At 45.4% G+C, this 72,089-nt stretch overlaps 1 protein-coding gene and 1 pseudogene across 2 annotated transcripts; one reads left to right on the top strand and one right to left on the bottom strand.

Annotated features, from left to right (window-relative positions):
* Nucleotides 1–4,253: 4,253 nt before the first annotated feature.
* Nucleotides 4,254–17,922, top strand: LOC131913717 (uncharacterized; annotated as a pseudogene).
* Nucleotides 17,923–22,314: 4,392 nt separating this feature from the next.
* Mfsd1 (major facilitator superfamily domain containing 1) lies at nt 22,315–42,272 on the bottom strand. 2 transcript variants are annotated; one of them, XM_059265460.1, is made up of 15 exons: nt 41,113–42,271; nt 39,308–39,360; nt 38,311–38,423; nt 36,444–36,486; nt 35,779–35,846; nt 33,773–33,881; nt 30,248–30,350; nt 29,490–29,588; nt 28,986–29,097; nt 28,223–28,279; nt 27,756–27,912; nt 26,338–26,435; nt 25,194–25,306; nt 24,222–24,269; nt 22,316–23,398 (listed from the first exon to the last, which is right to left on the bottom strand). In XM_059265460.1, exons 1-15 carry the CDS (start codon nt 41,270–41,272, stop codon nt 23,337–23,339), a joined length of 1,395 nt encoding a protein of 464 aa, XP_059121443.1. In that variant the 5' UTR covers nt 41,273–42,271; the 3' UTR covers nt 22,316–23,336. The 2 variants fall into 2 exon arrangements, with proteins under 2 accessions (XP_059121444.1, XP_059121443.1); XM_059265461.1 differs by lacking the exon at nt 38,311–38,423 and having other exon boundaries at nt 22,315–23,398; nt 39,308–39,356; nt 41,113–42,272.
* Nucleotides 42,273–72,089: the final 29,817 nt, after the last annotated feature.

Here is a 72,089-nt window from a genome sequence, read left to right as displayed (position 1 = left end):
GGTTGATTGGTAGGAGCATTGTGGGGGCAGTCCTCAATGAATTGTGTCTTCTCTGCATGCTTCTCTACACGTCCATGTCCATGCTGTGGACAGAAGCCCAACCCCAATCCGGGTCTTCATTTGCGTGAGGGCCAGGAGGGAAGGTTGAAAACTGCCTTGGTCTCTATTGCCATCCAGTGGTCAGTTGTCGAAATAGCAGCAAACTATCAAGTAGATTTGAAACAAAATTAATTCCAAGTAAAACATTTGCTAATTAATCCACCATAGAATTAACTGTACCTACACTGCCCCATTTAAAATAAACAATAAAAACAAATAATTATGTTGTTAAGTGAGTGACTATTTTTTGTAAATAAGTACTAAATTGATATATACCATATAAGTGTGTCAACAGGTAAGTACATACATTGATACATAAACAGATAAGTTTGCCAATGATTTTTGGGAAACATAACTCGGTAAAAATAAACAATTAATGTCTTGGAATATTTATGAGCCTCCATTAAATGGCTTTGTTTGTTACAGAGGGGTCTCCAGGGACTAGCTGTAGCTCAGTAGTGTTTAACAAGCATGAGTCCTGACTTCAATCCCTATCACCTCAAAAATATGTTTTCTCAGATGCAGGAAAAATACTAAACCCTAAAATCAACTCTTAGATTTAAATTTGTATCTCTACCTAAAAGAGTGGATGAGACTTTGGTGTATTTATCATCATCATCATCATCTGAAACAGAATCTTGCCATGTAATTTAGAATGACCTATTACTTGCTCTGTGTGTAGCCTATGCTAGCCTCAAATTCACAATCCTCCTGCCTCAGCCTTCTGAGTACTATAAACAGCACCCCAGAGGTCTTGTTTGGGGCCAAAGTCAGTGACCCAACCAGAGGATTGCCCATCAGATTGAGGCCCACAAGGTACCCTAAAGTGTTCTCTGACTTTTGTCAGTAAAACAGTGGTAATGCTTGATTCGCAAGGTTAGTCACATGTGTGAAAGGCCCGGCCTGCCAGAGCTCGCAATGAGTCTCAGCGTCCTGTTGAGATCCCACACTGAGCTGGGAAGGCAGCTTCACTAAAAATAACTAAGCATTTGTCAGCACCCCAGCAGGAAAGATTATAGGGAACGAAATGAATAAAAACTACATTTATTTCCCTCTCCCAAACAAAAGGCTTTCTTCTTCTTGTCCGGTAGATTTTAAAGCCAGTCAGAGAAGCGGTGAACTTTATCACCCTGAGGCACGAGGAACCTCCATCTCCCACAACCTCGGGAGCCAATCTCCACTGTGCCCCCAAGGCCTGGGCCTCACCATGCAAGTCCCCAACACTCAAGAACCCGAAAGCCTCAAATCCTCCTCTGGCTCGTGCGTCGTGCCCAAGGCCTGGCACTCCTGCCTCGGTAGTGTGTCTCCGGTCAGCTCCCTGCTCTCTGTCCATCCTGGTTGGCCTTCCCCGGGGCACATGACTCACCGGTACACCCTATAACAGCTGTCCTGACCTGACTGGTTCTTCCTGCTCCGGGTTCAGCCCTATGGCGTTATCAATATCTTCTTCAAATACATCCATGAGAAGGGGTTTCCAGATGGTCAGGACCGAAAGAATGTAGAGAGAGATCACCTGGGAATTATTAGAGGAGTTGACTCATGCTGTCTGAAATGTCCGACATTGTGATGACCGGATGTTGGGGACTGGGGGTTGGTAGCAGAGCTCAGTCTGAGTACAAACGTCTGAGAAATGGGGGTCTGTAGCATGAATCCTAAAGGGTCTTATTAATGAAAACAAACACTGAGCCAGGTATTGGGGTGAATGCTGGAAGATCAGAGAAGCAGAACAAGCCACAGCCACCTCACCTTGCCAATTCCTCGGCTGATCCTGTTTCATCAAACTGGAAGCCTCTGAGTCCTCATCCAAATGGGTCTCAGCTGAATTGCTGCTCAAAAGCCTAAAAGTTTAACCAGCTCTAGTTCCTGGTTTTCATGCTTTATATACCTTTCTGCTTCCTGCCATCACTTCCTGGGATTAAAGGCGTGAGTCACCATGCCTGGCTGTTTCCAGTGTGGCTTTAAACTCACAGAGATCTAGAGGATCTCTGTCTCTGGAATGCTAGGATTAAAGGCGTATGTGCCACCATTTTCTGGCCTATATGTGTAGTGGCTGTTCTGTTCTCTGATCCCAGTTAAGTTTATTAGGGTGCACAATATTTTTGGGGAACACAATATCACCACAGGGGTCCCTGAAAAAAGTCCTGGAGTTTAGAGGCCAGGAAGCCTAGAGCTCTGATGCCCAGGAATAGAAGACCAGACTTCCAGCTCCAGTGAAGAGGGTAGATTTCCCTTTCATCTACATTTTTGTCTTTTCTGGGCCCTCAACCAATTAGATGGTGCCATACTGGGTGACAGAGGCTCTTCCTTAATTAGCCCACTGATTCAAATGGCAGTCCCCTCTGGAAGCACTCTCACAGACAAAGTTAAAGCAGTGTTCTATCAGCTCTCTGGGTATCCTTTAACTCAGTCAAGTGCATACCCAAGATGAACCAGGCTTATTCCATCACTGTGCTGCTTAGAAATCTCCCTCCTCACAGAAGCATCATCCCCAGGTGCTGTCTGTTTTAAGAAGCCTCACTCAGTCCCCTCAGTGGCTATATCCTGCCACTTTTCCATGGCTTTTGTGACCATTTCTCAGATCTTATAACTAGCTGTATCTATTTCTAACTTCTCCACTAAGGTGTGAGATCCTGGAGAGCAAAGATGGTGTCTTCATCATCGTGTGTGTGTGTGTGTGTGTGTGTGTGTGTGTGTGTGTGTGTGTGACATGCACACCTGTACAAACACTTGTGGAGGCCAGCAGTTAAGTGTCACAGGAGACTTGACATTCTACCTTATTTTGATGGAGATGAGAGCTTCAGCTGGGCAGGAACTTACCAAGGAGGCTGGCCTGGCTTGCCAGCCCCTGGGGCTCGTGTCTCCACCTTCCCAACACTGGGATTGTAAGTGTGTGCCACCTTGCCTGGCTTTTGTTCAGACCAGGGATCTGGGGATCAAACCCGGGTCCTTATGCTTTCACAGCACACTCGTTACCCACTTGGCCCTCTGCTCGGCCTCCATCCTGCTGCTTCCATCGTGAACACAGCTCTGTACAGTACAGTTGTCCGCAGTCGGGTGAGCCACCAGACTACCTCCCTTAAGCTTTTCTCTCGCCACGCTTTACCCTTCCTTGTTGGTTGGCTGCTTGTCTTGCTGTATTGCTCAGCTGGGCCTCAGACTCGGGTTCAACTGATCTTGCCCAGGCCTCCCTTCTAGTGTGAATAGAAGTGTACACCGCCACCTTGACTTTATTCCACTCCTCATTTGAGTTGTCTAAATAGGAAGTGCCGAATGTTAAATCTTGGACTTAGACAGCTTTCTAGCCCCTGGTCTCCATGCTAATTGGCTGACCACACACTGACTTACCTAAAGGGACAGAAACCTTCAGGCTCACAGGCTCTCGCTCGCTCTCTCTCTCTCTCTCTTGCTCTCTCTCTCTCTCTCTCTCTCTCTCTCTCTCTCTCTCTCTCTCTCTCACACACACACACACACACACAGAGAGACAGAGACAGAGACAGAGACAGAGATTCACTTTGTTGTTGTCGGGGCCCATCCTTTGGACCTGTTTTGTCAGCCTGGATAGCAATAAGGAAGAAACTGCACCTGGCTTCGCAGTTCAAAATTGTTTCCTTAGATGTTCAGGAGGTTGAGATGGCTAATAAGCAAATTGTCCTCAGTATTCAAATAGGCAGTTAATAAATCCTGAAAGAGATACAAATCACAATCCTCCCGCCGCGCCTATAGGCAAAACCTCTGTTTTCCCTAATCCTCCTGAAAGCCCTGGGCCACTTTCCGATCCACAATGGTATATGTGGCTAGCACCAGACTGTGGGCAGTATCCAATCACCCCGGGGGTGCAGCACCCTCTCAGATGGAGTGTCTCCTTTGAGAAAGTTCCTGAGTCTATGCAAAGGGTTCTAACAAGGGGGAGGGGGCATGCAACTGGCACTTCTCTGGGCCCCATTTAAATGACAGTGCTGTCACAATTCTTCCCTTAGCAGAGACCAGACAAGGCAATGTGAGACCCCTGAGCCCCAGACATCCGGAGCTCAGTTTGAGATCGGGTTTAACTCTTCCTCCTGGAGCTGCTCTTGCTAGTAAGGACTCTGAGATTGGGAGCAAAGCTGAATGCCAGGTCAATGGAGGCTAGCACCCAACTGAGGTCCTGATGCTGAACTGTGTCTGTTTTGTTTCCTCCCAGGGGAAGCAGAAGTAGAGGCCATCTTCTCCTGGAGATGGAGAAGCTAGACATGAATGCCTCAAAGGAGCAAGGTGCCTGCTACTTCTCAGAGAGGTACAAGCAAGTCTACCTACCGCTAACCTACAGCCTTGTCTTCATCCTAGGGCTGCCCCTCAATGGAGCTGTCTTATGGCTCTCCTGCAGCCAAACCAAGCCCTGGAGCTGTGCCACCATCTATCTGATGAACCTGATGGTGGCCGACCTGCTTTACATACTGAGCCTGCCTTTCCTCATCATTACCTACTCGGTGGGCGACACCTGGTTCTTTGGGGGGATGCTGTGCAAGCTGGTGCGTTTCCTGTTCTACACCAACCTCTACAGCAGCATCCTGCTGCTGACCTGCATCTCTGTGCACCGCTTCCTAGGTGTGTGCCACCCCCTGAGCTCACTGTCCTACCGGACTCGCCGGCATGCATGGCGAGCGGCTGCTGCCACCTGGACCCTGGTAGTCCTCCAACTGCTGCCCACGCTGGTCTTCTCCAACACAAGCTATGTAAATGGCCAGGTGATCTGCTATGACACAGCCAGGCCGGAGAATTTTAATCGTTTCTTTGCCTACAGCATGGTTCTGACGTTGTCTGGTTTCGTCTTTCCCTCCTTGATCATTCTGATGTGCTACTCTCGGATGCTCAGGAGCCTGGCACACCCAGTGGAGGCTCTCCCAAGGACAGGCTCTATGGTCCGTGCGAAGTCCATTCGGACCATCCTGCTGGTGTGTAGCCTCTTTGCCCTCTGTTTTGTGCCCTTCCACATTGCCCGATCCTTCTTCTTGGTCAACCGCTTCTGGAACTCACAGGACTGCCAACTCTTGTTGGCAGCCAGCATGGCCTACAAGATCTGTAGACCTCTGGTCAGCCTGAGCAGCTGCCTCAATCCCATCCTGTACTTCCTGTCACGGGGCAACAACAGAGCCCAGCTCCTCCAGAAGCTGAGACAGAACAAGGTGGGTGAGCATCCCACTGGTGTGGCAGAAGGGGCACGTAGGGCTAGGCAGATCCGGGCACTGCCAGGATGAGCTCTGGAAAGAAAGAAGTAGACACAGAACAGGGGCTAGTTGGTGGGAGAGAAGCTGAAGCCTTCCTAAAGAGGTGCTGGCAAGAAGGATTTTGTAGAAATGGCGGGAGATTTGAAAATAAGGCTACAGAGGGAGCCACCAAACCAAAGGTGAGCAGACATTGATATCTTGTCATTCTGGTCTCAGTTCAAAGGTCAGGATCTCAGAAGCCTCTGCCGAACCCCTCTGCACAGCTAATGTTGACCTCACCCCCTAAACCAGTCACTCTTTTTCCTTCCCTGACCGATTGTCTGTGGAAGATTTATTAGTACCTGGACTTGTTCATTCATTTATTTATCTCTGATGCATCTCATCCCATTGGTACACGGGTTCTAACAGGAGGAGGAACCTCATCTTACTTCTGACCCCCAACCCCAGTCTCAGGGCCCTGCAGAGTGCTGCTCGGTAGACAGAGGCTGAGTGAATGAGTGAGTGAAGGGTGGAGTGAGGGGGGGCCTTTCCTGTGTAATGGGGCAGTGCATCAAAGCCTCACCCTTTCCTGTGTAACGGGGCAGCCCCGAGGGTTGGTGCTGTTCGCCTGGTCACACACACACAGTCAGGAGGCTGAAGCCCAGCACATTAGGTTATTAGCAAGCTCACCCTGCTGGAGAACACCCACCCAGATCAGAATCGAAGGGGGGCTTCAGGCAAGGCAGGGGCCCTTGAAACATGTGGCCCTACATGTCAGGCCTAGGACTGCCCAAGTGTTCAACAGCACAGCCTGTCTCATAGGTGGTGATCTGGCTCATTTCCATGGATGGTTATTAACAGATCACAGAGTCTACCTTCCATGTTCCTTCACTACATCGCTTAACAGTGGCCCATTCAGGAGAAGCTCTTCCAGATGAAACAGCAGATGTGGAGTCAGGTGTCTGCCTGACCAATGTTTCTCTTATTTTTATTCAAGCATATGCTTCCACTCATGACAACACACACACACACACACACACACACACACACACACACACACACTTTCCATTTTCTAAGTTAGTTTTTAGTTTTTATATATTTTATATACCATATTAGTTTTCTTCTTTGATAATTTCACACACAAATATAATATATTACTCTTACTTTCAACCTCTCTTGTAAATATTTTTTTAATTATTTAAGGACCAAAACAGTCAAAACAAAAACCTTCACACACACACACACACACACACACACACACACACACACACACAAAAAAACCCTCTTCTTTTAAACAATACAATCCCCCCAAAGACTATGCTGATCTAAACAGTGATCCAATAATTCATTATAATCTCCCCAGGAAAAGATGAAAAATCCTTTTCATAAAAACCAACCCCCCTTTATGATGCCACTCTAATTATGGGAAACGTCTGTATAAACTGTGCATATGTTTGAATTACAAAGTTTCATTCTGAAAGTACAGTTTATTGCTTTCAAGGCTACACAATAATTAGCTCAAGACTAAGTGTTGCTTGGAAGAATTCCTCGGGATAATTGGTCTAATGAACAGGCAAGGATGCCTTCTAATTAACAGGTCATCTCTTTCCGTGAGCAAATGCTTCTAGGAGAGCAGGGAGGGCTTAAAACTGTTTATTCTCTTGCACGCATTCTCTCTCTCTCTCTCTCTCTCTCTCTCTCTCTCTCTCTCTCTCTCTCTCTCTCCTCACCCCCCTCACTCGTATTAGTAATTTTTTTGTACAGCACACAAGGAAGATTCAGCTACCTTAACGGTTCCAATTCTTACCACTTACATTAATACATGTCCACATCACTGCAGAATTAGAGCACCAGGTCCCCAGTGAAAGTCTGGAGTCATCCCACGTCACAGCAGCTTACTATCTCATGCCCACAATCCTTTCAACCCTGAAGGTAGGAGGACACCTCTCCTAGAATCCTGAGCACACACACAGCCTTCATCTCAAGGGCACATCACACCCCTAGGCAATGTTCTCCTGCCATCGAGCCCCGGCTAACCCTCATGCCTGCCACCGTCTCTCTGACACACATGAAGCTGGTTTTGATTCTGCCACGTTTGTTTATTTACCTACTTGACAGAAGAGTGTAAGCATCCATATTTATCTTTCTTATGCGGTGAAAAACGTCTGACTTAGTCAATACCACATCCTTGGTTTTCCTGGAATCATGTCTCCAGACCCTAGAATCAAATGAGTCTGTTCCCATTGTGAGGGAACTGTGAATCCTCTAACACAGGAGGGTTTCCACACATCCTTATGCTAGTGAAAACTCCTTACACAAGGAAACCAAAACACCAAATGTCCCTCCCGAGTGTGTCCACCTCTGCGGGGAAATCCAGGACCCTCGAGTCCATTAGCTCTTGGCGCCTCAGCGTCTTCTGTAGTCTTTCTGGTTGCTTGAACAGGTTAAAAATAAAATTGAAGGTCAGCAAGTATCATGTTCAAAAGACCATAATTAGAGCTATAATGGATGAAAATGACTGTGGCCACCAAGACTGCTAACCCCAACCCCAGCCCTTCAGGAGGTGATAAACCATGGGAGAAATAAAATGTAAAAACATACAAGTCATGTGTGAATACTAATTAACAGTGGCGGCAGCTACAAAGAAGCCATGTCAGCTGTTCATTATCAAACAGGACCCATGTCACCCAGGTTTTCAGGGGGGCAGGGAGGAGGGAGGGGGGAGGAGGAGCACTCCAGCTGAGAGGAGGGTCTATGCATATGCTGAAAGCTGAATGTGATTTCAATCCAAATACTTTTCCAAGCAGCAAAGAAAATAGGAAATGGAATCATTATGAGTCAATTCAATTTGTAGGAGATCACCAGTGGGCTCCTCACGGGGAGTCAGAGACGTGGCTGGAAGGGCAGGCTGAAGAGCAGCAGAGGAGCCTTCCAAAGCCAGCAGAAGCATTACTTCTCGAGGTGTGGGGACCTGCCAACTGCACCCGAGCAGAGCAATGCTGTGGGATGTCTTTCTGTACACTGTAAATACATGTTGTTCCCATTGGCTAATAAATAAAGCTGCATTGGCCTATAGCAGGGCAGGATGGAGCCAGGTGAGAAAATCCCAGAGAGATAATGAGAGAAGAAAGGAGAGGTGGGGGAGAGGCCAGTCCACCACCCAGAGAGCAACATGTAATGGCACACAGGTAAAGCCACAGAACATGTGGTGATACATAGATGACTAGAAATGGGTTCAGTTAAGTTATAAGAGCTAGTTAGCAAGAAGCTTGAGCCATAGGCCATACAGTTTGTAATAAATATTAAGTCTCTGAGTGGTTATTTTATAAGTGGCTGCAGGACCTCAGGGCCAGGTGGGATCGGAGAAACTTCTGGCTGCAGAGCAATCTGATGGAAATTAACCTAGCAGTCCCCAGAACTTAAATGAATCAGAGAAAACAAATAAAAATGTCACAGCCAGAGTCCTGCCAGGCCTCCTAAACTGGTTTTCCTTCCCTTCAAAGCCATCCTACACGGCACTTCCAGCTTTACTTAAAAATCGTATTTTCAAGGGGCTTCAGATATGCCTCAGAGGGTCAAGCATTTGCTGCCCAAGTTGTGAGGACCTGAGTTCAGATTTCCAAAAGCTATGTAAAGGCAGAGGCATTAGCACACATCTGTAATCCCAGCACTCCTGTGGCAAGATGATAGGTAAAGAGAATCCCCAGAGACCAAAGGCCAGAGAGCCTGCAATACATACTGTGGTAGTTTGAAAGAACATGGCCCCCAAAGGGAGTGTCGCTATTAGGTATGGCTTTGTAGGAGTAGGTGTGGCCTTGTTGGAAGAAGTGCGTCTCTATGTAGGCAGGCTTTGAGGTCTCATATATGCTCAAGCCACACCCAGTGAGAAAGAACACTTCCTGTAGCCTGCAAGTCAAGATGTAGGACACTGGGCTACTTCTCTAGCGCCATGTCTGCCTGCATGCCACCATGCCACACCATGATGATAATGGACTAAACCTCTGAAAATATAACCCACCCCAATTAAATGGTTTTCCTTTATAAGAGCTGTCGTGGTCATGGTGTCTCTTCATAGCAATGGAAATCCTAACTAAGACACAGCAACAAACAGCCTGTGGAAAACAAGGTGGAAAGTGGGAACCAACAGCTATGGTTGTCCTCTGGTCTGCACACACTTACACATACGTGTCATAACACAGGCACACACACACACACACACACACACACACACACATTTAAAGTGCCCGGGGGCTAGAGATACAACTCAGTTGGGTACACCGCTTGACTAATAAGCACAAAGCCCTGAGTTTTATCCTTAGCCCTGCACGGAGCACCATGGAGTAAGCCTGTAATTCCAGCCATTGGGCCCAAGAGGATTAGGAGTTCAAGGTCCCCTTTAGGTGTACATGAACTCAAAGGCTAGCCAGGAATACATGAGACCCTGCCTCAAAGAAAAGAAAGCATTGTCTACAAATCCCCTTCCCCCATTCCAGTCACCTCCATAGATGCTCTCCAGAGAGATGCCCAGCGTCTCCAGGCTGGCCTGCAGGCCCCATACTCTCCAGAGAGATGCCCAGAGTCTCCAGGCTGGCCTGCAGGCCCCATGCTCTCCAGAGAGATGCCCAGCGTCTCCAGGTTGGCCTGCAGATCCCATGCTCTCCAGAGAGATGCCCAGCGTCTCCAGGCTGGCCTGCAGATCCCATGCTCTCCAGAGAGATGCCCAGCGTCTCCAGGCTGGCCTGCAGGCCCATCACAAACCTGCCCTGCATACTCTTCCACTCTCACTTCTTCAACCACACCTCTAAAAGTTGGAATTCCAACCCCGCCCCCATGTTCCTGAACCTACTCTCTCCTACTGTATATCCAGAGAGAGCCTTTCTCCAGATGTCTAAGAGTTCCCTTCCCACAGACCGGGAACTCCAGTTCCTCCAGCTGTTCTGGCAGTGCTCTTGACTGCTAACCCCACCTCGGAGCTGCTGCTTTCTCCTCTGGGGTCTCTTCACTTCCCTCGAGACTCGGTTTTCAATCCGTAGAACGCAGCTACCCAGCACCATTATAACTAGAGTAGGGAGGAAGCAAGGGGATGCAGAAAAGGAAGAGGAGGAAGACGAAGATGATGAATGCCGGAAGACCATAGCAGGGGTCTAAGTACCCAGACAATGGGCAGAACTAAGGAGGCATGGCTAGAATTCAAGTTTTTAAATACACTGGGAAGAATAACAAGAAATAAAACAGTGGCTTTGACATCGTGGGAAGAGAAACATCATGGTGAAATGGCTCAGAGCTTTAAGTATCAAAAGAACTACCAGAGCTGTGGCCTAGTTGGGAGGCTATTTGCCTACTATGCGTGACAACCCGGGTCACTCCCCAACACCACATCGACGGGGTACATGCCTGTGATGCTAGTGCTTGCACTTAGGAGGGAGAGGCAGGGGGGTCAGCAGCTCAGGGTCATCCTCAGTTATATAATGAGTTCAAATCCAGCCTAGGATATATGAGACTCTGTCTGGGGAAACAAAAAGATAAGCAACAACCAGCACAAAACAAGACACTCAGTCTTGTATAATATTAGAGGGACCGGCCTTAATATTATACATCCCAGGGGCTCAGGAGGGAGAACTACGAATGTGAGGACTAATTTCAGGAAACAGAATCTCAGCACACAGAGCTCTTTAGTCCCTTCACTTTAATCATCATCTGTCTCTAGCTTTACAGTTATATACCCAAACAATCACAATCACTCAGGTCACCTGGCCTGAATTTCCTCAGGCAGTGATTGTCTGTCTTCCAGGGTCAAACGGAGGGGTGATACCAATCACACAGAGGGGCAGTAATTGTTAATTACCATTTGCAACCCAAAGGGGAAGTGACTAATGAATTAACTAAAGGCTAAATTCACATAATATTTAAGAAGAGGGCTCTTATGTGCTCAACTATAATCTTCAATGTGATTGGTAGAAAATGTTAAGAATCTATAAGTTGCTAGGTCAATGGGAGAAAATAAAACTACCTTCTTTTTTTCCTGTGGCTCCTATCCATCCAAGCTATCTGCCGTTTTTTCAGCAGGGTGGGGGAAAGTGTGCTCAGTCGCTAGGCAACCTGTGTACAGCTAGATGCCTCTGGTAATAGTTAAAGGGAGACCTGGAACTAGAGGTAAGGTTTGGGAAAGGAGGAAGTAAAGCTTAATTGGCACATTCACCAGGCTTTCTCAAATGGGGAGTCTGGGTGCTTAAGTCTGTTCTTAGAGAGTACAGAGGTATCTTTGATAAGGTACTTTCCTCCATCTGGGGATGGACCTGGCCGGATGCTGCCAATGATGATAATTACAGGGAGGCTTGAACTGGGGTTCTGACTGAGCATAGCTGTCAGCACACAAGGTTATCTAAATATTCCTAGAAGTGGTTAGATAAGGAGTTAAAGGTCTATAAAGTTAGTAAGGCTGTAAGAAAGGAGAGTCTGAGCTAAATTGTGTAAAGCTATTACTTAAGGTCCACCTGACCTAAGCGGTGTCTCCTTGTGGAATTTACCTTGAATCAGGAGACTTTCATGTGGACTGTTATTACTGCTAGTCCTTGAAAGTGGCTAAAGGAGATATCTGATTCCAGAGAAAGCCTTTCCTGAGGCTGTTCTCCAAATACCTGGAATGCATATGTCCAGAGAGTGATCAGTCCACACTGTTAGCCCTTCTTAGGAAAAAGTCAATTGGGAAAACTATGAAGGCACACATGATTTTCATAACAGAAGACAGCTGATATATAATAAGCCAAATAACACCAAAAGCTCCTTGGAATTTGGCTTCTTCTGAAGGAATTCCTTGATCCCTCCAGGTAGTGACTTTGCCATAACCAGCTGAGTTCTTATGATATATTCCTGCTCCCCGCAGCAGCTCAGTAGTGCCAAGGGAGGGCAGATGGAAGGAAGGAATAGAACTGGGCTTGTATGGGAGAGTTCAGACTTAAACCAGCTCTGTGTCAACAGCCAGTGAGACCTTAAGATGAGAATGCTCAATGGAGGACCAGTGCTACTCAGACTCAAGTCCCACCACTGCCATCACCCATGTCTGCGAATGTTCAAATCCACACCAGTCAGTGATGTCTCCAAGGAAGAAGTGAAGAGAAGGAACAGAAGACCTAGGATACAGCGCAATTCCGGACAGGAAGACAGGGGCTGGAGTCGCCACTGGATGACACAGCCCGGAAATATCAGACACGTGAAGAGTTTGAAGGAAGAAGTCAAGGTGGTCAGGTGACTCTAGTAAAAGAGAGCCGGTGTCAGCAAAGAGCTCAGGAGCCGTTTCTCCCCAAAGTGTCCCCTGGTTACATCAGCAGGACCTCTCCCTTCTCCTCTCATCCCTGCATGAGGTGCTCCTCAGCTCTACCAACTACCAGAGGTGTTACTTAATCTTAGTTCCTGCCTACGGAATCTAGCAAAACCTTGACCTTGTGGAGATTTGATAACTTTTGCAGAATGGATGAATATACAGCAAATCATCCCCATATGTGCCTTTATGAAGTAACTTCCCACTCCACTTTATTAATGTGGGCCTACAAATCTACACATTGTGAGTCTCTCTCTCTCTTTTTTTTTTCTTCATTTTATATATATATGTTTTGACTACATATATGTCTGTGCACCATAGGGGTACAGGGCCTGTGGAGACCAGAAGAGGATGTTGGATCCCCTAGGACTGGAGTTATGGATGGTTGTGTGGGTGCTGGGAATTGAGCCTGGGTCCCCCAGAAGAGCAGCCAGTGCTCTTAACCACTGAGCCATCTCTCCAGTCCCAAGGTGGGACACCAACTGTGTTAGTTACTTCTGCATTGCTGTGGGGTGAATGCCTGACAGAAGACCTTAAAAGGAATAAAGGATTTCTTCTGGCTCAGGTTTCTGAAGGTTCAGTCCCTCGTGATAGGGAAGGCATACTGGAGCACTGAAGTTCACGCCTTTGCAGCGGGCCAGGAAGCAGAGAATGCAACCAAAAGCGAGCAGGAGTAATAAAGCCTCCAACAACCATGCCCGTCCTCCTGTCCCAACCAATGACCTGCCTCCTCCAGTCAGACTTCTCCTCTCAAAGTTTCCAGAACCTCTCAAAATAGTGCATCAGCTGGGGACAGAGCACTCACAGCATTAGCCTGTGGGGGACATTTCAGATTCAAACCATAACACCCGCCAATTTCAATCTGAAAAAATAATCCAGAATACAAACTACCTGCACATATTCTCACTTTTTTTTTGTAGTCTGTACTCCAAAGATAATAAAAAGTGGAAATTCTTGGGGGGGGGGGGAATCACTTGCAGTTAAGCATAACCTAGGCTTATAAACTTGTGTATTCTCATCTTTTACTTTCTTATAAACAAGCTAAATCTCTTAAGGATTTCAATTTCCCAGCTTTTGGGTTTGTTATGGGCTTGTTGTTGTTAAAGTATCAAACTACTTCAAAGGTAATGGCTTCATGAAGAATTCCATGCCAAGAAGCAGAACTTACGTTCTGGAAGCAAGCTGTAGCTGGGCATTTTTATAGTGCTTAAATCACAAACACAAAGCAAAAAGTGCCACTTCAAGAAAATTAAAGAATCGCGGAGTCTGCGAAGGCTCCACTCTGCAAGCAGAACACATTAGGAAACAGACCTTTAGAAAGCATTAGCCCGTCAAGCGAGGCAGCCACACCGAGGACTCCTTATGTCTTCCTTTTTATAGCCTCACTTCTTATGAGGGTAGGCTACACTTCCTGTTGCAATTCTGCCCTGATTTCATAATTGAAATCATTCTCCCTGCTGCAGCTGCCTGTCCCTGCTCCCTATTCCCCAACTGCTGCAACGACACACTAATGACCTGCCAGTTACAATGAACGGACCCCATCAGCCCCTGGGTTTGACATTTCCCTGCTGTTTTCCCCAGCCCACCCCCTTCGGCCGGCTCTCGTTGGCATCTATAGATTGCTCTGCTTCCTGTTTCTTAAACCCCCTGCAAGAGGGAGAGGGTGTGCCCTTAGGACTGTGACCTTCCCACCCCTTCTGCTGATCTTGACCTCTTATTGGATCAGCTCACTGCCTCGCTGGTGCCCCTAAACCCAAACCTTGGCCCACTCGGAACCCTGGCCATTCACGTCCACTGAAAGTGATAACTACTCCAAGTGTCTTGGGTACTTACTGCAAGTTCCACAAAACCAGTGCTGAACTCATTTGCCTCCCAAACTGCAGCTCCATCCTGTGGTCTCGTTGGTCAAAGGGCAGCACCTTCCATCCAAACCAGAAATCTGGAAGGTGACCTTCATTTGAGCCTTCCTTCCCCACCTCATCTCCTCAAATGGCTACACTTTCACGTGGACCTCCCAGCCATAGTCAGAATCTCTCCATTCCATCCTGCCACTGCTGACGTGCATGAGCTGTCTACCATCTCTCCAGCATCCTAGCTCAGGCCTCCTAACCATGCTCCTGCCTCAACAACCTCCTCACCATGCTCCTGCCTCCACAACCTCCTAACCATGCTCCTGCCTCCACAACCTCCTAACCATGCTCCTGCCTCCAAATTTCTTCCCTCCAACAATTCATTCCCTTCCTACCACTTCCAGTTGTCCTAAAATTCAAATTCCGTCTCGACAATCCCCAGCATAAGAATCTTCCCAGAGCTCTGAAGACCACAATGCTGACTATGGAGATGAGGCCTTCAGCCATTTGCCTTGCACCAACCCTTTCAACCCGAACTTTCCTGTGTAGCTTCTACTGTTTCCACTACCTAGCAGGATTGCTCAGCCATAGCGTCTAGCCAGCCTCTCCTGATCGCCCTTACTCTGCCCCGTCTCCACCTCAATGAATCAGCCAGCTCCTCCTATACAATGAGGCTCAACAACCATCCGGTTTGGAAATCTTGGAGCTCCCAGGTTCTCTAAACCCTTAGTTCATAGACAATGTTCTGTGATAACACTCACCATATGTCACAGTCTGAACTGCTGAGCTGCACCTGGGACAAGTGCTCACTGCAGAAGACAGCCCATGTCTTCCAGCTCCAGTAAAAAGCCTTCTGTTCAATGATCCCATGAATGAATGATGGCACAAAAGTCCATGCATAGCAGGGTGGCTGTAAGTAACAATAATGTACTGTGTATTTTAACTAAAATGAGCCAGCCATGCTGACACGTGTCTTTAATTCCAGCACTCAGGATGCAGAGGGTGGCAAATCTTTGTGAGTTTGAGGTCAGATTTGGTCTACAATAGTAAGTTCCAGGCTAACCAGGGCTACATGTGAGACTCAGTCTCAATAAATTAAATAAATGAATAAACAAACAAATAAATGTGAGCTAAATAGTTTTTCAATATTTTTAACTGTGAAGAAATTATACCTAAAGAGAATATTATAATCTTGTATTGGCTAATTTTATGTCCACTAGACACATGCTAGTCATTTTGGAAGAAGAAATCTCAATTGAGAAAATGACTCCAACAGATTGGCTTGTGAATGAGCCTGTGGTTCATTTTACTGATTGATGATTGATCTGGGAGGGCCCAGTTCACTTCAGTCAATGCCACTCCCTCCCCACACCAGGCTGATGGACCTGGGTGCTAAGAAAAAGCAGGCTGAGTAAGCCATGAGGAGCAAGGCAGTAAGGAGCGCTCTCCCATGGCCTGAGCATGAGTTCCTGCCCTGACTTCTCTGGATGGGTGGACTACCGGCTGTAAGATGGAACAAACGCTTTCCTCCATGAGTTGCTTTGGGTCATGGTGTTTACCACAACCATGGGGACCCTTAGACAGTTCTGATTTGAACATACAAGTATCAAAACATCATATGATGCCCTATAAATAGGAACACTTTTCATTGTCAGAAAATGTGGGTCAGGTCTGGTGGCTCTGGCCTGCATCCCCAGCACGTGGGAAGGTAGATAAGAAAATTGCTGCAAGTTCCAGGCCAGCCAGGGCTACACAGCAAAGCCCTGCTTCTCAAATTCAATTCAGAATGAAACTTCAAAATGGAGGTACAACCAGGAACAGAGCAACCTTATTTTTCAGGAAATGGAAGTACCAAAAGTCACCTGGAGACATGCATCAAACCCACTTCAAAAGACAAACCCCTGCCACACGGCCCTACCAAATGAAATGTCCTGCGGCTTCACTGAATCTCATTAACCAATTTGTTGGCTGTCAAAACTGGTGAGAAGGGTAGATCCCAGGATCAGAAAGAGAGGGTTGTGCAGGTCCCAAGATACGGTACTGATGAAGAGCAAACATAGATGTGTGAACACGACTGCCTGGCCACACGCTCAACCACTGCTCTAGAGAAGTTAGGCTGTCTGCTCGATGTGAGAACTCTGGTATGGCTTATAAACCCCTCTTTCCTCCTCAACCTCACAGCAGCAAATCACTATTCAGAGCCTATGTCAGAGATCCCCCATGGAACATCATGAACACTAAAAGATCCTAAGGTGTTTGCGGCCACAGGTAACAAATTCTAGAATCATCAACAGCTTGCAAGTAAGTTGGAGAGGTTCTTAGCTTCCACTGCATATCAGGACCAAGAAATGCATGCATTATTTTCCTTTACCCCCATATCATGCATTATTTCACTTTACCCCCAAATACATGCATTATTTTCCTTTACCCCCAAGTACATGCATTATTTCACTTTACCCCCATATAAGGTATAACTCACACTTGACAGTGATTGTGTTCTTTGTGTGTTTTAAAACTTTTTTCACATATTGTAAAGAATAAATAAATAAAATTGGAAAACACGAGCCAGAAAGTAATCCCCAGAGACATTGGTGTAGTGGTCCTTCACACTTATTTGTTTGTATTTCTAGAAGTGGCAGAATCCAAATACCATCTATATTACTCCCCACGAGTATGATCCTTACAAAACCACTTAGTCACTGCTTAAAATTCTGCCTTAAGCATGCTGTTGTATAAGTTTCTTTTGAAATGTTCCCTCCAGGAGAGGAACTTCCGAGATGAAGGAAACGGTCCTTCTCTCTGGGGAAGCTGGAGTTTACTACATTACCAGAAGATTCCTCCCCGGGTTACAGAAGCCTTAAACAGCTGCCTGGGGAGGAGACCTACTGGCCAAGTGCAGACCTCACAGGGCTGTGGAGCCACTGTGCAGAGCTCCAGGTGCAGACCTCGCAGGGCTGTGGAGCCACTGTGCAGAGCTCCAGGTGCAGACCTCGCAGGGCTGTGGAACCACTGTGCAGAGCTCCAGGTGCAGACCTCTCAGGGTGGTGGAGCCACTGTGCAGAGCTCCAGGTGCAGACCTCTCAGGGTGGTGGAGCCACTGTGCAGAGCTCCAGGTGCAGACCTCTCAGGGCGGTGGAGCCACTGTGCAGAGCTCCAAGGTGCAGACCTCGCAGGGCTGTGGAGCCACTGTGCAGAGCTCCAGGTGCAGACCTCACAGGGCTGTGGAGCCACTGTGCAGAGCTCCAGGTGCAGACCTCGCAGGGCTGTGGAGCCACTGTGCAGAGCTCCAGGTGCAGACCTCGCAGGGCTGTGGAGCCACTGTGCAGAGCTCCAGGTGAAGACCTCTCAGGGCTGTGGAGCCACTGTGCAGAGCTCCAAGGTGCAGACCTCGCAGGGCTGTGGAGCCACTGTGCAGAGCTCCAAGGTGCAGACCTCGCAGGGCTGTGGAGCCACTGTGCAGAGCTCCAGGTGAAGACCTCGCAGGGCGGTGGAGCCACTGTGCAGAGCTCCAAGGTGCAGACCTCTCAGGGCTGTGGAGCCACTGTGCAGAGCTCCAAGGTGCAGACCTCGCAGGGCGGTGGAGCCACTGTGCAGAGCTCCAGGTGCAGACCTCGCAGGGCTGTGGAGCCACTGTGCAGAGCTCCAAGGTGCAGACCTCGCAGGGCTGTGGAGCCACTGTGCAGAGCTCCAGGTGCAGACCTCGCAGGGCAGTGGAGCCACTGTGCAGAGCTCCAGGTGCAGACCTCGCAGGGCTGTGGAACCACTGTGCAGAGCTCCAGGTGCAGACCTCTCAGGGCTGTGGAGCCACTGTGCAGAGCTCCAAGGTGCAGACCTCGCAGGGCTGTGGAGCCACTGTGCAGAGCACCAGGTGCAGACCTCTCAGGGCGGTGGAGCCACTGTGCAGAGCTCCAGGTGCAGACCTCGCAGGGCTGTGGAGCTACCCGCAAGTGCAGAGCTCCAAGAAAGCACCTGTATGAGCCCTTGGCTGTGTAGGGTGGGCTTTGGGGTAATGCAACCCGCTCTAAGTTCTTCTCATACAATATATTCAGATCATGCGTTTTCCATCCCTCAACTCCTCCCATAGCCTCCCTACCACCCCACCGAACCAACTCCATGCCTCTTTTCTCTTTTTAAAACTTAGGTCCAAATCAGGGCCCCCAAAATGACAGTGACAATGTCCCAGAAGGACTCTGACTGGGTAAACAGAAACCTAATCCAGCATCCCCCAGGAACCTCGTAAGACATGCCTCTGTTTACCAGGAACCTCCATTAATCTGCCCAAAGTCAATTATCCTGGGCAAGGGCACCTAGCTGCCAGTCCAGCCTGTATCTGTTCAAAAACCCTCACGCTGTTCTCATAAAATCAGCTTGCTTTTCCACAATTTTGCTTCTTTCTGTCCCGCTCCCCAGGGATAGCCTGGGCAGTTTGATGTCCAATGAACTTTTCTTGCTACCTATGGAGCAATCTAGTTTGGTGGTTTCACTGCGCCCTCACACAAACCACAAAACAAGAAGGAACACTGGGAGTGGATGGGGGAACCAGAAACCAAAATACACAAGCAAAAGACCGATAAGGCAAAGAATGTTTAAACAAAACAAAATCAGACAGAAAGTCTACAAAAACAATACTGGGTTCATTTTGTGTTGACCAGCCACAAAGTGCTGTTAATATACCCAGTGAGACTCCGTTAGAGAAAACTAATCTTCCCTTTGCCAGCAGGTACCAAGTACAGATGGCTTCTTGGTTAGGGGTGAGAGCTTGTGTCCACTTTCCCTCATCTGGCTTGACTCTGGGCAGGCCCTGTATGTGTTACCACAGTCTGAGTTCACACGTGTGATGGAACTACTTTTGAGTGATTCCTGCTCCTGGAATACCGCTAAAAACCCATTGGTTCTTGGAGTGTGGTGGCACACACCTTCAATCCCAGCAGTAATCTATGAATTAGAGCCCAATACAGTCTACACAGCAAGTTCTAAACTAGTCAAGGCTACATAGCAAAACCTTGTCTCCAAAGGGGGGGAAAAAAATTCATTGGTTCACCAAGTTGGGCTTGGTGCAATTGATGTTTTGGCCTGCAGAGGGCTCCCCTTCCGGGGTGAGTAGTCATGTGCGTTGCACCACCCATGAAAACTCACTTGTGTTTGGTTTTGACAAACGGGTACAATGTTAACAGGCTAAACGACACACTCCAGCACTCATAACCAGCTTGTGGGTAAGCTTGAGCAGATCTTGGTGTCTTCTCAACTCAGTGTCCCTGCTGGTACAATAATGGGATGAACTCTATCCATGAGCAATCTCTAACCTCCACAGAATGCACTCCCCAAAGCCTGTGACCTGGGGCTATTCCTCTGTGGTAGACGCACTAGCCTAACACAGGCAATACCCTGCCTGGGTTCACCCCCCAGCACTGCAAAACCACAAACACAACTCAAACTTACGTGTGTGAATGATTCCCTGTCAGGCCATTATACAACCTAGACGGAAGATACTGTCTTAGAATACATACAATTGTGCAATGGTTTACTTAGGGTACATATTAAATATAAGATTTCTAAACCATAAGACATGCAGCCCACCAACCCTTTGGGGGTCTTTTTATTTGAATTGCCATTTTATCCTCCAAACAGGTTACTCCAATTACTTTTTATTTTACACATCAGTTTAAAAAGTCAAGTTTTGTACATACATTGTGCTAGGCACTGTGGATACATTCACTAACAAACCAATGTCCCTGCTCTCATGGAGCTGACAGTCTAAGGAAGAGAAAACACACCACCCTAAACCCACACTGCCACAAATTCCTCACAAACTGAGGCAAGCTAAAAAGGCCAAGTCCAAGGTTTTCAAAGTCCATAGGCATCCTGGATTGTAATCAGGTCTGAGTGGTCTGGAGGAGTTTCTGTATGGAAGAATGGTTCTGGGCTGGGAACTAAGGCTTTTGTTTAAATCAGGTGAAACCAGGTTAAAGTGTGCACTAGAGGACACTCTAAGAGAAGGAAATAGCAATGGACAAAGACTGTGAGAGGGCCAGGCTCCCTACAAGGCCAGGACACAGGAGCCAGCCAGCACACACAGCAAGGACAACTTCATACCTGACGTGTACTACAACAGCCACATGTGGTCAAAGCCCCAAAACTAACAAGTGAAGAATGGCATAATAAATGATAACTCAAAAAGAGAAGGAATGCATTTTCAAACTGTTTCTGTGCTCTCTAAAAGATCCATTATTATTATATTTGTGTGTGTGCACACACATGTGTGCTCTCACATGCCCAAGAGCCTGAGGAAGGCAGAAGAAGGTGCTGGATCCCTTGGAGCTGGAGTTCCAAATGACTGAGCTGCCCCGTGTGGATGCTGGGAACTGAACTGGGGTCCTCTCAGGAGTAAATGTCCTTAAGCCCTATCATCTCTCCAGCCCCTGGATGGCAAAGCTTTAAGCATACAATGCTTTGCACCACATGTACCCTATACCTGTAATCATTCAATGAGACTGCATCCTACACCTGTAATCAGTCAATGAGACTGTACCCTACACCTGTAATCAGTCAATGAGACTGTACCTAGCACACTTCTTTATTGCAGCTTTGATTTCTGGAGATTATCTTCCACAGGAAAACTGAAATCAGTGTTGAAATGTTTTAAAAATAAAGTGAAAACACAAAATAAAACTTTTGCACTGGTTTTATGTACCCATGTACATAGGTAGCCCTCATAAATTGAAGGACGCTTTTATATTGTCTTTAAGGGGAAAAAAACTCTACAGATAGTTTGTACTACAAATTATGTCCCTGACAGGAAAAACAACAACAACAAACAAAACACTCCAAAGGTTTGCTGCTCAGCAGCCATCATTAATGGCACTCATGATCTCCTAGTGGAGAACAGGAAGCAATTGTATACCATTCTCTATGAACAGGGAGCGCCTGCTAAAATGTTATCACTTACTCTGTATGTAACATCTTCTGTACCACCCCCTCATATTTTGTGGGGTTTTTTCCTTTTCCTTTTCCCTGTTATAATATATAGAAAACGTTCATCCTGAGGATACATGTACTGAAAACTACCCCAACAGAATATTGCAGACCATTATGGTTGGTCCTTAAAACTCGCTGAATGTTCCAGACCAATTTTCTAAACTGTTCATTGTTGATTAGAATTCATTAATATCACACCAAAAAAAAAAAAAAAAAAAAAAAAGCCGGGCAGTGGTGGTGCATGCCTTTAATCCCAGCACTCAGGAGGCAGAGCCAGGCAGATCTCTGTGAGTTTGAGGCCAGCCTGGGCTACCAAGTGAGTTCCAGGAAAGGCGCAAAGCTACACAGAGAGACCCTGTCTTGAAAAACCAAAAAAAAAAAAAAAGAATTCATTAGTATCACATGTTACAAAAACCACAGGCTAAAACAGTCTGCATAAACACACTTTTAGTAGGTATATTTAAAATACAAATATGTTTTCCACTCTATTATTTTTCTAAATAACTTTTTAAAAAAAAAAAAAAAGAAAGAAAAGAAAAATCTTCATGAAGGTTTCCAATCAGTGGTGCACGTTACCCATTCTCCAGACAATCATTTCAGGGTCTTATCTGCAAAACAAAATACAAGAAATTACCAAAAAGCAGCTGGGGAAAAAAAAAGAGAGAGAGAGAGAAGCTCCACACAACATTCAAAATGAAAATTGTAACTTTGTAAGATGCATAGTGTGAAACACTATCATTTGTATTAGGATGGGGGTGCACATGAGTGCAGGTGCCCATAGAAGAGGCCCCTGGGTGCCCTGGAGCTGGCGAGATACCCCACATGGGCACTGGGAACTGACTTCTGGGCATCAGTAAGGACTACATACACTTAATCACTGAGCCAGCTCTGAAACCTTTCATTTCCAACTTTTAACATGAAAAACAAGAGCACCATCCTGCTTTAAAAAACACAGGCTATTATGCCAGACTTCAACCTATTCAAGTCACAAAACTTAACATCAGATGACGTGTATGTTTACAAATACATCTTTAAATCATAAGTTTAGTGGCTAGAATCTTTAGAAATAACAGGAAACAGAATTACCATCATGTTTTAGCACGTACTTATAAAACAATAACATAACCCCACACTACAGTCTTTCATCTGTTATGAAGGAATCTGAAAAAAGCGAACAGCATACTGATATTAGGATGCCAGCTGGACAGCCTAGAGTCCCCAGGGACAGAATGTAACACACGTGCTGTTTAAATAAACTGAAGACCTGCCTAGGTCAGACTGGCAAATCTGTGGGCCCATCTGTGGGGCACTGACCTGATTGCTAATTGATGCATCCCAGTGCACGTGGGACAGCATCATCCCTACACAGGCAGCCATGGGCTGTACATGAAAGGCAGGTAAGCGTGAGCCAGTGAGAGGGAGTCAGCAGGCAGCCTTCGGCTTCAGGCTCCTTGCCCCGACCTCTCTCAGTGATGGATGAGATTGTGACCTAGAAGAAACAGTTTCCTCCCCAAGCTGCTTCTGGCCAGGGCATTTTATCCCAGCAACAGAATGACAGCAGAACACAGGGCAAGATGAAACGTTACCTTAATTACTTTTTAAAAGGCGGACTGGAAGAACAGAAGGGCACAGCCCAGCACAGGGTGGAGGGCCAGGCCTTGCTCCACTAAACTCAAATCCCACAACCTGCACTGCCCAGAAGGCAAGCTCACTTCTTTTCCAATTCTGCCTTTAAGACTTGATATTCACCTTAAATTTTCTGAATTAAGTACGGATCTTGTAATGCTCTTTCCAGACCTGTGAGCTCTTAAAAATCAAGAAAACAACTCATATCTTTAAAGTCCAAATCAAACTTGAAATAAAATGCTCACAGTTAAAATTTTCAGGATACAATTTTCTCCCTCTGGGTACTCACTCGGTATGAGAAAGTTTTAATTCTTCCCTTTGTTTCGCAGAATAATTTAGATTCCCACCTAAAATGTAAATGAGTAGCCATTTTAAGCAATGTGAGTAATTAAAATTCAATCACACATACACAAATATTTGCACAAAAAGTTATGAAAGATAAGAAAGAAAAATATATAATCATACTTTAATTTTAGCTTTGTATATTTAAGTTTGAAGGTGTGTGTTGCTTCAGGTTTTTTAACTGAAACACTGTATTAAATGTCAGTATCACTGAAAGTTAAGAAAAATTAAAAGAAATCGAAATTTATTGTGTTATATTCTCTTAAGTATATCATGCCCTTGAGGCACAAGCAATTATCAAGATTAATAACGACAACATCAAGTTCTTATAAAAATACATTAACACATATTAGTGTGTATTGGTAAAAAAATATGTATTATTTCTAATTCTAAACCAAATATGTTCAACCTTAAAATGAAAATTAATTTACTTTTTATTTTTTAGATGATATGAGGGACTTAGGGAGTTTTGCTAATATACACCTGAGATTTTATACTATGAAACACGATCTTACTAGTGATGAAAAAGCCTAAGAGCAATTTTGATAGAAGGGGAGGTTTCAGAAAGTGTGATTATAAACATGGAGATCACTAACACACACTAATAAAACACTGGCCTCAAGAAGATCAAGAGAGCCGGGCGGTGGTGGCGCACGCCTTTAATCCCAGCACTCGGGAGGCAGAGCCAGGCGGATCTCTGTGAGTTCGAGGCCAGCCTGGGCTACCAAGTGAGTTCCAGGAAAGGCGCAAAGCTACACAGAGAAACCCTGTCTCGAAAAAAACAAAAAAAAAAAAAAAAAAAAAAAGAAGATCAAGAGAGCTGCTTACCTCGGGCACGGTTCACCAAATACAGACAGACCACGGCAAAAAGTGCCACTGGAAAACACAAGGTACACTTGTAAACGACGCCTGTGTAATCAAAACTAAAGCATAAACCAAACTCCTTTCCATTGGTGCGGTAGTTTGAACAGCTATGGCCTCCACAGACTCTTGTGTTTGAACGCTTGGCCTACAGAGAGTGGCACTATTAGGTGTGGCCTTGTTGGTAGAAGTGAGGTCTCAGATATGCACAAGCTGTGCCCAGTGTGTTACACAGTTCACTTCCTGTTGCCTGGAGTTCAAGATGTAGAATCTCAGCTCCTCTCCAGCACCACGTCTGCCTGCATGTGGCCACGCTTCCCACCATGATGATAATGGACTAAACCTCTGAAACTGTAAGCCAGCCCCAATTATAAGCCAGCCCCACTTAAATGCTTCCTTATTAGAGTTGCCATGGTCATGATGTCTCCTCACAGCAGTAAAAACCCTAACCAAGGTAACTGGCATTTTAAAAACACTGCACTTTTTTGTTTCTGAAAGCTCTCAAGTGCCACAGCGTTTTTCCTACAGGGATCACTGCTTATTAGCTCAGGAATGATAGGGCTAGCAAACTGCTGACACCCCACAGGAGGGAGGGAGCAGACACATCACACACACACACACACACACACACCCTCCCCCCTTCCTCTCTTCTCCTCCCCAGAACTCCTGGCAGCTCCTGGCCAGTCATTTCACGGTCTGCAGGGATTTCTCATCTGAAGACACCATGTGCCTTTACAAATGAACAAACCAGAACTTTGCCCTTAACTTTCCACCCAGAGCCAGTTCGGAGCCCAGAAGGCGGAGCTTGGCTTTCTGCCCTTACTAGCTCAGGCACACTGTCTAGCTCACTTTAAATGATATGGCAAAACCTAACTGTAAAAATATGAGCATTTTACTCTACGCTGTAAGAAGTCAAATGCTGCCACATGGCACACTCACAGGAAACACAGGCAATGAAGAACACCTCCAAAAGCAAGTATCCCCCAGTATCCAGTATCATGCCAGCAAGGATGGAGATGACGGCCAGCCCGAGGTTCTGAATGGACTGCATGCTAGGATTTCAAGATAAAATAGCATTTCATTCTCAAAGGTCTTCAGACAGACTAACTTCACTATTAATACTAGCACCAAAACCCACACACTGCTGGTGTCAGGAGAGACTTTCAGACAGGGAGCACGTGGATAGATGTTACTTTCTTGAGACAAGGAAGCTATGTAGCCCTGGCTGCCCTGGAACTCACTTTGTAGACCAAGCTTGCCCCAAACTCATAAAGATCTACCTGGCTCTGACTCCAGAGTGCTAGGATTAATCACCCCCAGCAGATTTTGGAGTTTATCCTGGACTGTCTCCGCTACTAGACCATCGGCTGCAGAACAAGTAAAAAATGCCCACCTGATGAATGAAAGGGAGAGCTACCCACACAGCAGCCACAGGACCAGCTGCAACCCCACCACCACCCCCGCCTTTGGGGGCCTGGGATATGGATCACCCTCCCCTGAGAAGGGCTCAGATGGACAGAGTGGTCATGTCTGCGATCGCCTCCTATGGGCTTTGGCTGACTCCAGCTGTCTTGCTAGGGCCTTACCTTGTTGGATGGCCAAGTGTCACTACATCTGACTGGACTAAGAAGTACCTAACAGAAAAGTACTCTTCTAGGCATGTCTGTTGGTCATGTCTAGAGGAATGACCTCAGTGGGAAAGACGTAGACATGGGCAAGCACCTCCCAAAGGCTAGAGGCCTGAGGCAAATAAAAGGGCAGTGTGATGGCCGCTTCCCAGCTGCCGTGATGGATCTGCCTCTCCACAGGCCCAGAATCAGTGGGGCCAAGAAATCTCTAAAGCCAGGACCTAAACTAAACCCTCCTGCACTGGGTTGTTTTCCTCAGATCACAAGTAGGGAAAGTGACCAGAAACACCACGGCAGTCGCTTAAGAATGAATTCACTGACATTTCTCGTCATCTGCAGGTTCAGCGCTGGCCCAGAACCCTGAAGATAACCACAATTAGGACACGTGGGGTATTACGAGAACTGATACAGCAGAAGGCGACATGTACGACACGCAGTGAAAGTGCAATACTTACAATCCATATGCAGTCCCCAGCAGGTGCTCGGGAACTACAAATGCCACCATTGGCCACAAGGCACAGGCAAGCAATGAGTAGGAGAATCCCAGGAGACTCTAGATAGGAAGGCAGAATGGTACAGTATACATCAGGTGACAGGTGATTTTCCTTGATAAAGATTAGTAAAAGTGACATAGTAGCTAAATCAAAATGTAAATACATTTTACTGTAATTGGACTAAAATTTCAAATATGTAAGGAAGTCTAGGCCTCTCTCAGTACTCTCCACTGTTTTAACCATTTTCATTCGTGATATAAACTGTCTGGGCCCACTGTGCAGTCAACGGCACAGAGGATTTGCAAAAAGTTCTTACCCAAGTTTCAGGCAAACTGATTTTCCTTAACTACAGATGAAGTCATCGAGGCAGCCGAGTTATTCTATTGCTGCCCGTGGAGAACCAATTCTAAACTGAAAAGCACAGCAGGGACCCACCCGCCATCGCCACCACTAGTCAGACACTGGAACAATGCCGTCAGACACTGGAACAATGCCGTCAGACACTGGAACAATGCCGTCAGACACTGGAACAATGCCATTTCCGCAATCCAAAAAAGAACTTGCCAAACACGGGGCGACAGGCCTTCAGAGGGAACCCTGAGTGCCAGGATGCTCTAAGCTACACAGGGTGGAGGTGACACTAGCTGTATGGAGCAAGAGTATGTCTCAAGTTTTAAAAAAAGAAAAAGAAAGTGTGAGCTGAATGTAAATGTAAATGTACCTATCAGACTGGTACATGTAGAAATAATGCTGACACCCAACACTAGCCAGGAAAATGGACACATCTGTGCACTGTGTTACAGATGAGGAGGAAGTCCCTGAGCATCGTGACAGAGGATATTCACTGTGCAAAGCTCTACAGCAGCACTCTACTCCTAGGACCTGGAGGTCCCTACAGGAAGACTTCCGGGGAACTGCCCACCACAAATTCTGATGCTCAAGATGCCCCTGTGCCAACAGATAAGGGACACAGCACTTTAGCCTGTACTCTGAAAACTCACACGGTGAAGACAACAAAAACGTCATGGACTTGCGGCCACCTTTTAGACCTACTAAGAGTCTGGACAGTGCTTTTAACGAAAGGACTTATTTTAATGAAGTTCAGAAAAATAAATGCAAGTAATTAGCTTTCCAGTCATGAGACTATTATTCTGTTTCAAATTCTACTTCAGCTTTGGAGGTTCCCTACTGAACAAGCCAAATGAAAAACAAATCTTACACATTAATAATTGATAATCCTTTTCTTAAAAAAAAAAATGTTTACTTTGTCAAAATTAACACCAAATCACTTCCCCTCGGCACCGCCAGCTGGGTTTGCTGGGCACACCCAACATGGACTTGGGATCTCTCTGAAGCCCTGACCACCCCCTAAACATTACCATAGCAATCCAGGGGTTCCAAAAGGTGAAGGCCAGCATCATGTGGGACACAAGGGTGGTAGCAACTGCACACAGAACCCAGATGACGTTCTTCCCAGTTTTATCCACCAGGAGTCCGAATACCGGGGACATGGGAGCTGATATGACATACACGATACTGCCCAGAGAGGACAAGAAGTTAACAGAATGCAGCACAGCATCTCTGAAACTACCAGACTAAGCAAGCCTAATCTGGTTAATGTAGCACTCATCTAAAATGACGACCAGCAAATAGAATTAGAAAAAAATCAATCTGAGAATTCTTTGGGTTTTTTCCTTCAATGCAAAGCCAGGCCCTTGCAATTAGATTCTGCAGTGTTGGGGGAGGGGGGCCGTGGTTACACGATTTTTGTGGACTCTATGCAGGGCCTGTGCTTATGAATACCCTGTATCACATGCAACAAGAACTTACAGAATTACAAAAATACCTGTTAATTGCACTTGCTGACTGGGAAGAAAATCGAAATTTCTCTATGAAGAAAACTCTAAAATTAAAAAGAAACGTGCGTACATTAGAAAGAACTACTTTGTGTTCAAGAAATAAAGACAAGTGAAAGATAACTCAAACGTTTAATAAGCTTTTCTTCCCCAACACTGTTCTCCTACTGTTATCTCTTATCCATCCTCATCCAGCCATCTGCTGCCGCTCTCACGGAACTACTTCACGGACTAGAGTAGGGTTGGCCCACACATTTTCAGAACACCCCGTTCACGGCAGAACTGCGGAGTTCCTTCACTGTGTAGTAAAGAGTGACTATGTGGTTTTAAAGGCCACACAGACATAAAAACACATTCCTACACACACATTTGCACTCCCACACTGCGGCAGCCAGTGGATGAGGCGAGCAGCAGACAAAGCAAGCAGGAACCTGCTTCGAACCCTGCATCTCGTCGGGCAGAACCGGCCCTGAGTGGACAGAAGCCAAGGCACAACTTCCAGTCACAGTAAACAGCCTCCTGATCCAAGAACAGAAAGGAAACTTTAAAAGTATTTCTTCGAGAGAATAATGAAGGTATTAAAACAATGTTAAGCCCGGAGCTGTCAATGCCCGGTGTATCCCAGAACATAAAATCATTAGTCTACATATACACAGTGTCCACAGAAGCAAAATGAACTACAGAAAGTCCCCACTCGTTGACGTGGCTCAGCTCTCACTGTAACTTACAGGTGGAAGGCTGGAGAATACTCACTTGCCCAGCCCGATGAAAGGGAACACCGCTGCGTAGTAGCAGATGCAGATGAGGAAGATCAGCCACAGGGGTAAGGAGAAGTCCTTTATATCAGTCAGCTTAATGACTTCACCTTGGGAAAGGGAAGTAATAGTTCATAAAACCTGAGGACCTTTCATCTACAGGCATCATTTTTATTCACATAATTAAACTTTTTTTTTCTAGAAAATTCCACAAACAGCATCTCTGAGATAACTTACCAAGTAATAGGAAGAAAAAAACAGAAGTTACAGTTGTTCCCTTCTATGGGAACTAAAATCATTTTACTAATATACAAAACAAAATCAAGAATGTACACTCTGTCATAACGTTTAAACAGAGGAATACATACAGAAATTTAGATGAGCAGAAATGAACCTGGAAATATAAACATTCAGCATCACAGCGCTGCACCGTGTTTAAGCTACTGTAAAGTATCATTAAAGGTCCCCTGAGTCCCACTCTTCTTTCACGCTGACGACGTACCTGTTTTTCCTTGTTCTTTATGAAGGATTTTCTCTGCTCTCCGGTCCAAATAAGCAAGGACCAAGGCACAGATTAGTGAAAGAATGCATGTCACACCCCCTAAATAAAGGAGAGAAGTTTTAGAAAAGGCCAAGGGCTGGGAGAAGCAGCACACTGCATAAAGAGCCACAGTGCAGCCACTGAGGAAAGGCATCCAGAGTCAGGGCTAAGAACAACCTACCACGCCACACGCACACAGGAGTACGCCAAGACCCAAAACTTTTCAGAAAATGGAGATAAATTATCTCATCCTAGATAAAAGAACTAGTTATGGGCAGCAAAGAATGAGCCGAGGCTCCTGGCTTTCAACTTGGTGGACTCCCCACCACTCCACACCACATCACTCTAGTGTCCTGGCCAAGCCTGAGCCCAAGGGCCCCAATCTTCCTCCCGCTGTCTGTGACTATGAGCTCCCCTGGACACACTCCTTGGCTGACCTCACCTCACACTCAGTCCCACTGAACATACAATACACAAATAAAAGCACTGAGGGACACGAGGGCCAATCAGATCCTGTTTCAGAAGTGGCAATTAAAGTACAAAGACATGACTGCCTATTTCTAAACAGTCCGAAGAACTAGCGAACTATGGAGGCAAAATCACATGCCAGCAGCAGCACAGGAGTCTGGCACTGAGTCTAGAGTTCCTTCCTCTTTGGCACAGTATCTCCCATGACAGGCCTCCAAAGGACCGGACGTGGGACAGAAGGACTCACTCACCAATCATGAGTGTCACTCCCAGGGTCGTATGGCCGGATGAACCCAGTGCAGTTTCAATCTTAGTATACAGCCATCCCATGAGGTTCATATTCACGGTGCTTCCCTGAGGAAGGGAACACAACAGGCCTCTCATCTATGAACACTCTGGGGGAGGGGTGTGTGGTTACTTATTTACTGATAGTATCTTAGTAAAGTAAGTGTAACCAGAATCCAGATTACAGACTACATGGAAGATAATCTGGATTATACTGAGGTGGGAAGACACACCTTTAATCCAGATCTTTTGAGGCGGAAGATAAACCTCTAACCTGGGCCACACCTTCTGCTGGAAGCCTATGTAAGGACATGGAAGAAGGAAGCTTTTGCTCTTTGCCTGCTTGAAATCTCTCCTCGATTTCAGTCCATTCCTTCACTGACATCAGAGCCTACTTCTTTGGGATTCCAGCATATACTGATCAGCTGAGACATCCAGCCCTGTGTACTGAACAACTATTGGATTCTTGGACTTTCTGTTCATAGACAGCCATTGTTGGATTAGCGGGACCACAGTCCGTAAGTCATTCTGATAAATCTCTTTCTATATAGAGAGAGGTTCATTCTATAACTTCCATTACTCTAGAGAACCCTGACTCAGACACTTCGGGTGTGCTATGAGGCTTTAAACGTCTCATCATTTCCAACATGCTCTCTCTGCCTCCCCCTTTCAGATGAAAATCTGAGCGCTCCACTATTCCAGCCAATATGCTTCTGTTCTGCCATCACAGGCTCTGACCCTCTGAAGCCTACGCCCAGTTAAACACTTTCTTTTCTAAGTTGCCTTGGTCATGGTCACGATGTTGTTACAGCAATAGAAAAGGGACCATGGTAGGGGGCTAGAGGTGAGAGAACTTGCCATCTTGGGAAGCCTCCCTCTGCAATCTTGGAAAGCAGCTCTGGCTGACTGACCTGGTAACTTTCCTCCAATTGGACCACAGAGGCAGAAACAAGGCCGCAGCCACTGTCCGGCAGCAGGCCAAAACGAGAAAGATGACTCTGAGATCAGGCTGTTGGAAGTACGGTAAGACGTGCTCGGGATCCGTATGTTTAGCTGGGGCAGCCAAAAGGATTTACTAACAGCAAGTATGTGGGAGAATGGGAGGAGGTGGGACTCGGGCTGGCACCGCATGAAGACAGTTGCCCTTGAGGGGGAGGAGAAATGCCAACAGGAGCTGGTCTGAGGAATGGCGGGGAGAACGTGGAGAACTGGGTGTAGGGTAAGTTCAGTCCAGGGGAACTGAACAGCGTATGAGTCAGAAATGGAAGAGAAAAGCCTGGACAGAGACAGCTAAGGGGAAACACTGGACAGGCAATTGCCTGTGGAAGTGAAGAATGTAAGGGAAAGCCTAGACAGGCGACATAAACTCAGAAGCCAGGCCATGTTAATCAAACCTGCAAAACTAGGTAAGATCTGGAGGGCTGTGAGTGCAGATCAAAGGTCACGGGCTAGAGCACTCCCACATTTACAGCCATGAAGGGGGGGGGGGGGGGGGGTGCGGCTGACAGAAAGGCAGGAGACACGAGACAGGGCCTGAATCTCACGAGATGACAGGAGGGGGGTGAAGTGGCATTGCAAACCTCCTACAGACTGCAGACAGACACTCCTCAGAGGCAGGACTGCCGCTGTAATGTCACCTGCCTTAGTGCTTATTGAAACAGTAAGCCTAAGAGGAACAACTTATAAAGGAAAATCAAGAGATACTCAACATCCCCCCCCCCCCCCGCCCGCTCCCAGCCAGAGCTAGGGTGGGGATATTAGAATACCTGAGTGTCTTATGGGATGTATTCATCAAAATCTAATGCTGGTTTCCTGGGTACCCTCCCTAAGACAAAATGTGAAACACCATGATTATTTCTAATTCTAAACCCCAGGAACACTAGCTGACAGAGTGAAGTCCAATGAGGTGTGAGCATCATGGTGAGGGGACTGAAACTCCTGTCGGAGGGCTTAGATGACCATAGGAAATAAACACCTCTGATCAAGAACTGAAGAGCCGATGACGTTTTATTTCACGGCAAACAAGACAAAAATGAACACTGAAGGAGAAACAGTGGGATCGGTCAGCCTAAGCCCTTTGTGGAAAAAGGCTTCATCTGTGTGAACTTGAGTTTCAAAAGTTTGTGGTGTCACACACCTTTATACCTAGGACTTTAAAGGCAGAGGCAAGCAGTTCTCTGTGAGTTCAAGGCCAGCCTGATCTATACACAGCAAGTTCCAGACCAGCCAGGACTCCACAGTGAGGCTGTCTTAAAAAAAAAAAATGAAAAAAAAAAAAAATTAACTGATGGAGAATAGGCTACTCCACCATAGAAAGAGCTTCCCACCAATGGTAATGTGCAAGTAGAACCTGGATGGGTCACTATAGAGACTTTTGAGGCAGGGTGCCAAAACTGGTGAGAAATTAGGCAAGCTGTTTAATTCAGACACCTTGAACTAATGAATGTTCACTTTGCTGTCTTATGCTACTTATTGAATGATCTACTGAAGACAAAGTGTGGTGGCTTGAATAGGTATGGCCCCCATGGACTCATGTGTTTGAATGGGTGGCCCACAGGGAGTGGCACTATTAGGAGGTGTGGCCTTTATGATCAAAATCACTGATAACGGCTTATGTTGGAGAGGCTGGAGGGCTGGAGGAGAGAGGAGAGGGGGGCCTGTGGTTGGTATGTAAAACGAATAGAAAATTAAATTTCTTAATAATAAAAAAAAGGAAAAAATTAAAATTAAAAAGTAAAAAGCATTACACACAAAAAGGGGTGTGGCCTTGCTGGAGTAGGTGTGGCCTTGTTGGAGGAAGTGTGTCACTGTGGGGATGGGCTTTGAGGTCTCCTATGCTTAAGCCACTCCCAGTGTGGCACACAGACTCTCTCTGCTGCCTGCAGATCAAGTTGTAGGACTCTCAGCTCTTCCCCAGCACCGCGTCTGCCTGCACGCTGCCAAGTCCACGATGACAATGGACTAAACCTCTGAAACTGTGCGCCAGCCCCCATTAAATGTTTTCCTTTATAAGAGTTGCCATGGTCACGGTGTCTCTGCACAGTAATAAAACCCTAAGACACAAAACAAATGTCATTCTAAGTCCTAGAGAAATACATAAAAACAGAGGCTAGAGAGGTGGCTCCCTGTGCAGTCGGGGGACAAGAGCTCCGATCACAGCGTCCACTAACAACCCAGTGTCCCCTGCATGCCTGAGAACACAGCTCTGAGGACACAGGAGACTGGAGCTTGCTGGCCTGATTGACAAAATGCCTCAAGCGAACAGGTAGAGAGTGGCAGAGGGTGGCAGAAACTGACAACCAATGCCATTTTCTGACCTCTGAATGCAGAGGCATCTACACAGACCTATAAAGACACAAGTAAGTGTTTTTGAAAGTGATATATAAAAAGCAATGCCTACTTCACACCCAAGTGTGCCCGAGCATACTTCAAAGACTCTGAAGAGATAATTTGCTTCCCACTGGGCCCCGCTGGGCTGTCGCCATACTTACAATTCTGGCCATGCTGAGTTGGAGTCCAAACACCAGGTTTAATTCTTTGCCTTTAAACCAACTCACAGCATACGTATTCTGGGCAACTGCTAAGGACTCTCCACCGATCCTAAATATGGGAGAAGAAAAGTCATAGCTTTGAAAGAAATCCCAGGTAGAAATTTTGACACTCCTTTGAATGGAGGTAGGCTTGAGTACTTCAGCCAATAAGACATAGTGAAGTGACTACTGTGTGGCCATAAGCATCCCAAAGATGGCATCTGCCATTTCAATTCAACACTCACAGCTGGAGCCCTAAGTTACTTTGTACAAAGGGTACCCACCCCCATCCTACACGAAAGCAAGCCACACAAGAAGTGCCACTTGAAAATAAACAGGTTCTTCAAGGCACCCAATCCAAGCATCCAATATGCAAAACCACAAGCTTCCAAGATGATTCCAGCTTCCAGCCTTCCATGAATCTCTGCAGCAGAGATCCCAGACATCAGGACACAGACAACCTACTCACATACTCTACCTGCCTCAAATGTAAACAAAATGCAATTATTATTTTCTATTGTGATGTGTTGGAGTGATCTGGCTAGCTGAATTAGCAATCATGACAGATACCATCTGTCCTATACAAAACTCTGATATGGGAGAGCGTCTTTCATTCACATTTTGTAATGAAACCTCACTTTTCAGGCCAATACACAAAGCTCTTGCATAGTCAACATTCTTCTACTTCTTGGGTTTCAATGTTCTTTCCCTTGGTTCCACATATTTATCAGTACCCCTTGAGACCCATTTCAAAGCTTTGTCACCTCCTCCACATCCTAAAAATAAGTCCTGCCGTGGCTCTGTCCTAGTCCAAAGGTATCTCCCTTCTCATCTACAAATAAGTTCCCACACTTCTTTCTACACTCTCCCACTTCATCCACAGGCCATTTTTAACCACATTTTTGCTCCAGAATCTCTTCCATGCTCTTGTGTATATTTATTTCCTTCAGGCATACAACACATCTATCTGCATGCCCTTGGCATTCTGTCTACTGTATTCCTCAAGGCAGGAAGCCCAAGGCTTGACTCAGAACAGGACTGTGAAATGGACACGGAAGTTACATGGGGGCCAGTCAGGCTAGAGATACTGTGCTACTTCAAGACACCTGAACGGGGGAGCAGAAAGACATACACACCACTCTCTAAGGAAGAGTATGATGCCTGGAGTAACCAACCTAGAAATTGATGGTCCATACTTTTGGGAATGAGATTTAAATTAGTCTAAAATACAATCAAGTTTTTAAAGCCCAGGAAAAGCTTCTGGTGAAGCTTACAATATCAAACTCTACAATTAAACACAATCACTCAAAACACTAAGTCTTCATTAAAACAAGTACCTAAGAAACACTTACATACACATAAGCTACATTTCAAGGGTCTGAAATAATTCCTCACTGGTGGAACACGGTCCAAGAATGGAGTTGTATGAGAATTCTGAGTGCTTGTGAGAAAACTCCAAGAACATAAGACAAGAGTCTTGTGACTGCAGTTTCTTCAATAACACAAAAATGTTCTTGGAATGTGTTTTCATGCCAGGTGTGGCGCTAGGAGTAAGTTTACTTCATTACAGCTGGCTGTTGCTGCTTATATGCCTCTTTGGAAAAACATGCTTTGGCCCCATCTGGCTTGTCAGCATTTACAGCTTGTCCTTGTGATTGGCGGCTTGAATCATGTGACTCTTCTTAAGCCTCAGAGTATAAATTGTCTGATGCTCTCAATAAAGTTGACTATTGCATGAGACTTTAGTCTGTCTCATTTATTGGCTCCATTCTCCTAGGTCCCACCCTTTTAGAGCAGTCAACACCTCACAAAAGATACTGATGTATTTCTTTTAAATCCTTAATAAAGGACTAGTAGTGTGGATGTGTGGATAGGTTGGGATATGGAAGGCCCTGGCTTTAATCCTCAGCATCAGAAAGATCCTTAATAAACATGCTAAGATAACATGAAATTATGGTACAACTTACCCAAAGACAAACCTCCCAAACTCCATCAGCCAAAACGCATTAACTATTCCACCCAGTGCAAAAATAACCTGTAAACAGTAATAGAAAAATAAATTCAGGATATTCTAAAGGAATAGGCAACATGATAAATCCTCATTCCCAGAATAATTTTACTAGCCTGAAATAATAAATCTGAGAAATTTAAATATTAATGCTCATGCATTTATCAGGACTTATAATCACCAGAAGGCAAGCCTCCAGCATACCTGTGAGGGATCTTCTGGGTTAGGTTAACCCACGCATACATGCCCACCCGAATGTGGTGGTACCATTCTATGAGCCCAGTGGCATCACAGGAGAAAGCACTGGACGTGCACCCTCACTTCCTGTTTCCTGACTGCAGACATTGTGTGACCAGCTGCTTCATACCCCCACCAACATGCCTTCCCCTCAAACTGTGGGCCGGAATAAACCTTCCTCCCTCCTAAGTGGCTTCTGTCAATCACAGCAATGAGGAAAGCGGCTAAGACAATGTAATTTAAGGCTTCAAATAAATTACACCACATGGACATTCATGGGCCTGATTAATCAAGCTGGTCATTCGTTAAATATACTTTTGCCAAGGGAATTAAATAAGACTTCAGAGTCATTGTCGAGGAATGAATAAATATTTTGACCTTTCTTACCTGTCCAATGCAAACGAAGCAGCTGAAAATGACTGTGCCCCATCTGTGTGAGAGAGAAAAAGCTCATTTCCTCATATGATTGCTGGTAATCACAGAGTCCTCTACTCATCAGCTGTCTGGGTTTTCTCTGCCCACCCTGCATTCCAAGGAAGAGGAATGCTCATCTGCAACTTTCCTAAACCAAATGCTAATGTACAAAACTCCAGTGTTCTGATGGGACCCCCAAGGTTCAGTGATGGCACAAGTTCATTCACATCATCATCCCCTCTTAAAACCTCAGCAATCTTCCAAAAAGTTCCCAGGGTCAAACCATTGAGAAGTGCAAATTCTTTATTAAATTTCTGTTCCGAGTTTGGAAGTGGAGGCTAGTGAGATGGCTCAGCAGCTAAGAGCACTCACTGCTCTTGCAGAGGACCTAGGGTCAGACAGCCTACAGTGCCTGTAACTCCAGCTCCTGGGTATGTGGTCCTGGACTGGCCTCTGGACACCTCCACACAAGTGACATAAAATAAAATGGCATAGAAATCAATCTTTATTTTATGAGCTTAGGATTAGGTCCTAGAAAATTCTACAGTAGATAACTGAAGTGACTATAATTCTTGGTAACTAAAAACTACTTTTAGAAGACACATCTTAGGCAAGTTAATGGAGTTCCAAGTCCAACTTTAATCTAAGTAATAATACTTCATCAAAGCAAGTAAAATAGCAGGGTTAGAAGAGTCTTCAAAGTCAGCAGAGCCAACTGTACTTCTGAAACCGAAATCCACTCAAAAATCCTTGTAAAATGGCCACACCATCACCTGAATGTTCTCTACAGCTGGAAAACTCAATCAATGTCTCCAGACAACTTATATCACCCCTATGAACAAGCAAGTGCCTCCTCCAAATAAAGTGGAATTAGTTTCCCTTCAAATTCAGCTAATTATATCCCTTGAGACCCAGCAAAATATATTTAACACTTCCATCATACTCAACTACTTAAGATTCCTAAAAGCAAGCCCCCGAGGCCGGGCGGTGATGGAGCACACATTTAATCTCAGCACTCGGGAGGCAGAGCCAGGTGGATCTCTGTGAGTTCGAGGCCAGCCTGGTCTATAGAGTAAGATCCAGGACAGGCACCAAAACTACAGAGAAACTGTGTCTCGGAAAAAAAAAAAGCAAACCCCCCCAAACCAAATCACACGAGTCTTCAACCCTCATCCCTCAGACATGGTTTGAATCCACGCCAGCAGCTTCACCCCTGCCTTCTGAGGGAACTCCCAGCTGTGTTTGCTAAGTCTTCACGTGAAACAGCCAACAAGAAAGGCATACAGCGCCAAAGCTTACAGTGCTATTCCTCTTCAGCATCCAATGGGCGTGGCCACAAAAAACGTCAATGGCCAAAGAAAGGCAGAAACAGAGGGAAGTCTTTCATCTTACCAGAACTGAGGGAGGGATGTATCTCTACCTATGTGCAGACTTTCCATCTCCAACTCTCATTTAATCCCTGTAGACACTTGGGAGGTAGAAATTGTTACCACACTTAGCAGTGAGGAAGCTGAAGGACAGTTGGGACTTGACCAAGTAGCAGCAAGAGGACTCACACCTGGTTCGTCTGACCCAAATTAAGAGCATAATTAACCTCCAGAAACTGATGCCCTTACTGCATCAACAGCATTTACTAGGCCTGACCCTAACTGATCAACAAAGCCTCAAGGACAAAGTCTAAGACAAAAACAATCTTTAAAAACAGAAAACAAATCCTCATGTCCACCATCAGTCAATTCACAAGTCTATTTAGTTCTTTGAGGAAAAACTTCAACCCATTCCTACAATCCCCTAATCACCAGTTAAATTTGCCCACAAATTAATTTTTCTGCAAGCTTACCGTATTCCAAATATTCGGTCTATCAAAAAGCCACCCAAGAAACACAACACTACATTGGGCCAAGAATACCAGGCGTACAGCAGCATGAATTTCATAGTATTCACTTGCATGTCCTATATAGGAAAAAAAGAAAACTTTTTTCCAAATGGGTTCAACAATTAAATCAAAACAAACAGTGGTTACAGCTGCACTTCCGTACAGGGTAAGTTTCTTGAGACTCTCACAGAAGCTACAATCCTTGCACTAAGAAGAACAGTCACACATGGAAATGTCTTAATTCTACATACTAATCCAACCTCATGGATTCCAGGACCAGTCACTGGTATGGGGGCCAACTCAGTCTGTTTCTATCTCCTACATCCTTATGTCTTCATTTCTGCCTGAATTATGGACTCCTCCCACACAGAAAAGAATCATCTTTGCCTAGTCTTACGGCCCCTACCCTCTTCAATTCCTATTAGAATGCACAAGACAACCTGTACATCTTCCCTCTGCTCAGTGGCTTAAAAAAAAAATGTAGACAACAATGGTCTAAATGTCCAAGAAACGACAAATATCAAATGCAATTTTACAATTCAAAACTATTCTAAGAATGCTGATAGGGACAATACTCAGCAAACTGCATCCACATTTATAAAAGTAAATAACAATAGAGCTTATCCAAGAAGGCCAAAGCCATTCCAGAAACCACTTACTCAGATAGACATCGGGTGTCTACATTCTCAACAAAAACTAGCATTTTTAGCAATATTGTGGACAGAGATCACAATTATCTACCTAAAGAATCAAACTATCTGTCATAAATGTGTCATCCACGAGTTCTTTGGGGAAATGGATTTGATCTCCAGAAGTCTGCAGCTTGTGGGTTTGCTGATGACAGTGGAATACAAAGTAAGTGGACATTTCAGATGGGGCACCCTGAAGGTCATGGTATTTCATCATCTGTAAATCAGTGCTCCAGAACGAAGAGCAGGACAAGAATGAATAATCAACTCACCCGTTTAACCTGAGTCTGGAGGGCAGCGGGACTGTCATAGCAAAAATAGCTACCTAGGAAAAAAAGAGCACACATTTCACTCGGAACGAGAATGTCTACACAAAATTTTCAAGTTACAATTCCTAATTAGTAACTACTCTGGGTGTTTAAGATTTACACTATTGCTGACACCATGGAAACTATTTCTAGACCACTTCCTTAGCTACCACTCAAAGGAACTTCCACAATTTAGCAATGCGCATACCCAGCAAATACTAGAAACTTAATTAAAAGGTCAACATCGACTGTTTTTAATCATTTTGTTCTCTTCATGCTTCCTATGCTTATTACTGAATTCATATATTCGTGAAATAGCTTCCTTTTCTTTACTTAAAGCCACAACACTAAAAATTCTATATTCTCCACAGCTGCATGTCAGCTGTCATCGTTTTTCTTGAAAGCAGAATTAATTTCAGCTATTCAAACCAAACCAGTATTTCAAACAGATTCTCATCCTGCAAACAAAATACCCAGGAGCAAATGACTGAGAAAATGCCGTGCTAGAGACCAAAGGATCAGATGAAAACATAACAATGTCTCCTGAGGAGGTCGAGACAGGAGTGGGGAGAGGGCTGTTAAGCATGACCTGGAGATGCATCTCAGACGTAACTGACAAGCTTGAGGAGGCCCCAACATAACACTGCTTCTGTTTCTGCACTGACTCTCCAAATACACAAAGCTACCAGTTCAAAGGTGGGCGAGGTAACTAGAGAGGCAGGACTCTGGCTTCTCAAACCCAAACTTTTAGCCCAATCTACCTACCAAAAATAAGCTGTCGGCTTGAGTAGGGACAATTTCTTCAAGCGTTTTGCCTTTGTTTCTTGGTTATTGATTCTAAACCTAGAACTTTTGCTCCTGATTTAGCTTCTAATAAGAGAGTCCATGGCATGGTTTGTTTGTTTGTTTGTTTGTTGAGACAAGATCTCACTCTGTAGCCTGGCTCCCCTCCCTAAGTCTTGGAGACCCACCTGTCTCTGCCTCTCAGTACTGGGGTTAAAGAAGTATACCACCATGCCCACCCGGCTCAGTACTTCTTTTTAAATGGTATGGGCTCTATATTTCCAAAAAATAGTCAACAGTGTGGACGAATTGCAAAAAAACCAAAGCCCAAAGTATCCTTTACACACCAGGAGCATACATTTCTGAATCTGATCCCTGAAATGACACTTTGAAGCCAAGCCAGTATTTACGAATCGGAACAGTTGCAGCGTAAATTAAAAACTGTAACAAAGGAGGTAAAGACTTTTGTAAAAGTATCTCAAGAAATTGCTTTCGGAGGATCAGATTTCTTAAGTGAAACCAACCACCTCAAAACAAGCGGGGTCCCGCAGGACTGCTTCACATAGGAAGGAAGGGTAAGAAAAGACGCCTGCTGTCAGGATGCCAGCAAGGTGCAGTGTCCCAAAGCGGGTGTGAGATCTAAAGGAACGCCAAGGAAAGCGCGCGGGCGGGGGAGGGAGGGAGGGAGGAGGATGTCCTTTGGGGAAGAGAAGAAAAAGGACTTGGTCAACAACGCTCAGAAGTCTCCTGAGCACGGTACTCCAGGGGAAATAGCCGAGATTCCTTCTCATCGGCGTCCCCAGGGAGGGACTGCTGCACTCTGGGACTTAGCAGGACCGAAAGTCGCCAGCTCAGTCCCCAGGCCTGGCTCGCGACGACTGGACAGAGCAGTCCAGTGCTCCGTCCCAAGCCCGGGTGGCAGAGCGGATCCGGGGACACGAACCCCAGAATCCCCCGATCGTTCTCCCTAGCCCTCCCCGGCTCACCGAAGCCAAGGAGGCACATCAGCAGCAGCACCACGAGCCGGTGCGCCAGGTGGCTGGGGTCGCAGAGCGCGGGCAGAGCGCGCGGGGCGCCCCGGACCGCGCTGTCCCCCTCGGGGCGGTCCCCAAGCAGCGCCCGCACCTCCTCATCCTCCTCCTCCATCGGCCCGCAGATCGGAGCGGAGCAGGAAGCAAAAGCCGGGCTGCAGGGACAGCGCTCACGTGACCGCGTGCGCTCACGTGACTCCCGCCGGTCACGCCCGGCCCCCGTGCTCACGTGAACCGCTGTCCACGTGGTGGCGGGGCATTTGTATGCCGCATTCTCCGCTCTGCCAATGTGGGTGGGATGAGGTGAGGTGGGTCGGACCCGGCCCTCTGCCGGTTAGCGTCTGATTTAAGACCGGGAGGGTGTGCCGATGCAGAATCCCCAGTGGATGGCTCGGCTTGAGCAGCTAGGGACCCCAAAATGCAGCGTCCTTCTCACAGCTGAGTCCTCCTCTCCCTCACTTCGCCAACTCTTCATGCTCCCAGACCGCATGTATCTAGCACTTATGTACTGGGAAGGGGCCAAGTTCTCCCACCTCGATCATACGGGTGAGAGAATTTACGTGGGGAGATGGATAGAAACTGATCATGTGGAGGGCGGCTGGCCGAATGACTGCAGCGGGAATGGGCGTTGAATTCCTCACAAATGTCTGACCTGGGTTTTATACGTTTATAATTACACGTTTATATTGATCTTCGAATAAGAGAAGGAAGTCCAGAGTAGAAACGTGAAACGTCCTAAATGAGGAGCCATTCAAAGTTGTCCAGCAGCGTATCAAGACCACTCGGTTTGGTTTGAGGAACTCGATTGGGCAGCGCAGCCTGCTACCGCTCTTTTCCAGGTGTCCCAAGTCTTTGCCGTAGAATTTGGAGTGTTGCAAGGCTGGGTGCTAAGTAGCTCTGAAACATGCAGCCGAAGTGGAAGTGAGAGGCTCCAAGCCTGACTCTGGGGAGTCCATAGGAATGGCGCAGAGTTCCAAAGACTTGCCTACAAGGCAAGGGATGTGTTTAAACCATGGCGGACGAGATCTGGAAGAAGAGGAGGACTTTTGAGTGTCTCCCAGATTTCTAGGTTGGCCCTCAAAGAGATCCCAAAGGGGGAATGGGGAAGTACAGGAGGAGTGTCGGAGGAGAGATATGGAATGTTTACATAGAACCCGCTTTCTATCGCCCATTCCCCCGACTAACACCTCCAGCACAATGGTCTCACACTCCATCTTGGGCTTTATTCCTTCACTCAACATCAGTTGTATGACAGTGAGGGGCCTAGACCATCATTTTACACTTGTTGACTTTGCCCACAGGATAGACAACTAAACGTCTTGAGCTGGTCAGTTTTATGTCAATTCCACACAAGCTGAAGTCACTTGAGAGGGGGGAACCTCAATTATGAAAAAGCCTCCATCCCCCCATGACCTCTCGCCTCTCGAGGGAGAGCTAGCCCCAGGGTAATGAGAATGGGAGAGCTAGTCCTGTCCCACACCAGCTGCAGCACTCAGGAGAGTGGGCCCCACACCTCACCTGGGCAACACCATAGAGCGGACCCTGGTGCTGCCGGTGCAGGTGAGCTGGCCCCCGAGGGCAGGGTGTGAGAGCAGGATTGGCCCTGTCCCTTGCTGCCTGCTGCATCAGGTGAGCTAGCTGGGGCAGTGCTGGAGAGCTGGCCCTGGTGGAGAGGATGAGGGGGAGCTGGCGGGCTGACCAACCCAGCTACCACCCAGGCCCAGAACCAGGACTATGAGTTGGCCCACCCCAACATCCACCCCATCTAATGAACTGGTCCTGCAAATCCAAAGCTGCAGGATCTCCACGACACAGGCCACCAGCAGGATGTCCAAGAGGAGTCCCAGGGAGGGCCCAGTATTGTCAGTGTGGCGGAAGCCAGAGGCATCAAGCCAGACCAATGACTCACTGCAAGGAATACTTGCAAGTAAAGATGTGTGGGCTAAAGGGTATACCATGTGACTCACTGGGCCACACTACAGCTTCCATGACAGGATTTTTTTTTGGTAGGCTTGGGGGGAGGTTGCAAGGGCAAAGGGTAGATATGAAGGGATAGGGAGATGAATAAGATCAGGATGCATGATGTGAAATCCACAAAGAATCAATAAAAAGTTTTTTTAAAAAAAGAAAGAAAGGAAAAATACTTTAAAATAAAAAAAGAGAAAGAAAAAACCTGCATAAGATCAGGCTGTATGTAAACCTGGAGGGCATTTTCTTAATTAGTGATTGATGTGGGAAGGTCCAGCCCATTGTGGGTGATGCCATCCCTGGGCTTAAGGTCCTGAGTTCCATAAGAAAGCAGGCTGAGCAATAAGGAGCAAGCCAGTAAGCAGCACTCCTTCACAGCCTCTGCATCAGCTCCTGCCTCCAAGTTCCAGCCCTTTCTGAGTTCCTGTCCTGATTTCTTCAGTGATGGACTACAATGAGGAAGTATAAGCCAGATAAACCCTTTCCTCCCCAACTTGCCTTGGTCATGGATTTTCTTTTTTTCTTTTTTTTTTTTTTTCTTTTTTTTTTTTGGTTTTTCGAGACAGGGTTTCTCTGTAGTTTTGCGCCTTTCCTGGAACTCACTTTGTAGACCAGGCTGGCCTCGAACTCACAGAGATCCGCCTGCCTCTGCCTCCCGAGTGATGGGATTAAAGGCGTGTGCCACGACCGCCCGGCGGTCATGGATTTTCATCAGAGCAATAGAAACCCCTGACTAAGAAAAACCTTATGGCTAAGTCAAACAGCAGTTTTATCTTAAAATGTTATGCATTTTAAAAATAATGTTCATACTAAAAGCTATGCTGTCCCCATTTACATGTCCATCAGCTATACAAGTAGGAGCCTGGTTCCACTATCTCTAATCCAGATTGCTACTAAATTTTTAAGTCTTTGAAAATCTAAGTAGGAGGAGTTTACTCTTTGTTCCTCTTCCCAATTCCACACTGAATAAATCTCCTCTCTCTGCTTCTCACCATGACTTGTCTCTTCAACTGGGTTATTAAGGACAGGGGGGCTACCTTGTCAGGTCTCTCAGGGCCCTGGGTCAGACCCCAACAGCCCTGGTAACAGCACAAAGGATAAAGGATTCACTTTGATGTTCTACCCTTCAAAATACCAGGTCAGGGCAGAGCTACCAGACATAACAGCATCCATCCTTCCAGAACACCCTTCCAGTCCCAACAGGGGGGAAAAAAGAGACATGAAAAACCAATATAAGCTGTGTCCTCCAAAATTACCCATCCCAAAGTAACAGCCCCCAATAAGAGTGAATTAGATAAAATTTAAGACAAAAAATTCAAAATAATTGTCTTAAGTATATTCAAATAAATCAAAGAGGACTCAAACTCCTAAATGAATTCCAAGAGAAGACAAACAATTAAATAAAACAAAGAATTTTATACAGGATACAAAAATGGAATTCAATTAAAGACATAGAAAGGCTGGACCAGAAAACAATCTGAAACACTCTAAGTGAAGTTTTCAATAAGCTACATGGAAATTTCAGTGGGAAGCCTCACCAGTAGGGTAGATCACAGGAGGAACAGAATAGCAGAGCTGGAAGACAAGATAGCAGAATTGGAACACTCAGTTGGGCACAAAGATAAATTAATCAAAGTATATGAGGAACCATAGCTGAAAATCCCCCATGGAAAGAGATGTCCATCCAGATAAAAGGGCCCTTTAGAACACCAACTAAGTAAGACTAGAAAACAAAGTCCCTACATGTTTTATGAAGACACTAGACACACAGAACAAAGACAGTCTCTTGAAAGCCACAGAGGGTGTTGTAGAGACACCTTGGGGGAGGGTGTTGAGCACTTTGCCACACAAGCAGGAAACACAGGTCTTGGCATGTGCATAAAGCTCTGAGTGTGGCCTGCACTCATCATGCCAGTGCTGGGGAGGTGATGACAGGCAGGGCAGCGGAGCTCACTGGACCCCAGCCTCACTCTCTCAGTGAGTCGAAGCAATAAAAAAGCATTGGGCTGGCACAAACCTCATTGTAGAACAGAGACCCCAGAAAGAATACCACACAACTATAGCCACTTACGTGTCATCACGGGCGTCTTTCTCCTCTTCCTCATCGTCCTTCTGCTTCCTCAGCTTCTTTTTCTTCTAAAGGTGTCCAAAGCATGCATTGCAGGGCTGGGGATTGGCTTAGTGGTAGACTGTTTTCTTAGTACACACAAAGCCCCAGGTTCAATTCCCAGCACCGCAAAGGCAAAAAAAAAAAAAAAAAAAAAAAAAAAAAAAAAAAAGGGCTCTCTTCAACAAATAGTGCTAGGAAAAGTGGATATTCACATGCGGAAGAATGGAATTAGATTTATATCTTAAAAAAAAAAAAAACCCTTAAGAATAAGACCAGAAGCTTTGTGACCAAAGAAAACAGGAGAACACTACAGGGTCCCCACATAGGCAAATACTTCCTGTAAAGGACTGCAATGATCCAGGAAGTCACCCCCAAGAACTAGCAATGGGATCACATTAAATGAAAAGGTGGAAGAAACAATCCCAAGTGAAGAAAGCCTACAGATTATTATAAATAAATAAATAAATAAATAAATAAATAAATAAATAAATAAACCTTCCAGTCAATAAAAAGGCCTTTGATATGAACAGACAGACTGCAAAAGAAGAAAGAAAATAGCCAACAAATATTTGAAAGTGGTTTCAATTTCCTCAGACATCAGGACAAGGCAAATTAAAACTACTCTGAAAGTCTCTCTCTCCCCACCATGGTGGCTAACATCACACACAACCAGTGCTATCCAGGATGTGAGGAAAGGAGAACCCTTATACACAGCTACGGGGAAGATCAATATGGAAATTTTTCAGCTACAAACAGAACTATCGCGATCCGATTATAGCACTCCTAGGCACATGTCTAAAGGAATCTAACAACACACCACAGAAACTCTTGCATATTCCTGTTTACTGTTACACTATCCACAGCAGCTGCAACATGGAACAAGCCTGGATGTCTGTCAACAGAGTGTATGAATGAGTAGAATGTGGGACAAACACATGATGACCATCTATTCACTAGCAGAGATGAACAGAATCGTGGCATTTGCAGGGAAACGTACACTATGGAGACAGCATGGACATCCTGAAGGGAGTGTGTACTTGGGGGGCATGCCCTTGGGAAACACACCTCACCCCAGGCCCCTTTGCTCTTCCCCCTCTCCTCTCCTCTTTTTCTATATTTTCTCTGCTCTCCTCCCCCTTCCTTCCCTCCCCCCAACTCTTGGCTTCCACAAGATGAGGAGTTTTCTTCTACCACACCCTCTTACCATGACGCTTCAGCCTCATGACAGGCCTCAAAGCAACAGGGTAGACCAACCATGAACTGAAAACCTCTGAAAGATGTACCAAAACAAACCGTTCCTCTATCTGGTTGATTTTCTCAAAGCAGCAGAAGTCTGGAACATACACGGATTAATATGTATGATGGAATGTATATTTCTAACACAGAGACCTGCAGCCTGGCAGCACATTTCTATTGTCTATTTTGAAAAGCTAGGGAGGAAAGTATGGCTGGGGAGGAGGCCCAGTGGTTTAAGATCAATCACTGCTCTTGCAGAGGACCTAGGTTCTGTTCCCAGCATGCACACAGTGGCTCACAACCATCTGTAACTCCAGTTCCAGGGATCCAGTGCCCTCTTCTGCCCTCACAGGTACCTGGCATATATGTGGTGCACAGACAAGCATGTAGGCACAATACTCACATACATAAAATTTGAAAAACTTTGAAGAGGGAGAGAGAGAAATTATGTGCCCTTGAAGACACTCAATTGGTGTGTCCTGAAGAACAGAAAGGCTGGCACGTTGGAAATAAAGACAGGTGCTGGATTAGTAACTTCCCTCATTGTGTGACCAACATGACAGAATCCTGTTAAAGGATGAGACATTTATTTTTGCTCACAATGTGGGGGGATGCAGTCTACCATGAGAAGGAAGGCATGGTGTCTAGAATGGGCACCAGCAGCTCCTCGGGGTGACACAACTGTCACATATATGCAGAGTGCCTAGGTGAATACCATGCAGGCTCCCTGGTCGTTGGTTCAGACTCTGAGTTCCTATGAGCCAGGTTAGCTGTCTCTGTGGGTTTTCCTGCATTGTTCCTGACCCCACCCCTGTTTCCTACAATCCCTCCTCCCTCTCCTCAGCAGGTCATGGGTCTCTGAATTTACCTCCATCAGTCACTGGATGAAGGCTCTCCAATGACAACCTGGGTAGTCACCAATCTGATCACAGAGGATGGCCAGCTCAGGCTATGCATCCCCGGCTGCCAGGAGTCTCAGCTGGGGCCATCCTTGTAGACGCCGTGGGAGTTTCCCTTGCATCAGGCTTCTACCCTACACCATAAAGACCCCCTTTCCAGTCATCTCTCTCAGCACTCTCCTCCTCAGCCCACCCCCAACCAGATCCCTCAAGTTTCCATGCCCACCAGACCCCAGTCCACCCAGGAAGTCTCCTCTATTTCCCCTTCCCTGGTAGAGCCATGAGTTCTCCCCATGAGCCCTCCTTGTTACCTAGCCTCTCTGGGTCTGTGGAGTTTTATTTTACAGTTAACATCCACTTATGAGTGAGTACATACCATGTTTGTCTTTATGGGTCTGGATTACCTCACTCGGGATGATTTTTTTCTAGTTCCATCCATTTGTCTTCAAATTTCCTGGTGTCATTGTTTTTGACAGTTGAGTAATAAATACTCCACTGTGTAAATATGCCCCACTTTCTTCATCCGTTCTTCGGTTGAGGGACATCTAGGTTGTTCCCAGGTTCAAGCTATCACACATAAAGCGGCTCTGAACGTAGTTGAGCAAGTGTCCTGGAGAGTTTTTAAAGAAGCCTTTTAGATTGGCAGAGGAAACACATCATTATACATTAGGCAATGAAAATATATATTTGTGAATTACATATTGAAGAGAAAGACAAGCCTTTTGCAGGAATGGCTCTGTGGAGTGTCTATAATCACGCTCCACGTGGGTTTTGAATTTACCGTCTTTGCTGCCAACATTACCACTTTCCGGGTCTTTGTGACGTGTTGTTTTCCTTTGCTGACGGTACGATGTTCACCTCGGCCAGTAGACGGCGCAGGAAAGACATCCAGAGGGAGGGGCTCCCCCTCGGTCGCTGGCGAAAAGGCGGCGAAGCTGGAGCAGAGCTTCACAGCACAGGCTTCAAGCCCATGCTGTGCTCTTCTCAGCGAAAAGCGGAACGAGTCTGAGCACGCGCGCGCGCGTCTATACACACAATGATAAGAACACTAACGCAAAGGGACCTCTGGGACACAACGAGAAAAGAGCACTGGATGAGATGGCTTTTAAATGCCACTGGAATGACAGCACTGAGGAGCACTCCTCTTCAGAAGCAGTTTACAACTGGAAAATGTTGCCAAGTGGTGCCATCACTCAGCTTGTCAGAATAGAGAGGGACTAAGGAGAAATGAAGGCCAGCTCGCCAGCCCGTGGTCTACTGCTGCCATCCACGCCAGCATGGCTTGTCTATGAGAACTGTAACAGACCAGAGCTAAGTGTGGTTCAGCTCCTCCACCTAAACCCACACACGTAGTTATTATCGCTCTGATCTGTATTTCGTCAAAACTACACATTAAGTGATCTGCTTTGGTGAGCATGTCAGGAAGGCTGGTAACTTAACTTGGCCTGAAAAGCCATCTGTACCCACCTCCGCCATTCCTCACTCCCAAGCTTCAAAACCTAAAAACATAATTGATTCCTGCTTTAGGTAATATATACATATATATCAGGCTATATAACAATCCCTGTCCAAAATGCAGCCTTGCCAGTTGTTAAAAGCTGGCAATGTCTACCTAACTTCTATCGAGAAATGTTCTGTAGAATTTCACATAGACTTCCCTCACTACCAGTTTATGTAGATATTCATTATTCTTCCACCTCATAATATACCTCATTAGGTATATTACAGTGCATTTAGTACATTTTCAGTATTTTGTTATTACAAATATGTTTTGCAATAATCCTGGGTGCATTTACTTTTCTGTTATCTGAAGGAATTGTGATGTTAGGCTACAGCGGAATTCATGGGTTAAAGTAAAAATGAGTGTTGCTAAGTGTTGCCAAATTTTTGCATTAGAAGCATTGCAGCATTTTGCGTTATAAAAGTCACCATTTTAGCATGGTACCAGGACAAAAACAGACAGGAATACCAGTAAGATAGAAAATCCATAAATAAGCCCACACAGCTGGTGCCCTCTGAGTCTCAACAAAAGGGCCCAGAACATGCTGGAGAAAAGACAGTTCCTCTAATAGGGGGTGGTGGAGAAGCTGAGCAGCGACAGGCAGAATATTGGGACTAGATCTCTCTCTCTCTCTCTCTCTCTCTCTCTCTCTCTCTCTCTCTCTCCCCCTCTCTCTCGCTCTCTCTCTCCCTCTCCCTCTCCCTCTCCCTCTCCCTCTCCCTCTCCCTGTATGGAAAGCATTCAAAGTAGATCAGAAACCTCAGACCCAAAACCTTGAAGCCACCAGAGGAACATATATGAAAAACACTCCATACATAGTGGCTTTTTAAATAGGACTTCAATTCACTCAAGAAACAATTATAAAAGTTAGCAAATGAGATCGCAGGACATCAACCCGCTTCTTTGGAACAATCACCATAGTGGAAAGCCTAAGAATGGGAAAAAAATCTTTGTCAGATATTTATCACACACAGGATTAATATCCAGAGTATATATATATAAGGAACTCAAAAACTAAAGCATGCGTGTGTGCACACACACACTAGTCAAGTCAGTAAATAAGCAAAGTAAAGCAACAGGCAGCTAGTTCTCAAGACAAAGGCAAACGCCCAACAAGTACACCAAAAATAACATTTCAACGCCCGTAGTCATCAGGGAAATTAAAATTAAAATTACATTAAGATTCCATGGAGATGGCCAAGCGGGTAAAGTGTGGCACAAACGTGGGGAATTTAGTTTGAATTCATGTAACCCATATGATGTGTACATCTGTAATTCCAGAATGACTGTGGCGAGACGGGAGGGAGGGAGAGAGAATCCAAGAGGCTCTCAGGTGGCTGGCCTGGCTCACACTGTCGTGGACAAGAGAGCCTGACACAAACAAGAGAAGTGAGGACTGACACCCAAGGTTGTCCTCTGACTTACACACACACACACACACACACACACACGCACCTAATTGAAAATAAAAATAAAATCTTTTTTAAACAGAGAAAACAATGACAACAAATGCTAGTGAGTGTGTGGGGAAAGGAACCCTTATACACTGTTGGTGGGATGTAAGTGGCTGGAGCCTCTACTACACATACTAACAAATGATGGAATTAAAACCTGACACAAAAAGTTCAAAGAAAATCTCTGTGTTCCCACAACTAAAACCAAGAGAACGTGATGCTTTTGAATGTTTGCCAATCTGTAATGCTCATGTGGTATAAATGTCCAGAAATAGAGAATATCCGTAATCATGGATATAAATTATGTGCACATGTGTGCACATTTGGACGTGTGGGTACACAGGTGTGCACATGAACACAAAGGCCAGAGAACAACCTGGTGTCACATTCTCCACATTTTCCAGGCACCATCTACATTTAAAAAAAAAAGTCTTCCGCTGGCTGGAAACTTGCCTCATAGGCAAGGCTGGCTGGCCAGGGAGTCCCAGGGAGCTACCGGCCTTTGTCTCCACCAGGATAATAACAGTTGTAAGTTTTTTAAAGTGGAAATCATTCGGCGTGGGATAGATGTGCTCAGATCTCTGGAGCGTCTCTGGGATGCTCACCGGAGTCCCGTCACCGTCACTCAGGCACTAAGGTCCCGTGGCCAGTGGATGTCACTCTAGGACTGCTTTCACAGCTGCCATCCTCTCAGCTGGTTTATTTTAGAATCATCACTCGCTTATAAAATCCACATCTTCTACAAGAGAGGGGTTGGAAGGAGAAAGGGAAGAGGGGAATTATGTAATTATATTTTAATCTAAAATCGTTTTAAATAAAGTGCATGTGTTCATTAGATGAATAAGGGCAGACCTTCTCAGGGGCAGAGTTTGTTACGAGAAGCCCGAGGCTACCTTTTTAAAAGGCTAGAGAAGCCCAGTTAAGACATTCTCACAGTGTGAGGAGGCTTTGCTCTGGTAACTCAAATTACCTAAATTAAAAGCAAAATGCATGGTGGTGTGAATAAAACCATAATCACCACAATCACTCAGACTCAGTGTCTGTAATACTAACTGCTTGGCATTTTGGTCCTTTGATGAAAAATACATACAGGTGTCTCCACCTACACTCTGCAGACCACTCCCCACCCGAGGGCGATGGCTTTTTCACCTTAGAGAAGAGTGGTCAATGACAACAGGTAAACATCTTGGAGCTTGTAATCCTTCTCCAAAGTGACCTTTAAAAAACTGGTCTTTGATCGAATTCCGAAAAAATTGATTGATGCATTAAAGGAGAAAGACGGGGTCCACAAGATGGCTCAGGAAGTGAGGTCACTTGCCACCAAGACTGAGTTCGATACCCAGAAGAAAAAGAAAGCCAGCTCCCACAAATTATATCCATTACACACACACACACACACACACACACACACACACACACACACACACACACACACACAGCACTAGCTGTCCTGGACCTCACTTTATAGACTAAGCTGGCCTCAAACTCACAGCAATATGCCTGCCTCTGCCTCCCAAATGCTGATATTAAAGGAGTGAATCACCATAGCCAGCCTTGATTCGGTTTGAGTCACTTACCATGTATAAGAAAAGAATTTCAACTTAATTTTATGGTACTGTATGTCCAGTTTACCCAGCACAATTTTTTAAAAGGCTATTTTTCTCCCAAAGGTGTTGTCATGGTACCCACGTTAAAAAAAAAATCAGTAAACTATAAATATAACAGTTTATTTCTTGTCTGACAATCATATTACATTAGTATGTATTTCTACCATTTTAACAATACTACAATGTTTTGTAATAAATTTTGGAATAAAGTATTGTGATCTCTCCAAAGTGTTTTGGTTGTTGTTTGTTTGTTGTGGTGATATATTGTGTACCCTAATAAACTTACCTGAGGATCAGAGGACAGAGTCAGCCACTACATTAGACAGAGAGCCAAGTAGTGGTGGCACACACCTTGAACCCCAGCACTTGAGATCTCATGTCTTTGCCTGGGAAGCACACACGTCTTTAATCCCAGGAAGTAATATGGCAGGGCAGAGAAAGGTATATAAGATGTGAGGAAACAGGAACTCACTCTCTTTAGGCTGAGGATTTCGTAGAGTGAGGAATTAGTGGCTGGCTGTTCTGCTGCTCTGATCTTTCGGCTTTCACCCTGACATCTGGCTCTGGTTCTTTTATTAAAAGACCATCTAAGATTCAAACAACAGTTTGTTTGTTTGTTTGTTTGTTTTCCCAAAAATATTCAGATGTTTATTACAGGTTCCTTCCATTTTTGTGTGAATTTTATGATCAACTTGTCAATTTCTGTTTTTTAAACAAAATTCAACCGGAATTTTAGGTAACGACTGGATTGTCAGTGCATCAACTTGAGCACTATTGTCATTTTAATATCATTTGGTCTTCTGATCTGTGAGCATAGAATATCTTTTCATTTATTTACATTTTATTCAGTTTTCAAAAATGTTTTTTCTATTAATTATACAAATTTTAGACTGTCATTTAACTTATTTCCAAATATTATAGCTGTCCACTCAAATTATAAATCAAATTATTTTTTAATTTAATTTTCAGATTGTTCCTTACTAGTATGTGAAAATACACTCAATATCTTTTAAGTTGACATTGTATCCTTCAAAGTTACAGAACTCATTTGTGTGTTCTAACTTTTTTTAGTAAATTTCTTATAATTTTCTATACACAAGATCATACAACATGAAAATTATTGCTTTCTCTTTTTCTTTGCTTTTTAAAGATTTATTTATATTATTTACGAGTGTTTTACCCACATTTATGTATGTGCTCCATGTGTGTGGCTAGTGCCCTTAGAGGCTAGAAGAGGCATCAGATGCCTGTAACTGGAGTTACAAATGGATGTGGGCCACCACGTGAGCATGAGCGCTGGGAACTGAACCCCATTCCTCAGCAAGAGCAGTAGGTGCTCTTTACCACTGAGCCATCTCTCAAGCCCTGCTTTCTCCTTTAATTCTAACATCCTTATTTTTTTTTTCATGCCTAGCTTCTCTGGCTGGAACCTCCTGCACAGAACTGAGTAAAAAGGGCAGCATTATCTTGTTTCACCATTCATATGATGTTAGCTATGAGGTTCCTTTATTGCATTAAGAACTTATTTTCTTTTCCTAGGTAATATTTTTATTCTGAAAGAATGCTGTGTTGGGACATGTGTGTCTGTAGAAGTGATCATATGATTTTCCTGTTATTCTATTATTACAGTGCATTGTGCTACTTGAATTCATAAGCTAAGCTAATCCCACACTGCTGGGACAAGTCCTACTTGTACACTGTCCAGTGACTTCTCTGCATTTCTGGGTGTAGTTTGTCAGTGCTCTGTTAGCTTTCTCCTCTGTGTTCATGAAAGACACTGGTTCACTGTCTTTTTTTTTTTTTTTTGCCAAGTCTTTGTGTGATTTTGCTATTAGGCTAATACTAGTAATAGAGAATGAATAAATTCTGTATTTGAGAATGCAAGTATTTTGGCAGTGTTTGATTACACATCCCTGACACATGTTGTCTTAGTTTGGGTTTCTATTGCTATGAAGAGACACCATGTCCACGGCAACTCTTATAAAGGAAAGCATTTAATTGGGGTGGCTCACTTACGGTTCAGAGGTTCAGTCCATTACCATCATGGCGGGGAGCATGGCGATGTGCAGACAGACCTCATAGTGCTGGAGTAGTAGCTGAGAGTCCTATGTCTTGCAGGCAACAGGAAATCAACTGACTGTTACACTAAGCAAGGCTAGAGCAAAAAAGCCCGCCCCCACAATGATATACTTCCTCCAACAGGACCACATCTACTCCAAAAGGCCACACCTCCTAATAGTGCCACTTCCTATGAGATTATGGGGCCCATTTACATTCAAACTACCACACAAGTGTATTTATTTAGTTTCAAAATGTATTCTGGCACCTATGTAACTAATCCCTATCATAACAACAAAGTAAACACAAAGAAGACAATTTTGTAGGATTAAATTTTAAGCTAATAAGCAATATTTTAAATGCCTTGTCATTATCTATGTCTCAAAGCCACAACACAGATCTTGTCAGTAAGCACAATGGGTAGAAATTTTAAGATGATACTTATGAATAATAATAGCTCTTATTTGTTGGGGTTTGGCGTTGGGAATGTGTTTTCTCCCCCCATCTCCCTTATTTGTCTAGCTGCTCTTTTTGTTCACTTACTCCTGCCATAGAATTCAGCTGAGGGTATCATCATATGCTATCTCTGTACCCGTCCACAATCCTAAGCATGACTTAGGCTGGACCCCGTAGCCCCCACTGGAGACACTCTGGAGTGGTCTTAGGGGACCTGGGACACCGCCTGACAGCCCTCCTGGGAAGCATATGCCAAACTTCAGACTTTCCTCCACTGAGCTTTTTTGGGGAAAAAAAATCCTCTTTGTCAACTTTCATTTTATTGATAAGAACAAAACTAACCCCATATGCAATTATATCAAGGACTGTAGCGAGAATGGCATTCCCACATAACAGAAGGCTGTTTTAAATGCATGCACCAGGTCCACACATGTTTGTTTCCTCCGGGAATTTTGGACTTTCTGTGTATGCACTGGATGATCTCAGTAAATGATTATAATGTGAAATGTATAGACTTTGCAATGCAAAATGAGAATGATCTTTTTCCAAACTTTTCTAAAGTTTGGCTAAAGAATGCTTGACTAAAGAATCTGTTAAATTAGTGTTAGGAAAATAGGTGTTATTCAGACATGCTATCTACTAGCTCCCAGCTGAACTAGATACATCCCTGTGAAAATGTGCTGTAACATTGCCTAAAGATAAACCCTCCTTACTCATCCCAGGGGACTCGGTTGTAAATAGTATTCCCTTGTGAAATGACCTTGACTTTGAGAGCTTGCAGTTGTGGTGAAGTAATTTTCAGTTAGTTGAATTATTCTGCCCTGGCTGTGACTACTGAAACAGGCATGAGACAACCTACACAAAACTAAACAGACCTCCAGGGAATTATACTGAGATTAAAACAATAAGGAAGCCAAGCTCAAAGGCTGCAAACCATATGACTCCATTTATAGATCTCTCTGGAAAGAACAAAATTCAAGACACAGAAAACAGATTAGTTGTTTGCCAGGCTTGAAGAATTGGGGGTCAAGGGTGGAGGTAAAAAAGGGAATAAACAGAATATTATTATTAATCGAGGCTATCCTGAGATGAAATCATATATACCACTTTTTACATATTTATCATTATACATTAGATCTTTTTCATTTTCAACCACATATGGTTTTCACCTTGGCTGTGACCTTGCAAGTGGGAAACATAATATCTTTAATACATGAGTTAAATCTAAGATGGTGTTCAAATGAACTACAGGTAACTGTTTATGTCAATAATAAATACAGTAGATTACTTTTTAAACCCATACTTCGGACTTTTTATTACGGATGCAATTGCTGACTTCCCATACATCAATGTGCTTAAAGTGCCATATGATGTCAAATGTTTAGCCTAACAGCATAAAATTGAGCAGAAACTGTAAAATGTGTTTTATGGGTGCCATAAAAGCCTGGGGCTGGAGGTCCCCTCTTTTGCATTACTCTGATCCATCAAGTCCACTGGAAATTCCAGATAGCCAATGCACTTGGGACTCAAAATTGGCTTTCAGAGTTTTACTGACTTCAACTGTGACCTCCGAGACAGCACCAGTTTCCCACGAAAAGTGTGTAGGACAGAGGGCATGCTCCTGCGGGACTCACAGAGGCAAAGCATTAAGCCTCCTCTACACCTGTATCTCCCAAAACCAAATCAGTTCTCCTTCATCAAGGACACTGACTGTCTTGAGTTCTGCTCTGGGTTCTGCTCTGGGCAAAACAAGAGCAGTTAGGACAGAGGTGTGAGGGGCCTAAAGGAAACAGAGGTGGTTGAAGCAGCAGAGGGTCAAGAAACAAAGGACAAACAAGAGATATATTCCTGGTATCTGAGTAAGCGGTGGTGCTTTTCCCTACAATGGAGACCAGAGAAGATCCAGGGACCACAGGCAGGAAGAAAGGACAGATTCCTTCATTTGAGAAATCTGTGTGTCATCTAAGGGCAACGTTTCAAAAGCAAATAGTTCTATGAATCCAAGGTCAAAATAAGAAGACAAAAGAAGTTGACACATTGTGTTCCTCCCATGGGCCGGAATATTCCAAAATGCTATTCTCTTGCTGGCTAAGCATCTTACTATGAAAGATTGAAAAACACGTGTTCATTTCCCCAGCTCCTTTGCAGCTAAGACATGTGACCTAATTCTGGGTGATGCTCCATAGAAAACCCGAAGAGGAAGTTTTTAAAATGCCTTCTTTCCCAATCAAAGGAACTTCTGTGGGGAGCTACTGTTTTTTTGTTTGTTTGTTTGGTTTGGTTTGGTTTTTTGTTTTTGTTTTTGTTTTTGTTTTTTTTTTGTTTTTGTTGTTGTTGTTGTTGTTTTTGCTGCCTTTGTTAGGATACAGCATGCAGGTTGGACCAAGGTGCTCTGATGGGTGAGGGAGACAAGCCAGGCAGAGGTGGTGGCAGGCTGCATTGTGGAGTGGTGGGAAGTCACTCACACTATGCAGACACATGGAAAGTTCATTTAGGGGGAGGGAAGAGAGAATGGAGGGAAGGAGAAAGGAGAGAGAGAGACAGAGGGGGAGGGAAGGAGGGAGGGAGGGAGAGAGAGAGAGAGAGAGGAGGTGCATACCTCATGGGAATAGAGAAAAGAGAGAGGGGGAGGAGTTTTCTCTTAAAGTGGGCTTTATGTAAGATGATGTCAGGACACTGGATGGGCCAGGATTCTTTCTGGCCAGGATTCCAAGAAGTGAGTCTGAATGCTAACATTCCTCCCTTTTCAATTACTATAAAAAGGTGAGGGGATAGCAAGTGGGGGGATGAGGGCGCCAAATTCTCCAGACTGCTTCCTGCTGAGTTGGGATGAAGTGGGGTGGGGGTCACGCACAGCAGGAGGTGTGAGTGAAGAAGCATTCGGTTAGCTGTCCTCATGAAGTCCTCAGGCATCTGTTCCTTGAGGGAGCAGAGAAGGCAGGTTGCTAGGAGGAAAAAAAATCGATTGTTATCATGGTCCCCATGAGCAGGGCTGGCCATGGAAAAGTGATAACTGCCAGAAGAATGGAATGGAAGAGTGGTCTGGTAGTACAGAAGAGGTGCGGGTGAATGAGCGAGACCCAAGTGCAGACATGCCCTTCAGTGGGACATCTTGGAAAACCAGGTTCCAGTTGCTGGATAGGTGCCGGCTTGAGCCTGGAGAGGCGGTACCAGCAGTGAAGTGCCAGGAGCTTGGCAAGATGGCACACCAAATTGAGGGATGATGTGTTCTAGGAGTACAGGAACCGTCATGTCTGCTGTTTCTCTGGAGATGGGAAATGCATCCATCCTGTAAAGGTGTCAGTAAGAGTTAAGAGATATGGAATCTTCTTATGAGCAAGGATGTGGGTGAAATCAACCTGCCAGTAATCACCTGGTGGGCGTCCTCAGTTGGTGGTTGGCATTCTCGGAACTGGTGCAGGGGCTGGCGGTGTATCTGAAGAGCCCCTGAGGGTTGGTCTTGGCACATCTGGCAGGAGTGGACCTATGCAGGAACCTGTAAGTGTGTAAAACAGCTGGAACAGATTTACATCTTGGTGTCCTAGGAAAAGGCTACGGCTTTGGGTTAAAAGATATGAAGATTTTTAGGGCCTGGTTTCAGCCCAATGAAACACATCTTTAAGTCTATAACCAGAGGAAATTTACAGAATGGAAGTGGCTGAATGAACGAAGTAGGAGGAGGGAGGCTTCCCTACCCTCTCCAATGCTAACCTGTGTCTAAATGCTAGGACAGTAAAGTCCACAGAAACCTTGAGGTTGGGGGAGAGAGCTGTTAGAACTGGCAAACATCATCAGGTCTGAGAAAGTAAGTGAACAGAAGTGAGACAGCTTTCCTGTCTTCATATAAGCAAACCTTAAAGCTGCTTCATTTTATCTAATTCACCAGGAGATACTAAGAGCAGTATTAGCCCTAAGAGAATGAGGCCTGTGAATTTTACATGGAGAACTGGGAAGGCAGCTGAAGCAAAGCCTGGTGGTCAGATGGCATCAGAGACCTGAGAAGGATACATTTTACCTGATAGCAATTGAAAGTGACAGAGACTTACCTGCTGGCTACCTAGAAAGCCACTCCAGGGTCCTCCATGGTCACTGAGGGCAGAGGTCTCAGGGCAAAAACATCAGTTTTTCACCTGCCAGGCCCAGGCCTGCCAGACCTCAGATGATCCACCTGTTGTGGGGTAAGAACTTGTGGGAAGGACCTAGGCTGGTCTACCACAAGGACCTACCTTGTCTAGGCAAAAGTGAGGCAATGGGTTCCCAGAGTCCTGTTGTCCATGGTCTGAAGACGGCCCTGCAGCAGTCGAGGTTCTTGTGTGCCCATCTCAATGGCTGGTGCTGACACTCTGGAGCAAGTTCTGAGTAGAGGTTCTTGTGTGCCCATCCATATTCTTTGGAGGAAACAAAGGTTCTTCCAGGAGCCAGCCTGTCTCTCTATCACAAAAAGCGTTTTAACGAAACATTTTAAATGCCATATTCTGCAGATCTCTGAGCATTTTGAGGACTGTCTGTCTGTTAGGTATGAATGACTGACTGTCAGCTAGTGTTCCCTAAGTCTCCAATATATTAGCAGCTTTCATAAGACTAGGACTTACTGAATCCTGAGAAGACAAAGAAGAGTGACAGGGGAAAGGTCCCAGGGCCGAATGGGGACAGGAGAAAAGGGGCTTGTGAGTTGGAGTCTGGAATCTTGGAATGCAGCATCACTTAAATGACTTTAAGTTGGCTTTCCACTCATTTATAGTTGAAAATACTATAGCTAATATATTGACAATGAAATGAGTGAAGGGCTATTGGCAGCTGAGGGTTGCTGGGGGAGGGGAATCCTTCTATTTATTTATGTATTTATTTATTTATTTATTTATTTATTTATTTATTTGATTGTGTGGTCTCTGGAAGATTTCTCATGCTTCTATGAGAAATCTTCTGCATTTCTATGCATTTCTATGCATATGGGCAGCACTAATTGGACTTTAGGGTGTTAGAAAAAGAGGACATGAAGTTAGAAGGAGGATGTGTGGGGAGGGATTTAGAGGAAGGGAAGGGAGGAAATGGGGGTGGATATGATATTTCCTTGTATAAATAAATGAAAATTTTAAGAATAAAGAGAAGTCATTTTTTTCTATCTTTCTTCTTCTTCTTCTTCTTCTTCTTCTTCTTCTTCTTCTTCTTCTTCTTCTTCGTGTTCTTCTTGTTCTTGTTCTCCTCCTCCTCCTCCCCTTCCTCTTCCTCCTCCTCCTCCTCTTCCTCCTCCTCCGTCTTTTAGAATAAACCATTTGATGACTACATTTTGCTACTTGCCGCTCAGGCATCATCACCAGACAGAACTATGAAGGCTCCAGGGTTGTGTACAAAGGCTCATAAATACAGAGAGTATTTTTATAAACACTGGTTTCCTCCCAGGAATATCGTCACTCAGCTCCATCGTGTCACTGGAAATTTCTGCCTTAACAGCTACTGACCCTGGAGGTTCCTTCAGCTCTCTACTTCCGTACAATGTGGGCCTCTGCCCATTCCGAAAGGCTCCCTACCCTCTACCCTCTGAGTGGAATCCCCACAGCAGAGTCCCCTTCTCTGAGGACAGGATCAACTCTTTACACTCACCCAGCTTTCACCTTCCATGACAAGTTCTGGCCTTCTCCTGGTACCACAGTGTGTATAGCCTAATTGGTACCACAAGAAGAAAACACACTGGATGAGATTATTTCAATCACAATTTCCTCCTGGTGGCTAAGAATGCTGCAAGAGGCTGGGGGACTCTGGCATGTACTGAGAAGTTAGCTTACAGTCAGTTAGCATGTGCTAGCTATAAAATGTGTTCCTGCTTATCTTTTTTTCCCTTAAAACTATATAAAAGACACAAAGTTGTGTGGGTATGGAAAGGGGTGGTTCTGGGAACTAATGCAAAAAATACAAATTTTAAAAATCTGTATTGGGTTGGTTAATGAGTCAACAAACAGCATTTTGTGAGTCTACATTTTTTTTTTAGTGTGTATGGATGGGGTGTTCTTATGTATGCAGGTGTGAATTCGTGTGGAGCCTAGGGGACAACACTGGATATTGCTTCTCAGGTACTGTCCACTTTCATTTATTGAAAATGAAGTTATTTTCATGCAATGTATTCTGATCACAGTTCCCCTACCACATCTCCCAGATTCTCCCCACCCTTCCAACTCAACACCTTGTTTCTCTCTCCCTGAAGAAAACAAACAGACAAATAAAAAGACAAGGAGAATAAAACAAAATTAACAAACTAACAGACAAAAGAAAGAAAGAACATGAGAAATGAGGACACATACACACCATAAAACACAAAATCAGAAACCATAATACATAGATAAAGACTAATAAAGGGTTTTTTATGCCTAAATGAAGCATTATAAGACCAAAAAAAATCTACAAAACACCATTGAGTTTATTTTGTGTTGGCTATCTACTGCTGTACATGGGGCCTGCCCTTAAGTGTGGTTTGGATACCCAAAGAGACTTCATTGGAGAAATTAAATTAATTTTCCTTTGGAGCAGTTGTCAATGGGAGATAGCTTCTTGGTTGGGGGTGGGAGCTCCTGACTACTTTTCTAGCTTCTTGGTTGGGGGTGGGAGCTCCTGTCTACTTCTCCATCTCAGTGCTGGGACCCATCTGGCTTAGACCTATGCAGGCCCTATGAATGCAGCCACAGTCTCTGTGAATTCATAAGTGTGTCAGCCCTGTTGAGTCTAGGCCTTGTTTCCTTGGTGTCCTCCATCTCCTCTGGCTCCTCCTATCTTTCTGCTTCTTCTTTCCTGAGCCCTGAGGAGAAAAATTTGATGGAGATACTGCATTTAGGACTGAGTGTTCCAAGGTTTCTTACTCTTTGCACACCGGAAACACAGAAAAACTACATCCTGATTGGCAGTTGCTGTGAGAAGCAAACCAGCAGTTTAACAAGAGCTGAGAACATGCAGTTAGCTGGGGCATTTCAACCTGGAGCTTCTAGAATGGAGTTGAGTGCTTTCCCATAGGACTTTTCATGGTGGGGGTAGAAAAGGGAGGTCTGTTTCAGTTTAAACCGAAGATGTCTCCAGCTCAGACAAGATAGAGAAACCTTTGCCCTGTTACACATTTAAATTTCCTTCATATGTGTATATGTTTAAAGAAGCTTCTACTGTAGTAGGTTTCCATATGAGTCCTCAAATGGTTTCTAGTGTTAGCTGTCTCTCTCCACACTCCCTCCCTTACAACCCCTTACCTCCCCCTCTCCATTTAATCCTCCCATTCCAGTCTCCCCCCCCCCCATTCTCTCTAGCTATATATTCTGGTCCCGCTCTCTTGGGCAGTCCTTCCCTCCCCCCTCATTCCTAACTCTGTAGTATTCAGATAGTAGCATGCTTTTGAAGACTTAAAAGTTAACATCTGCATATAAGAGAATGTATAACATATTTGTCTTTTGGGGTCTAGGTTGTCTCACTCAGATGATTTTTTCCCTAACTCCATCTATTTACCTGTGAATTTCATAATTTCAATTTTAACAGCTGAATACTATTGCATTGTGTAATTGTATCATATTTTCCTGATTCATTCATCTGCTAATGGACATCTAGGCTGTTTGCAATTTCTGGCTAGTATGAATAAAGCAACAACGAACATGATTGAACAAGTGTCTTTGTAGCAGTATGTAGAGTCCTTTGGGTATATACCTAAGAGTGGTGTAGCCAGATCTTGAGGCAGATCCATTTTTCTCAGCTTCCCAAATGGCTGTACAAGTTTGCATTCCCACCAGCAATGGATGAATGTTTTCCTTACCCCATACCCAGCCTGATCTGACCTTTTTTTTTTTTTTTTATCTTGACCATTCTGACTGTCCACTTTTTTGAGACATGGTCTCACTGAACTGTAATCTACCAAGTAAGCCAGAGTGGCTGATCAGTAAGCCTCAGAGACCTTCCCATCCCCTTCTCCAGCTCTGGATCACAAGTGCACCTCATTGCATTTGGCTTTTTAACATGATGAGCCAGGTATCTTCAGAAGTGAGTCTAAGATTAAAACGAGCCAATCTTGTGGTCAGGGACTTCACTAATCTGTCAAGCAACCCAAGAGGAACAGCGGACCTAGACATGTCATATCCTTCAACTCTTGAACATCAGAAATTAAAGCAGTTTCACTACTGGGTGACTTCTGCAGACCATATATTGCAGCCTTGGAAGCTCCTGAATACCAATCAGGCACCATATCAGCCTATAATACAGCATTAGCCCATGATGTCCTTTATGGCCAAAGGCTTTGTCTTTTATTAAGTTACTTCTTCATGGGTCTCTTGCATGGTCCACCCTTCCCCAGCGCCCAAAGCTGCCCCTCTTCCCTGAGTCCTGAAAACAGTTCTTCCTTCCTCTTCCTTCTCTCTCTCCCTCTCAAGGCCCATCTGACTTCCTTCAATTTCCTAGGCCACTTGTAGGCAGCATTTCTCGTATCAGGACACAGACTCTACTCATGTTCCCCGAGAAGATAGCAGAGCTATCCCAGTACGGTCACTGAGCAGCCTGGGGCAAGAATAGACAGTAGCATCCAAGATTCCTGCCGTACCCTTCATTATCCTTGACAGTTTTCTGTTAAGAGACTACACTTCCCAGCTTCCCTTGCGGCCAGAAGGGCGGGAGTACGGGAGAAAACGTGCTGCGATCGTTTTTTTTTTTTTCCACCCCGTAAAGAGTGGCGGCCACATTTTCCTTTCAGTAGGTATTCAATCATCCCTTCCAACCCTCACCCCCAGCAGAGCATGGAGTAAGGTTTAACCAGGTATGTGACAGAGAGTATGCCCCTCGCCGTGTGTCCGCCAATAAATCTAAGGTCACCTCTCTTCTGCCTTTGCATCTCTTTAAGATGCCTCAGGAATCTAACAATCCTCACATCACTTCCCTGTGCTAAATGTGTCCCCAAATCTTCCTGTATGAATTCACCAGATATGGCCCACTCTCCAAGTAGGTTCTGGGGTAATATGGAAAGGAAAGAACAAAACCCTGAAAACTGGTAGTCGTTCTTAAGAGGTCCAAGGCTGCCCCTGCCTTGGGGGCTTCCTGACCCCAGCCCTGACCTCCATGGTCCTCCCATAACACCCCACCCCACCCCACCCCACCCCGCCTTCTCTATCTCTCACCTCGCATCTTCTATCTCAGAAGGGCTCTTCCCCTCCGAAAGCTCCCAATTCATCTTTTTCCACTGTGCAGTGACTGAGCGCTCTGGGTGGTACTGTTTCCCATTTGTCCTCACAGTTCCCATTTAAAAACAGAAAACAAAGCTAAACAAAATTTTAGAAGTGTCTCGATGTTCGTGTGTGATGTGTGCATTGTTTGCATGTGTTGACATGTGTGGGACGGACGCCCCTCATTTTGATGTCTAAGACTCTCATATGCGCCACAGGTCTGTTGGAAATGTTTTCAAATGCAAGTGCTAAAAAAAAAAAATTTAAAAAAATTTAAAAAAAAACCCACAGTGAACAGTGCTTTAGACGCTAGAGATCTGTTCTTCTCATGTACCTAGAGTTCTTTAGTAGATAGGTAATTAGTAAAAACTGAAGTTACTCCAAGGCTCTCATCCTGATATTAAGACGATGTTGTTAGGTCCAAAGGAAACCCCCAACCTCCCAAAAGGCACTTTTGAACTGTCTGGAGATGAAAAGCTGGGCTCAGCTCAGGCTAGACAACAAAAGCGTTGCTGGTGGACAGATCAAAGTTTACTCAGCACTCCTCAGAGGTTTCTTGTCTGCCAGGAAGAGCCGCTTCCCTTGTCCCTTTCTACCTCAGTCAGGCAAATGGGGCAGCCAGCTACAAAAGCGAAGCCGACTGAACGCTAACCTCCAGGCTCCTCCACCGCCCGACTCCTCCCCGACTCCTCCCCGACTAGCGAACTCCGAAGCCGGTCCAGCTCACAGGTTTTCCCTGCTGCCCACTTTTTTTCTTTCTGCTTCCCTGGCTGTGGCCAGTCTCCTCCCTTCTCTGACCCTCGAGAGGTACCCATGGCAGCTAGGGACGCCCCCAGATGCCTCTGGCCTCTCTCAAATCTACAATAAGTGTGGCCAGTTTGGAGGTTTCAATCCACCCTCGCTTACAGATGGATGCTTGTTAGAGAATGAACTGCCGGAATCTGTAAATCTGGAAGTTTCTCTGGTGATACGAAACCAGAGCACAGCCATTGCTCCTAAGGTCACCTAGAGGGTCGATTCCTCCCCTTCTGAGAGTTTTCAGAGTCTTTTACCTTCCGTTCGGGTCAGCTGGCTTCTCCGCACCACCTGTTCCATGCATCCACACAGCTGGTCCACAAACAATACAGCTTCCTGTGCATGCCATGGACATAGGGTGATGAACTCGGTTAGGGACATGGGATCTGGCACTATTCTCAAACTGCAGACCCTTCCCCCTCAGCCCATTTCAAGTACTTTTTCCACTGAAGAAAGATGGAGTCACTACCAAAATAAATACAGCAACACAAGCAGCTTCTTTTGCCTCGGTTCCTTCTCCCCAAGTTCACTAGTATATACAGATTTTATGACAAACAAAACCAAAACATAAATAAAACTAAACCCCTAAGATAAAGGTCTTTATTTATTTATTTTAAGTAATAAGAGTAAAAAGAGATATGAAGAAAATGTTGGAAACGGGACAGCAGGTGACAAGTAGAGACAACCTGGGGTATAGAGAAAGGAGTAGGCGCCCAGGCTAGTCCCATAGGGCCCTGACAGGTGTAGGGTTGGCGACACCACAAAAACTTCCGGCCATTGGGTATTAGTTAAAGCCCTAAACGGAACACAGGTGAGTGCTTGCCCTGGGTTGGATCCCCAGTATCTCCTAAGTGGGGTGTGGTGGTACACGCCTATAATTCCAGCACTTGGAAGGTGGAGTCAGGAATATCTGAAAGTCAAAGTCATCCTTGGCTATCTAGTGAGTGTGAGGCCTGCCTGGGATATATCTGCCTTGTCTCTCAATCTCTTGATATATATGTAGAGATAGATAGACAGATAGATGATTGATAGATGAAGGTATATATAGAGACATATCAGGAAAAAAACTGTAGAACTCAAGTACACTTTACATCAGAGGAACCAGAAGATAGATGATAGATAGATAGATAGATAGATAGATAGATAGATAGATAGATGATAGATAGATAGATGATAGATAGATAGATAGATGATAGATAGATAGATGATAGATAGATAGATAGATAGATAGATAGATAGATAGATAGATAGATAGATAGATAGATAGGTAGATAGGTAGATAGGTAGATAGGCAGGCAGACATAGAGAGACATATCAGAAAAAAACAACTGTAGAACCCAAGTGAACTTTGTATCAGAGGAGCCAGAACGTACATCTCATCAAAATGAGTGGGAACAAAGAGAGTGCTAACACAGGACTCAGCAAAGATAATTCAAGTAAGGAGCCACAGGCCCATGGGCCTCTATCGGAATACATTAAAACATAAAACATCATTGGACTTCCTGGTGTGTTTGAACTATGAAGAAGGCTTTACCGACTCTGAGGAGGCATCAGAGCAGAGTTAGCGATGTGGATAAATTAAAACATAGCATTAATTTTTAACTCCAGTGAGAAAAAGAACATGTTAGATAACAAAGGAAATACTAGCTTTCACTCTGTGCCTTAACTGGAGAAAATATTTACAGCAATCCTGTAAATATTAGATTTAAACCTGGAAGGTTTAATTTAACAGCAACACCAAAAAGACACAATTGCACCCTGGAAGAAGGGAGGGAGCCCAGGTGTAAAATCTCACCCTTCAGAGGTGGAAGAAAAGAGTCCACACTCAACCTAAAGACTCATCACATGGAGTGGCCAGAAGCCACAGCTGTTGAAAGTGAGTTTCGTTGCTCTGGTGGCGATGGCTGGGTGGGAAATGGTCATCTTACAGCCCACAGGGAGTTTTTTCAGTCAACAAACCCCACAGATCTGTAATTCTTTTCCCTCAGAGTCACCCAGGTCAACCAAAGTCCTGCCCGGAGGATTGCCACGCGTAGGCTCTAGAGATTTCACAACCGGGCCCAGTGAACCCCAGGTGAACTGGGATGGTCCTTTTTTCCCTGATCCAACAGTGTCAGAACAGACAGGAAGGAGACACTGATGTGGGGAATGAGACAAGGGTCTCTCCCACAAGCCTTTTGCATCTACTTTTGTTACCAATCTGATGAGCCGTGAGCACCTTCTCCATTGACCCAATGTACAGAGAACTCCCTCCAAGTTTGAATGGATGAACCCCAGGCTTATTCTTCCCACACTGTGAGTGCTTAGCTGCTGTGAGGAACCACACCCTTTGGCTCTAGCCGCTCTTTCTAATTCTCTCAGGAATGCAATGACCTATTACACATTGTGTTGTATATGAAGTGGGCACCCCTAATGCTCGAGGGGCACCCCAGCTTTCAGAGATAACACAATCCAACGGTCCTGTGCAAAATGTGAATGAAGTAAAATATAAAATTACAACCAAGCAGTCAAGCCCAGAGTGCAGAGAATGGAACAACTATGGGCCTTGACACGCCCCCCCCCCCAGTGGAAAAGAAGGTGGAGATTTCCCTCCACTGCCTTCAAGTAGCTAGCGCTTTTCTCATGGACTATGTTCACGCTGAGGGTGGAACACAGTGTTCCACCAAGGACACCATTGTTGACAGGTCAACAAAGCACAAATTTGTTTGGCATCCCAGAAGTTTTCTCATGTTTACCTTTGTGCTTTGAGACCAGGAAGTGGTTGTTCTCTTTCCTTCCCAGCAGAACAGTGGGAGCCCCCACCCCCACCCCCGCCAACTGCCTGTGTTGTCCTGTCCACTCCCATAGTGGCTGCTAATATCGATCGGGTATTTCTCCCCACGAAGACAATGCCTACACTATTTATTACCTGGGAGTGCTCCGACAGCCTACATCTGTCCAGCTCCGTTTGGTGAGTTCTAGCTTTGGAATGTTGCCTCTCCTCCTCTGTATCTTCAGGAATCCTCAAGACTCAATACTGGGCCCATCAATTCACGTCAGTCCAGCCCTTCAAGAGGTCTTTTGGTCTCACGTGGTACTTGTTTGGATTTTCAGTTGTGGAGCCTTTGCTGAACTCAGTTTTTTTGGCTCTGGATACTGTACTCTTATTCGCATTTGTGAAAATGTCAGGCGGTACAATGTTCTTTCAGTTTTTTAAATATTTCCCTTTAGTGGGTATGGCCCTGGTGTCTAAACCCTGGGGGGAAAAACAGCTACAGGAACAGCACAATCTGTTCAAGGCTCTTGAACTCTTAAACGTGTGTGTGTGTGTGTGTGTGTGTGTGTGTGTGTGTGTGTGTGTGCTGGAATGCGTTTTTCTAACTACATGGATCCTCAACAGAGATCTTGGCGCACAATAGACTCCTCAGAAGTAATTTAGAATGAAGAACATTTTAAAATGTTGCATCTGGTCATCACAAGCTTCTCTTATCTGTTGGAATTCCTGGCCACTCCCCGCACCTACATGACCACATTGTGCAGGGCCTTACATCCTAGTGTGCTGCTGCATGATCGCATGATTTGTGCCCAGCAATCTATGCGCATGCGTGGCATAGCTCCATAAGTGGGACACAGACTCCTCCGCCTTCTTCTCCTCCTTCCCGCCTTCCCTCTCTGCGTGTGTCTTCCACAGGCCTGGTCACGCTCTCTTCTGTCCCTCTCTTCTTCTAATAAAGCTCTGATAGTGGGTTTCGTCGTGCCTCGTGACCTTTCTCGACAGCGCCGCTTAATGAGTAACACAGCGCCTCCGCATTAAAACCAACACTACCCAGCTGGAGAGTGTTAGGGAGCTTTTCTGCTCTAAATTAATTTGTCCGTCTTGTCAACATATGTGGACTCCACTGACTTTGCTTGAACCTGCCCCGGGCACTGATAACGAAGTGTGCTCTCTCCAATTTCTTTTGAACTCAACAAGAAGATGAGGCATCAGCTGCCATTTCCCACAATTTATCCATGTTCTATTGTACGATTTAATGTGTAGGAACATTTTTGTGTGGGCAGAAGTCACAGCACAATGATCCCCGTAAGCCCTGTTCCAACCACGTTGAGGCAACTGACAGGCACAAGCTCTGCTTTCAGGAAACATAGTCCTGTGGAGAAACTGGGGTTGCAGGGTCCTATCTATGGAGACACATAGAGGAGCCAATGATCCAGACTGCCACAAGGTAACTCATGGGAGCTGAAACTGGAGAGTAGGAATCATCAAGCCACAGTGAGGAAAGCAGAAAGCAGCAGGCATCAGGACCCTCAGTGAAGTAGTCAGAGCGAAACCGGACTAAACTGGACTAGGGTGCAAAGGAAGCAGCTTTGAATCATGGAAGGAACTGGGGGAGGGGGCAGATCACAGAGGGTCCTGTTAGGATAATGGAAGGAACTGGGGGAGGGGGCAGATCACAGAGGGTCCTGTTAGGATAATGGAAGGCACTTTGTTGGGGGAGGGGGCAGATCACAGAGGGTCATGTTAGGATAATGGAAGGCACTGGGGGGGGAGGGGGCAGATCACAGAGGGTCCTGTTAGGATAATGGAAGGAACTGGGGGAGGGGGCAGATCACAGAGGGTCCTGTTAGGATAATAGAAGGAACTGGGGGGAGGGGGGCAGATCACGGAGGGTCCTGTTAGGATAATGGAAGGCACTTGGGGGAGGGGGCAGATCACAGAGGGTCCTGTTAGGATAATGGAAGGCACTTGGGGGAGGGGGCAGATCACAGAGGGTCCTGTTAGGATAATGGAAGGCACTGGGTGGGGAAGGGGGCAGATCACAGAGGGTCCTGTTAGGATAATGGAAGGCACTTGGGGGAGGGGGCAGATCACAGAGGGTCCTGTTAGGATAATGGAAGGCACTGGGTGGGGAAGGGGGCAGATCACAGAGGGTCCTGTTAGGATAATGGAAGGCACTGGGTGGGGAAGGGGGCAGATCACAGAGGGTCCTGTTAGGATAATGGAAGGCACTGGGTGGGGAAGGGGGCAGATCACAGAGGGTCCTGTTAGGATAATGGAAGGCACTGGGGGAGGGAGGGCAGATCACAGAGGGTCCTGTTAGGATAATGGAAGGCACAGGGAGGGAGGGCAGATCACAGAGGGTCCTGTTAGGATAATGGAAGGCACAGGGAGGGAGGGCAGATCACAGAGGGTCATGTTAAAGAGGCTTTCCACCGAGAGAGTCAGTGAAGCCATTTAAACATAGGAGGAGAGCAAACAGATTGCGTTCCATAAGCCTCCAAGAGGAGGCGACTTGGCAGCGTGGCGGGGGAGAAGACAAAACGCAGCAGAAGTGATAGTCTTTCAGGAGGTCGTGGGAAAGGTGACAGGAGGGTCCAGTCAAACCAGAACCTTCTAAAAGGAGCAGCAGGAGCATGCGGGTGCTGTTCCCTAAGCAAGAGCTCACAGAAGAGCAGGTTCGGAGAAAGCTCTGAAGGTGACTGCCAAGGCACCGGCAGTCTGATCCCGTTGGGTTCAAGTTGCCTGAGGAGACCCAGTTCTTAATAGTTATTAAAAAAAAAAAAAAAAAAAAAAAAATAGGCACCCACTGTCTTGATCCCAAGCTGCTAAGCATTTTCATCTGATCAATTTTCATTCGGAGGGTGGGTCTCATCACTTCCAGAAGTATCAGCTTAGAAAGGTCTAATGAAAGAGCACTTAGATGAAAGCAGTCCCCAGTGACCCACTGGGGAAGCGAGCAGGTGGCATGGACAGATGCTGAGGACAAGCTACCCACATGACCTGAAGAACAGGTCAGAAGGAGGAGCTAAGTGTGATGCCCTGACCTCACAGGTCCAAGGCCCACGTTCGTTCCTCTCAACACAGATATCTGATACCTTCCTAAGAAGACAGGGAATTTACAGTTTTGCTTATTTTTCCATGAATTTGAGACTTTGATGAGTACAGTACACATGGATTTTGTGCCCAACGGCCTTGGCAGGAAGGTAGCTTAAGAATTTCACATGAATCATGTTGCTCTTTCCATCCACACCCATCACCTTTCTCCAGTTACTCTGGTTTTGTTTGGTTTGCTGTGAGAGTCAATGTTTTTCTTCGTATCTGTACATTTATGTTCTGCCCAGATAGAATTCAGTTTCATCTCCATTTCAAAAAGAGTCACTTGACCATTTGTCCTTCCATTTCCTGCCCGCTCTGCTTCCAGAGCTCCCACTTAGAGCCAGGGGGAAAAAGTGGCCGCAGATCACAGCCTTCAAGATACATTTGCTATTTCCAAGTCCAGGAGGCCTCCATGAGTTCCAAGATGAAGGAAAGAATGAAAGAGAGTGGTGTCCTCTGATAGGGCAAGCTTCTCTCTTTAATTAGTGAACAGCAGAGTGCTTTTCAGTATAATTTGTCCCTAAATCAACTGCTTGATAGCTGAATACAACATACAGTTATCATATTTTCTTTAAACTTCAAAAAAGGCCTTAGAGCAAGCTTTAATTTCTAGAAAGCTGGTACCCTACTAATAGTGATTAAAAATTCACACTACAAAATAATAACTCTTAATTTCCTTAGATGAAATAACTGCATTTTCACTATTAAAATTTAAAAGACAGATACAAGATTTTGAGGAAGTCTCCAGGAAATTCATAATTAGTCCCCAAAGATGTAAGGAGACCTGGGGGTCAGTGAGAGAAACATGGGAATGGATTTCATAAAGTATTAAAATTTTTGGAGATATGGTCTTAAGTCAAGCCCCTTTGGGCTATCGGCTTGTTCTCCAGCAAAGTGGAGTTAGAGCTGCAGAAATCTCAAACTAGCCACTTCCAGGGAAGCACTTACAGTGTAGCCGGTCGTAGGGCCTGTGTGAATTTCGGAGAGCTCATCCCTGTAAGTCAGTCATGTTTAGCACTCTTGTAGAGCTTTTGAAGCCTTTGAAGAACCTCAAAGCCTCTCCACAAACCCAGGACAAGTTGCTGAGGAAGATAACTTCTCCAAATGTCGTGTAACTCGCTTGATGCTCTCTACATTGGTGACAGCCTAGGGAGGAAGGAGCCCACTTGACTGAATTCTCTAAATGTCACGTTCTCACTGAGCCTCCAGCAGCCTCTGCCTCTGGGCACATGTTCACTGCAGGGCAGCCCATGTGGGCAATGCCTTCAAAACACCGGCTGATCTCTGCCCACAACACTCTTAACAGAACAGAAACTCACTCTGACAGGGTCTCGCTTCGTATCTGTCAGCCCATTCATTTATCTCTGACAACATGCCTTAGCTTAGGTAACTCCTCACACATAACAAACTTGTCACACACAGCTGTGGATGCTAGCATATCTGCTGTCTGATGAAGTCTTGCTTCCTTCTGGATGGAAGTATTTTTACTAATCTCATACAGGCAAATAAGCTCCCTTCCATCTCTTTTATAAGGCTACCCATTCCTTTCACAAAAGTTCCACACCATCACCTAACTACACGGAGCAGAAGGAAATGGGATGCGGTTGACGAAGCGATCAGACTGGTCATATGTGACTCATCCACTTGCCTGTTGTTCTTCCATCTCCTGTTCTGGCCACACAGGCCTTCTATGTTCCTCAAGCACTCCATGTGGCCACTTTCTGACCAGGGAGCTCCAGCCAGCCTGTTCCTCTGTCTGCGACACTCCCTTCCCTACCCTTTTATCTAGTCTCATAAGCACACTTCAGTTCTCTTCAGTAA

This window comes from Peromyscus eremicus, chromosome 6 (assembly GCF_949786415.1).
Source record: "Peromyscus eremicus chromosome 6, PerEre_H2_v1, whole genome shotgun sequence".
NCBI lineage: Eukaryota > Metazoa > Chordata > Mammalia > Rodentia > Cricetidae > Peromyscus > Peromyscus eremicus.
Note: the sequence above shows the minus strand (reverse complement) of the source record. Positions and strands in the feature narration are given on the sequence as shown.

What these genes read in the sequence shown, in the direction of transcription:
- Mfsd1 (XM_059265460.1), bottom strand. Translation starts at nt 41,272, where the DNA reads ATGGAGGAGGAGGATGAGGAGGTGCGGGCGCTGCTTGGGGACCGCCCC. An exon ending in GACCGAATATTTGGAATACG is followed by an intron (nt 36,487 to 38,310) that starts GTAAGCTTGCAG and finishes TCTCTCACACAG; the next exon opens with ATGGGGCACAGTCATTTTCA. An exon ending in TTTGGGAGGTTTGTCTTTGG is followed by an intron (nt 33,882 to 35,778) that starts GTAAGTTGTACC and finishes TCCCATATTTAG; the next exon opens with GATCGGTGGAGAGTCCTTAG.